At 49.6% G+C, this 71,150-nt stretch overlaps 1 protein-coding gene across 1 annotated transcript; it reads left to right on the plus strand.

The window, feature by feature from the left end:
- The first annotated feature begins 21,581 nt into the window (after window positions 1–21,581).
- On the plus strand, window positions 21,582–51,234 carry NALF2 (NALCN channel auxiliary factor 2). Its single transcript, XM_051827161.3, has 3 exons — window positions 21,582–23,384; window positions 47,695–47,866; window positions 48,247–51,234. The coding sequence occupies exons 1-3, from the start codon at window positions 22,527–22,529 to the stop codon at window positions 48,633–48,635; spliced, it is 1,419 nt and encodes a 472-aa protein (XP_051683121.1). The 5' UTR covers window positions 21,582–22,526; the 3' UTR covers window positions 48,636–51,234.
- The last annotated feature ends 19,916 nt before the right edge of the window (window positions 51,235–71,150 follow it).

The raw sequence follows: 71,150 nt of genomic DNA on the forward strand, positions 1-71,150 counted from the left end.
TGTCCCCCTAAGTCTGAGACTCCTCTGTCCCCACCCAGAAGCAAGGCACTGATGTGGAAAATCCCATTGGAACAAACTCTTGGGCTGGGGGCACTTTCAGTCTCCCCCAGACAAGAATGTTGCCACAACAAGTGCCTGGCTGGGAAGCACTCTCCTTTACCACAGAACCAGAATTTCCTTCTGTATCAAGCAGTAGGCAGCACTATTAAGCAAGGGGCAAGCCACCACATCAAGTGCCTTGGCCCAGGTGCTATGTTAGGCCCTCAACATAAAAGAAATGTTATCCTAGGGCCTGACTTTAAAAGGACAAATGACCACCTCATACTTAATCTCAATTTAAAATTTCTGTTCATCAAAATATACCATGTGGCAGGTGTTTAGCCTAGTGATTAAGATGCAAACTAAGATGCCAGGGTCCCATAATGGAGTATCTGGGTTTGATTCTCAGTTCTGGTTTCTGACTCCAGCTTCCTGAGCCAGTAATCTACTTTTATGTATTTGCCCAGAAGATAGATAAAGAGACTTCTGAGAGAATGCCTGTAACTTTTCGAAGTTAAGTATAGATTTTACTGTGTGACCCAGCAATTCCACTCCTAGGTATATACCTAAGAGAAAAGAAAACATACACCCATACAAACATTTGCATTTATATTCATAGCATTATTCATGCCAAAAGGCAGAAACAACCTCAAGTTCATCAACTGATAAACAAAATATGGTATATCCATATGCTGGAATATTATTACTCAGCAATAAAAGAGAATTAGTACTGATACATGCTACAACATGGATGAACCTTGAAAACATTATGCTAAGTGAAAGCAATCAGTCACAAAAGACCATGTATTATATGATTCCATTTATATGATTCCAAATATCCAGAATTGACAAATCCATAGAGACAGAAGGTAGAGTGGTGGTTGCTTAGGACTTGGGAACACAAAAGGGGAGGTGGAGGACAGTTGAGGGGTTTCTTTTGGGGATAATAAAAAGGTTCTAAAATTCACTGTGGTCATGGTTGTACAATTCTGTGAATATACAAAAAACATTGAATTATACACTTATATGAGTGAATTGTACAATATATGAATGATATCTCAATACAACTATTACCAAAAAAGACAATGACATACCTGTTTTGCAAGCATGTAAAATACAGAGAACAGTATATTACCAAAATAACAGATCCCAAAAGGTATGTATTGTGTTATTCCACTCATATGAAATTCTAGATGAGGAATCTATGGTGATGGAAAACATAACCGGGGTGGCTTTGAGGGGGCTAACTGAAAGTGAAACTGAAGGATAGGAACTTTCCAGGGCAATGGCAATGTTGTACAACTTGACTTACAGTGGCAGAATGAGGGTGCATATACTCATTATAACTCATTGAGCCTCACATTTAGGATATGTACACCTCACCATATGTAAATTTTACTTTGGTTAAAAGAGGATACAGGAGACTAGAGATAGGAGAAAGGAGGAGGGGAAACTGACAAGGATAAAGAAAGAGGAGGGATTAGATTTGGGAGATATTTATAAACTAGTTTTGGCATTTGGTTGCATAGAAAAGACCAGAGAAACAAGGAATTTCAATAATAAAAGGTGGAAGAGTGAGATCCTGTAAAGATCTTGTCTTTAAATCCAGGTAAATACATAAGAGGTTCCTCCAAACCCAAGCTGTGGGCCCTCTCACAATCTTCCATGGATTCTTCACATGCAAAGGTTTTCATGAGAATTAATGAAATAATACATGTAAAGTTCCTGTAGGAACGAAATCATGACTCCCAGATTTCTAACTTAGCTCCTGGATAGGTCTTGCACTGCCTCTAGGATGAGATAGGGGTCTTATATAGAGAAACAAGTTGTATGAGGGATACAAGATGAAAGGAACAAGAAGTGAGGATGAGGATGAGCACCAGTTTCCCAGCATGCTGAGGGCTCTCCCTCTCCCTCAAGTAATGGGGCATCCCCTTTGGGTCTGTAAGAGATCCCTGTATCATTTGCGTCTGGTTAAGATCCTGCTCCCTCTTCTTTCCATGCCCTGATGCCCAAAGGTGTACAGGGCCCAGAGCAGGAAAGGTGGGTCTGCTGGGCTCTGGGCCACCTCTGACCTGTCAGAGCTACCAAGGAAACAGCAGGAGAAGCTGGGTCGTGTTCCTCAGTTAAGGCATATTTGGGAAAGCTCATGTGCTCAGATTTTGAGATGGGAGCTTGGGGATGTTAGGCGCTTCAGACTGATGGCTTTGAGTCTGAACACCCTCTCGGAGAAATCATCCTACTTCCAGTGTTTTGTGCCTCCTTCTTCATCTATTCACTTCCCAAATCCCCGAAAGAGATCTGGGGAGTCTGGATGCAGGCCGGTGGGGAGGGGGGGCGGCACTGCTCTCAAGTCATGGCCCAAACTTCATCATTGTTAGGATGTGACCGAGAAAGAGCCATGTTCCTGAAAGCACTGCAGAGCATGAAGGTGGCTATGAGGAGCTGGGGAAAGTGGCCAGAAATTTGGAAGATGGACAGCCTTTTTTTCCGAAGCCATCTCAGGTGAGGAAAAGTAACCTCAGTTACCAGGGGGGGGCAGCAGAGCCCAACCTACAGAACCCTGAGCTTGGACTTGGAAACTCCTGGGTTAAAAGGCTTGAGTGTGTGCAGGGAGTCATGTTCAGGGTCATGTCAATCCCAGGCCGGCATCACCTTCCTCCAGGTTAGTACAGATCCGGTCCAGTAGGTTGGTGAGAGTCCAAAGAGCAGCCAGAGGAGTCAAGGGAAAAAAAAAAAGAAAAAGAAAAGGCTCCAGAACAGTGGAGCAGCCCTGGGAGCCAAAAATGCCATCATAGAGAAGTCCAAAACATGGTAGTGGAGGAGGCAGTTACATGCATATCATTTAGTACGGTCCTTATTCTGTCTGTGCACAGAAATCTCACCCTCCCGCCCTCCCGCCCTCCCTGACACTCACAGATACATTCTTCCCCACTTTTAGTCATCTAAGCTGAGCTCTCCCTGCCTGGAAGAATTTCTGCTCAGCTTCTACCCCGAAGCATCCTGTCAATGACTTTTTTCTATGTCCACCATGCTGGCCTCTCTGGCCTCCAAGGGTCACCTTTCTTACTTTTATGGCCCGTGGAATTAAGAGTATCCAGAGATTATAAGGATGCAATTAGGGGATTCTAGGAAGCATTTCCATCCTCCTCCTGGGTACACCAGAAGGATGAGTCATCAGTGATTTTTCTGGGGGAAAAGAGTGAGTATGGTAACCAGTGCTGACTTGATTAGTTACTAAACTCAGAAGGCATTGCCCATAGCCAGAAGCACTCTTGAAAGACAGGCTCTCACAGCCGGAGGTCACGGAGTGGGGGTGGGGGAGGCGAGGCGAGGGGGCAGGGCAGAAGTAAGCTGAGACTTCGGATCAGAAAATGACAATGTGTGAACTGACATATCCGAGCCTCAGTCGCCATCTGCTCTGCAGACCCCATAGCTGACAAAATAAACAGAGCCATACAGGAGTTTAGATCAGCCAGTGAAGGTGCCAGAGTTTCCCTGAGGGATGTCCTGGGGAAGTTGCCTTTGATTTTCCTCCTGAGCCCCCAGTGTCAGGTTCAGTCTGACTCCAATAGGTCCCAGGACTTCCTTCCTCACAGTCCTAGGGGCCCTAGCCACCTTTCCTTTCCTCCTTAGAGCTGCTGTTACAGCAGTCGAGCCCTTTGGGCGGGTGTAGCTCTTCTTCTTTGGACTGGCTCGGAGGAAGATGAAGTCAGCCTGGCACTTCTGCAAAGGTGAATCTACAGACGACTGCCAAGACGAAACAGAACAGAGGCCACAAAAGCGACATATTGCAAATGATAGGTTTGGTGAATTGCTATGGTGGCATATACGTAAAACGACAAAGGCTGAGGCAGGCATTGTGATACAGCAGGTTAAGCCACTACTTGGGATGCCTGAATCCCATAATGGAGTAGCTGGTTTGAATCCTAGCTACTCCACTTCTGATCCACTTTCCTGATGATTTAATCCTGGAAGGCAGCAGGTGATGGCTCAAGAGGGAGTGGCCATGTCACTCACATGGGAGACCTGGACTGAATTCCTGCTTCCTGGCTTTGGCCTGGCCCAGCCCCGGCTTTCTCACTCACTCTCTGTCTCTGTCTGTCTCTCTCCCCCCGCTCCCCCTCTGTATCCCCCTTCCGAATGATAAACAAATAAACCTTAAAAAATAACAAAGGTTCCATGTTCCAAAGTTCCCAGGTACTCCGGCACTTAGGCTCTATCCCCTGACCCCCTCTTGAGTTGAACACTGGGTTCTATTAGGCTTCTTCCCTCTGCTTTCCTTATTCCCAACCCGTACCTGAAGCAAGGACATGCAGTCCACCTTTCTCTACATGGGGAATCTGTGTCTCTGAGGATTGTGAGCCCCAGAGAGAGGAGGAGCACCCCACCCACAAGCCTCTGCTATACATAGAAATAAGCCCCTCTGGGAGTTTCTTCCCAGCAGTGAACCAGACTTAATCACCTGCTACTGAATGTGTCTCCAACAGCAGAGTAGAAAGACATCAAGAGAGAAGAAAAAGGGCAGTGCTTACCTTGTCCTACAAAGAACAGCTCAGAATGGACTCATGCACCAGCGGTCAGGTAGGAGACATGTTAGAGCCATCATGACATGGTATCCGCACAAGAGCCTTATGAACTATCTGTTCCCACCCCCGCCCTCCTTTTTTTACTGACAGGGAAACTGCCCCTGATCACCTGTGCTCAGAAGTGCTAGGCTGGGATGTTAACCCAGGCCTGCCTGAATCTGAAGTAGATGATGTGCCCACTCCCAATGTGCTACTTTCTGAAGAGAGTTGGAGGGCTCTCAGAGCCACAGACAGGATGCCACAGGAAACTGTTACAGGCAACTGTGACACCAATTAGACCACCACCAAGCCACAGGAGGAGAACTAAAGACCCTCCAGGGAACAGGGCAGATACAGAGCCAAAGTACAAACTCCCCAGAAAGCAGTGAAGGAGTGAAATGAGGGAGAGGCTAACAGAGAAAGTCACTGGATCCATGCAACAAAACCTGCCTTTAGCCCAAAGTTTCAGGCCACACATGGGTCAGTGTCTAAGGAGACTTGGACTCTAATGCTTGGCCTAGGCCTGCTGTCTTAAGACTTGCAGGTCTGCTTCTTTAAGCTCCCTTCTACACCCATTTGGGCAAGTGGCAGGGCATGAAGCTGACAATGACTTTGCACTGAGGTGTACATGATGGAATTCCTTCAGTACCCCCTAGGCTTACCTTTCACCACCGTCATGAGACAGCTCCCTCAGGTGCAAAGAGGCAGTGAGCTGCAGAGGGGGTGCTTTCTGGCCTTCACAAGAATTCTGCACCTGATTTCTAACCAGGATCCCTTTGGCTATGGCCTTGCCATATCTAGGGGGCTGGCTCTGGAGGAGATCTGAAGGGCAGTGTTGGAAAGGCTCCGATCTGTCCACTGCCACTACTTCTGCCTTAACAGGTGAGTCTCTTGTTGATGCATGATAAAGTATCCAGTGAAGAAGGAAGCCATTTCCCCATGCAAGGAGAAACTCATAGCACTGAAGAGAGACTCCCCATGGAGGGTAGAGACTATGATCTGACTGCAACTTTGGCCCTGTGAATCTCTCCTTTCTCCCTCAAGGCCCTAGGTCTCACTATTATCTTACCACTGCCACTCTCTTGTATAACAGAATGTGAAGGTCCCTAGATTGAAGGAAAGACCTTGGGGAGGAGGGCATACTATGGTAGGGCTTTGCCTTTTTCTTCTTTCCCCTTTGGCCACATACCCTGCCCAGGTATGTGTCACTCTTATTATTTTTTAATACTCTAGCCTGAGAGGGCCACAAAGCTCATCACTAGTTTTTCCTGGGCGCAGTAGAGAAAGCAGGAAGCATCAGTATCAAGAACTACTTAGAAGCGGCCAGCACTATTGCACAGCGGGTTAAAGCCCCAGCCTACAGCACCAGCATCCCATGGGGTACCATTTCAAGTCCCAGCTGCTCTGCTTCCGATCCAGTTCCGGCTATGGTTCCTGAGCAGTAGAAGATGGCCCAAGTCCTTGGGCCCCTGCACCTGCATGGGAGACCTGGAAGAAACTCCTGGCTCCTGGCTTCAGATCAGCTCAGCTCTGGCCTTTGTGGTCAATTGGGAAGTGAACCAGAGGATGGAAGACCTTTCTCTCTCTCTGTCTCTCTGGCTCTACCTCTCTCTGTAACTCTTTCAAAATAAATAAAATAAATCTTAATAAAAAAAGAGAACTACTTGAAGTACTTTGGGTGATGCAGAGAGCCATACCAGAAACCCAAAACACCCAGCCTCCACAGCATGCCTCTCTGATGCAACCGTGACTGATTTTTAGGGGGGACTCATATGTTGTTTGTACCACATCTGGGCTCCAAAGCAGCAGAGGCCTGGTTCCATCTCTTTGTATCCCTGGTCTATGCTCACAAGGCAGGCACCTCTTACGTTCAACCTCAGGGAGCAAGGATTTGAGGGCTGGCATTTCTTCCCAGCCAGTACTACAGACACAAAAGTCCCAGGCTTCCTATAGTCCTCTCACTCAGCCCGGATCCCTCTAAAGGAACTCATGTTTTCCAGGTGAGCCCTGGAACTCGACTATGACTGAAACCGCTTATAATCCCCTATGTGGCGAGGCAAGTCTGTAACCCTGGCAGGCCCCCAAGTCTAACAACACTTCAGCCTTGCAAGACCCTTAATATCCAAATACCAAACGTTGCTTTACACACAGTGTAATGAGGAGCTGACTCTGTCACAGGCTTCACTGTCATACTCTGTGCTATGAAATTTGGGGACTTGCTCCAAACAATAATTGTTATTAAGAAGTCTTTACAGTTGGAGGCTCCACACAGCCTCTTGCCCCACGGGGAGTCTCTCATCAGTGTTATGGGTTTCTTGTCTCAAGGGAAATGACTTCCTTCTATGCTGGGTCAACAAGAGACCTATTGGTGAAGATAGGGGTAACGGGAGGTATAGCTGGCCCACTGTACTGCCACTCTTGCTATGTGAAGCATGAAGAAATAGCTTGAAATTTAAGCAGGGAAGATGAACATTGGTAACAACATTTACAGTGAATCTTGAAATGAGGAGAGCTTTGGAAATTGAAGAATCTTTACAGTATAGGAATTTTTTTAAAAAAAGATTTATTGCTGGCACTGTGGTGCAGTGGGTAAAGCCGCTGCCTGCAGTGCCAGCATCCCATATGGGCACTGGTTCAAGTCCTGGTTGCTCCACTTCTGATCCAGCTCTCTTCTATGGCCTGGGAAAGCAGTAGAAGATGGCTCAAGTCCTTGGGCCCCTGCACCTGTGTGGGAGACCTAGAAGAAGCTCCTGGCTCCTGGCTTCAGATCAACACAGCTCCGGCCATTGCAGCCAATTGGGGAGTGATTCAGCAGATAGAAGACCTCTCTCTCTCTCTCTCTCTCTCTCTCTCTGCCTTTCCTTCTCTCTCTGTATAACTCTGACTTCCAAATAAATAAATAAATAAATCTTTTACAAAAACTATTATGTTTATTTAAAAGACAGAGTATCACAGAGAAAGGAGAGAGACATACACATGACCCCCACACACACACACAGAGAGAGAGAGAGAGAGAGAGAGAGAATCTTCTACTCACTGGTTTACTCCCCAAATGACCACAAAAGCCAGGGCTGGGGCAAGCTGAAGCCAGGAGCCTGGAAATCCATCCTGGTCTCCCATGTGGCTGGCAAGGTCCCAAGTAATTGGGACATCTTCCACTGCCTTCCCAGATTCATTAACAGGAAGCTGGATCAGAAGCAGAGCAGTAGGGTTCTCTAACTTGAACTCTGATATAGGATGTCAGCATCACAAGTTGCAGCTTAACCTACTGTGCCACAACACCAGCTCCCCTATGGAAATCTTGAATATAGGAACATTGATGATATTCCAAAATATGGACAGGCAGAGAAACTTCTAGAAAGAGGAGGCAATGAATAAGTTTACCTCAATGGGGCTGGGACCCTAAAGTCATTTCTTCCCTGGTTTTCCCATCCCAAAGAGTATCTGAATCTTCTTCACTCAAGCTACCCTCTCTATGCACCAAAATCCTAGAATCATGACTTTGGGTGGCAGAATCTTATAGGTCATCTAGTCCATGTTGTGGCTATATCACAAGTAGTCATTCGACCTATGTTTATGTGCCTGCTCAAAGATGCCTTTATTGAGGGTAATTAATTATCTCTAGATTCAGCCATGAGGCAATGATCTTATTTCACATGTTGTAGTTTATGTTCGGTAGTAAAACACAGACATACTGGCAGATCTGGTAGGGTAAATCCATATCCCTTTGGTGGCGTGGGTATGGTCTCACTTGAAGTGCCTATTCATTAGCTCATTCACTTGTTCATTCATTCACTCATTTAATAAATACTGAGAATCTATGTTCTAGGAACTGTGCATGGTGCTAGAGAAACAAAGAGGAACAAAAATAGACATGGTTCCTGTTCTGATGGAGTTTGGAGTGTAGTGGGAGAAACAGTAATTAACCAAGAATCATACAAATAATGGTGTAACTGCAACTAAGACAGATATTAGAAAAACAAAGTTCTATGAGAAATACAATGAGGGAAATTGGTACAGCCTGGAGGAACTGGTCAAGGAAATCTTCCCTGAAGAAATGATGCTGGAACTGAGATCTGAGTTTTAAGTAAGCTTAGCCAGGCAAAGTGGTTAGAGGTAAGAAGTGGAGAGAGTGTTCTGGGCAGAGGAATTAGCATGTGCATAGGTCCTACAGCCAGCAACACACGACATATTTGGAGCTGAAAGACATCCAGTGTGGCTGGAGCATAGAGCATGAGGGAGAAAGTGGTGTGAGCTGAGATTGGAGTTTAGGCAAGACTTTGCAGGCCCTTTCAGGCCACGTTAATCATTCTTCCTTGTCAGAGTCATAGAAAATGATTAGAGAGTTTTCTTACAGAAGATGATGACAAGATCATGTTTGATTTTTTGAAAACATTTCGATTTGCTATGTTGAAAATGGATTGCAAGATAGTAGCCCGAGTGTTTAGATGCCTGTCCACTGTCATAGATAAAATGAGAGATGTTAGTAATGTGGATAAAGATTGTGGCTGACAGTGTAACTGCAAACATGCTGATGAAGCAAATACTTTTATAAAGTAAAATAAATAGAACTTAGTGATAGACTGGATTTAAGGAAGAGGACATACCAAGGATGACCCCTGGATTTCTGAATTATATAATTGGAGAGTTGTAGATGCCATTCACTAAAAAGGGGAACTTTTAGGGAACCAGATTTAAAGAAGACCATGGCTTATTCTTGGATGTACTGAATCTGAGTTGCGTTTAAGTCATCCAAGAAGACATGTAGATATGAGACACTTGCCAATGGCATGAATGAAACTTCCTGGGAAGAGAGTACAAGTGAGAAGAGAAGGCAGCCCTGAGGAACTCTAACATTTAAAAGCTGGTTAAAGACAAATGAGTCCCCAAAGGAGACCAATTAAGAAATTCTCAAAGAGGTAGGAGAAAAAAAAACAAAGAAAGGAGGTGAATTGCGGGGGTGGTGGTGAGACTGTCTTAATCAAGAGGATGTAGTCGATAACATCTAATGAGGAATCAAGTGAGATAAGTGTTGAAAGCATTCTTTGGGTTCAGTGACATGAAGGTCATTGGTGACCTTGGCTACAACACTTTCAGGTGACAGGGGTGGGCCTAGATGTGAAGACAGACAATTCTTTTGAGGAGTCTATTTGGAAGGAGAGAAGAGAGAATGCAAACTGGAGAGCCTGTGGGAATAAGGAAGGCATTATTATAAGATGAGAGAGTGGGCCGGCACCGTGGCTCACTTGGTTAATCCTTCACCTGCAGTGCTGGCATCCCATATGGGCGCCGGGTTCTAGTCCCGGCTGCTCCTCTTCCAGTCCAGCTCTCTGCTGTGGCCCAGGAAAGCAGCGGAGGATGGCCCAGGTTCTTGGGCCCCCACACCCGCATGGGAGACCAGGAGGAAGCACCTGGCTCCTGGCTTCAGATCAGCGCAGCACGCTGGCTGTAGCAGCCATTTTGGGGGTGAACCAATGGAAGGAAGACCTTTTTCTATGTCTGTCTCTCTCTCTCTCTCATTGTCTAACACTGCCTGTCAACTAAAAAAAAAAAAAAAATGAGAGAGACTATTTCACCTGCTATTGAGAATGGTCCAGTTGGTGGAAGAAAGTCGAATATATAATAGGGAAAAGGGCTAGCTGGTAGTATGAGAAGGCGAGGAAGGTGAAGGGATACCTTCTCCACTATTACAGGAGGGAAATTCTGTGGAGGATGTAGATAAGGTAATAATTAGATATGGTGCCAGGAAGAGGAGGCCCTGTCTGATGCTTTCATTTTTTTCAGTGAAATAGGTAATAAGGTTATGTTCTCTTTTTTTTTTTTACAGGCAGAGTGGACAGTGAGAGAGAGAGAGGGACAGAGAGAAAGGTCTTCCTTTTTGCCATTGGTTCACTCTCCAATGGCCGCCGCGGCCGGTGCATTGCGGCCGGCGCACTGCGCTGATCCGATGGCAGGAGCCAGGTGCTTCTCCTGGTCTCCCATGGGGTGCAGGGCCCAAGCACTTGGGCCATCCTCCACTGCACTCCCTGGCCACAGCAGAGAGCTGGCCTAGAAGAGGGGCAACCAGGACAGAATCCGGCACCCCGACCGAGACTAGAACCCGGTGTGCCGGCGCCGCTAGGCAGAGGATTAGCCTAGTGAGCCGCGGCGCTGGCCAGGTTATGTTCTAAGAGTTAAACGGAGGGCATAAAAGTTGGAGTTTTGAGAAAAGACTGAAGTTGAAATCATCGTCCTTGAGTTATCAGTACTAAAGAGCAACAAGCATTTGGTGAGCAGCTAAAACATTGCTTGTAGAGGAAGGAGGGGAGGAGGGAAGGAAGTAAGGGAAGGAGGGAAAGAAGGGAGGAAGGAAGAAGGGAGGGAAGGAGGGAGGGAGAGAAGAAAAAAGGAAGGAAGGAGGGAAGGAAGGAAAGGAGGAAGGGAGGAAAGTACATTATATTTTTAGAACTGTATGAACTTTATGGACTCTGTTCTCTTTGTATTAATATTATATTAACATGAGAATTGATGAGAATTGTATTGTAGTAGTTATCATGCATTTGCTGTGAACCTGAGAATCTAATGTATCAATGAATTTCTTTGACAAAACAAACCAAAAGAAAAACCGCAAACCCAAACCAACCAAACAAAATAAACACTGCTTGAGATGCCAGCATCCCATATTAGAGTGCCAGGGTTTGGGTCCCAGTTCTGCTTCAGATTCTAGTTTCTGGTTAAGGCACATAGGCACATCCTGGGAGGCAGAAGGTAATGTCTGGTAGTTGGCTCCCTGCCACCCATGCAGGAGACCTGGATTGAGTTCTTGGCTCCTGGCTTCAGCCTAGCTCAGCCCTAGATGTTGCAGGCATTTGGGAAGTAAACAAGCAAATGAGAGAGCTCTATCAGTTTATCTGTCAGTCTCTATCTCTCTGCCTTTTAGAGACATAAATAAGTATACTTAAAAGTATTCAGCACTGGAGAATTGTGAAACAGTGTTGAGGGTTTGATTGAAATTGGTGATTTATAGTGGAGCAGGTGGAGTTTGTTACACTAGAGGTAGCTGGTTGAAGTAGAGTTGAAGAGACCCAGGAGGCTCAGATGATGGCTGAATCATCAACTTGTGTAGTGGAGTACACTAGGATGATAGCAGGCCTCGTGGTGGGGAGGAGTGAAGGCAGTGAGACACACAGCAAAGCCTACAATTGAGAAAAAAGATGTATCATTTTGTTTAGCTGCCCCCAACTAATTACCATAAACTGGGTGCCTTAAGACAACAGAAGTTTATTGTCATAGCTCTGGAGGACCTAAGTCCTAAATCAAACGTTGATATGGTTGATTCCTTCTGAGGGCTATGAGGGACAATCTTTTCTACGACTTTCTCCTAGTTTCTGGTGGTTGTCATCCATCCTCAGCTTGTGGCTGCATCACTCCAATCTCTGCCTCTGCTGTCACATGGCTATCTCCAATCTATGTATGTATCTGTGTATAAATTTCCTTTTCTACGGGCCAGCATTGTGGTATAGTGTTTTAAGCAGCCGCCTGCAAAGCTGGCATCCCATAGGGGCACCAGTTCATGTCCTGGCTGCTCCACTGCTGATCCACTCCCTGCTAATGTGCCCGGGAAAGCAGCAGAGGATGACCCAAGTGCTCGGGTCCCTGTGCCTATGTGGGAGATCTGGATGAAATTCCGGGCTCCTGGTTTTGGCTTGAACCAGTCCTGGCCTATGGCTATTTGAGGAGTGAACCAGCGGATGGAAGGATGGAAGGTATCTCTCCCCGCCCCCGTTTCTGTAACTCTACCTTTCAAATAAATAAATAAATCTTTTATTAAAAGTAGATTTACTGTTTTTATAAGGATACCAGTTACAGGTCTGGGGCCCAGGACAATCCTATTTGACCTCATCTTCACTTAATCACATGACCTCATTTTCACTTAATCACATCTACAAAGACCCTATTTCCCATTAAGATCATTTTCGCAGGTATTGGAAGTTAGGATATCAACGTGTCTTTCTGGAGGACACAATTCAACTCACTGCAGACTATACATGACAGCAATGAGGAGACAGTGATATATCAAAATGATGTAAGATTCAAAAAAGCTATAGGGAGGGTTGGCGCTGTGGTGTAGCGGGTAAAACCTCTGCCTGCAGTGCCGACATCCCATATGGGTGACGGTTCGAGACCAGGCTGCTCCACTTCCGATCCAGCTCTCTGCTATGGCCTGGGAAAGCAATAGAAGCTGGCCCAAGACTTTGGGCCCCTGCACCCGTGTGGGAAGACCCAGAGGAAGCTCCTGGCTCCTGGCTTTGGATTGGCGCAGCTCCAGCCCTTGTGGCCAATTGGGGAGTGAACCAGCAGATGGAAGACCTCTCTCTCTGCCTCTGCTTCTTTCTCTGTGTAACAAATAAATGAATAAATCTTTAAAAAATATTTTTTAAAAAGAGCTGTAGGTTTTGTAAAAGCAAGGAAAGGGCTGGCGCTGCAGCTCACTTGGTTAATCCTCCGCCTGCAGCGCCAGCACCCTGGGTTCTAGTCCCTGTTGGGGCACCGGATTCTGTCCTGGTTGCTCCTCTTCCAGTCCAGCTCTCTGCTGTGGCCCGGGAAGGCAGTGGAAGATGTCCCAAGTGCTTGGGCCCTGCACTGGCATGGGAGACCAGGAGGAAGTGCCTGGTTCCTGGCTTTGGATCGGCGTAGCGCGCCGGCCGTAGCGGCCATTTGGGGGGTGAACCAATGGAAGAAGACCTTTCTCTCTGTTTCTCTCTCACTGTCTAACTCTGTCAAAAAAAAAAAAGAGCAAGGAAAGAGAATGTTCTTAAAGTGGTAATGGAGGGAGGCAATAAGACATCTGCCCCACATCTGGATCCTAAAGAACTGTAAAAGACAATAAGCAAGTTTCTCATAAGGAAGCAGCAAGGGAAACAGCTCTCTGGATAGAGCTAGGCTTCTAGCTTGTATTAGGTGAAAATGGTTGAGAATGTTGATTAGGGAGCAACTAATTGGGCAAGCTTCTAGCACCAGTGAAAGCTTGGAGCCGCACAGAAAAGTTGGAGGCTTTAGCTGGGTGAAGGGAAAAAACAGAACAATGTGAGAATCATTGTGAGGGTGGAGATAAGGCTTATAGCTTTAAGAGTTGACTTATGACTGTTGAAGAAGGGGGCCAAGGTAGACTGAGACTGAGTATCTTTAAGGAAGTTGGCACTGAGACTAGTGGCCAGGAAACTGGCCCTCTTGGCCAGGGCTGGTGATAGTATAGTTGCAGACTCTACTCACTACAATCTCTTGGTTAGTGGTGACCCAGAGGTAGCCATCTCTGTACCTGTGTGGCCTAGAGTAGAACCATTCCTAGGGTGAGGCTGCTCTGTCAATTGCCTTAAGGATGAGCTGGATTCCTTGTATCAGAAACTGGAAGTGAGAGGAAAAGCTGAATGTGGTCCAAAATGTTGATATTTACTCCTCATGGTTTTCACTGAGAAGCTGTCAAAATATGCAGGAAGAATTCCTTGGGTTGAGTTGTAAGTTCTAAGATCGGATCCCCCATCTCTCAGCCCCATCTGTTCCAACTACCTGCGACTGCTGAACAATCAAGAAGCTGAAGATGTTATTTTGTGTTCAAATCTAGGAAATTTCCCAGAATCACTAATCTTTTTGGAGGAGGTAAGATGAACACAAACTCTGGGATCAGAATGGAATGCATTTGTTCAATTCTGCCTCAGCCACTTGCTAATTGTGTGACCTTAGGCAAGTGACCTAACCTGTCTGCACTTCCACGTGTTTATATGGAAAATGGATGTAATAATAGTTCCTATTCACAGAATTGACATGGATGTTTAAGTGACTTAATACATATAAATGCATAGAACAGTACCTGGTACATATTAAGCATTATGTAAGATTTTATTTTTATTGCTGTTGATTTTCTCTTCTATCCTCCTACTCAATCACTTGATACCACCCTGCTTGCTACAATCTCCCTGGCTCTGAATAATTCACTGCATGGGATCATCCCTGAGTCTGTTTACCTCCAGACAAAATAATCCCAGGGCCTTCAACTGTTCCTTATATGACATGGCTTGTGGTACCAACCTAGTGTCTCCCCTTCAGATACCTTTAATTTTGTCATTGCATCCCAACTTAAAGAGGTTGTCCAGAATGGATCACAGTGCTTCAGGTGGGATGTTACAAGTCTATAGAAGGGCAAAACCATAACTTCTCTTGTACTGGTTCTATACTTCTATTAATGCAGTCTAAAATCTAATTACCTCTTTTGGCAGCATCATCACTCTGTTGGCTCGCATTGGCGTTATAATCAAATCAAGATCTTTTTCACATGTGTTGTTGTTAAACCAGGCAGGTCTCTTCTGTCTTGTAGTAAAGGAGCAAAGCCTCCTATCCCTGTAGTTTCCAGGAAAAATCAAGTTCAGCAGTCAAAGCCCAGTGTGGGGAGCAACTCGGACTAGACTAAGTTACTGGAATTAAGACTTATTCTATGCATCTGCTCTCCCACAATATGGCGCTGAGAAGGGAGAAACAGCTTCTACTCAGCTGCCTCTAGTTCAACCAGTAAACTGTAGGACCTGCTCCTGATTGGAGGAGAGCAGCGTACTCGGCGTGTGGGTAGCCGAGTTGGGATTGGCGGAAGAGGACTATAAAGGAGGAGAGAGACAGCATGCACCAGGAACATCTAAGGGGAACATCTATCTGAAGGAACACCTGTGCAGCCCCCGAGAGAGCCGGCCGGCGGTGTGCCGCTCCCCCGCGGAAGTGGGGAAAGTGGCAGGGGGAACCGCCCTTCCACGGAGGTGGAAGGATCGGCAGCCAACCCGGAAAGAACCAGCAGCAAACCCGGGGAGGGCCGAGCAGACCAAAGAACAGCGCAGGGTCCTGTGTCGTTCCTCCACGAAGAGGGGGAGCGACATAATGGTGCCGTGACTCGGATATGAAGCCTAGGCAGGGTTTAGTGTCGTTCCTCCATGAAGAGGGGGAGCGACAGCCCAGTATCTGAAGGATTTGGTAAAGAAGGAAAAGTGGTCCACGCAAGCATTTGGTAATTGGGGTTCATGGCAGATGCTACTGGTTGCCTGCCCAATAATGATTTCCTTCTTCTTCCTCACTTACAGAATATCAACTATGTTCATAGTACCAATGTGCTCAGCTAAAAGTACTGAATTTCCCAGCTTCTTTTGCAAGTAGGAATGTCCATATGAACAGTTCCAATCCAAGAGATATAGGTGGATGTCACTAGAAATAGTGTTCAGAGACCATCTAAAGGTCCTTTGTCTTCAGCTTTCTTGTCCCTAGCATGTTCCCTTTTGTCTAGAATACAGATATGAGGCCCAGAGCAGCAATAGCTATATTGTGACTATCAGGCGAAAAACCAAGTGAATGACAGTCTTCCTTCAGGATGGTAAGATGTAAAACAAGGGGATGATGGCATCATTGAACTGTCAAACCAGCCCTAGGGGCCGGCTCTGTGGTGTGGTGGGTTAAGCCGCTGCCTGCAGTGCCAGCATCCCATATGGTCACCGGTTTGAGACCTGGCTGCTCCACTTCCCATCCAGCTCTCTGCTATGGCCTGGGAGAGCAGTAGAAGATGGCCCAAATCTTTGGGCCCCTGAACCTGTTCAGGAGACCTGCAAGAAGCTCCCAGCTCCTGTCTTTGGATCAGCACAGCTCTGGCCATTGCAGCCATCTGGGGAGTGAACCAGCAGATGGAAGACCTCTCTCTCTTTCTCTCTCTCTCTCTCTCTCTCTCTCTGCCTCTCCTTCTCTCTCTGTGTAACTCTGACTTTAAGATAAATAAATACATCTTTTTAAAAAAGCCCTGGATTATCTATCAGGGAATTATTTTTTAATTTTTAAAACATTTCTTATTTGTTCAAAAGACAGAGTGACAGAGAGAGACAGAGACAGACATGGAGAGAGATCTTTCATCTATTGATTCACTTCCCCAAATGGCTGCAACAGGCAGGTCTTGGCCAGGCTAAAGTCAGGAGCTAGGAACTCCATCTGGGTCTCCCACATGGATGGCAGGGGCCCAAGTACTTGGATCATCTTCTGCTACCTACCTAGGTGTGTTAGCAAGAAGCTAGACTAGAAGTTGAGCAGCTAGAATTTGAACAAGCAAACTGATACCCCAGTATAAAAACCACCCCTCAAGGGAATTATTTTAAATTTATAAAAGTGAGAGACAGAGAGAGGGAGACAAAGAGAGACAGAGAGAGAGCATGCTCTCAACTTCTGGCTCATTCTCCAAAATGCCTGCGATGGCTAGAGCTAGCCTGGGGCCACAGTCAGGAGCCAGGAACACAATCCAGGTCTCTCCCAATGACAGGACCCCAATTACTTGAGCCGTAACTTGTTATCTCCCAGGGTCTGCATTGGCAGGACATTAGAGGTAATCGAACCCAGGTACTCTAAAGTGGAACGTGAGCATCTTAATGCCAGGCTATAATGCCCACTCCTTATGAAGGGAGTTTTTGTCAATTGAGACAAATAGACCTCCATCTGTTTAAGCCACCATTACAGAATTGTCTACTATTTGCAGTCAAAAGCATTCCTAGCAGACATAGGGTTATAACAGAAAAACTGGGGCTGCAAATGGGAAGGCAAGTAGGACTATAGGAATCCAGAAGGAGTGGGCACTTAGAAATACAAGTGAGCAGTTAGAATCAAAAGGAGCTGTCTAGTGACTGAGACTCCCTAGGCCTCAGTCACTGGGTTAGGATTTTGGGGGGTCTGGACTCCCTCCCTTGATGGTGATTAAAAGAGCATGGCTCGCTCAGGCAAGATGACTGGGGAACTAAGATACAGGACATGAGACAGAAGGCTGGAGATCAGAAGTTGGGGATAAGGTAGAGGCTCTATGAAAACTTGAGATCAGACTCAGACCAGCAGCAAAGGGATGGCTTAATGCAAGCTAGGATTATTTCAATCCATCCTGTCTCCAGAAAGGTGCAGCCTGCAGGTAGGCCTAAAATTACTCCAACTATGGAGGGGGGAGGGGGCAGGCAGCGGGATCCAGGCAAAGCCTGGCAAGCTTCAGCTCAAGCTGCGCTTTAGCCATCCTGACACTCTTCTCACAGGTTCTTAGATCCACCCTTAATTACAGGCCTGTCTTTCCAGCTTTTGCACATGACCTTTTAAGACCTGAGCTTAACAAAAAGCTCCCTGTATAACCACATTGGTCTCTCTAAATGACTTCCACTTTGTCTTTTTCCTAATTGTCAGCATTTCACCAAGGAAAATCTTCCCCTCCTCCTTCTGCTCCAAATTGTCTACCCTGTCTCCGCCTCCCCCAACACACACTCTGCCTGGATTGAGAACACTTTTCCTGGGCAGCTGGGTCCCTCAGGAGTGACCCACCTTTATCCTCTGGCTTTCGCCTCTGCTGACAAGGAGGCAGGTGGAGAGGAAAGGCTGGCAAGAGGGCTGGTCAGGGCTCACCAGCTGTGTGGAGCAGTGTGCCACTCCATCTCCCTCTCCCCTGTGGTTATTCCGCTTCAGGGCTGATTAGAGGCCAATGTCTTCTGTGCTCCCCCCTCCCTAATTTCGTGTGTCATCTAGAGTGAGGGAATGAGAGCCTCCTCTGCCTGCCGGTGTGCTACCACCTCTCCTTTGTGCGCAGCGGGTACTGTGTGGGTAAGTTATTGTTATATTGTGCTCCTGTGATAAATGGACCTTTGTGAGACACTTTTCACCCTGTGTGTTCTGGGGGAGAGGGAGGGAGTCTTGCCTGAGTGACTTCTCACAGAAAGCTCCAGAGGTGCTCAGAGCTGATAGCCTAGGCCTGGCAGGCTGTACTTTCATTGGCACTCAAGGGTGTCAGTCACCATGGCCCTGCCAATCAGCTCTAAACTAGGTGTCTGTAAGCGATTAGCCTTCTTTGTTAAACAGAACACTGAACCCTCCAAGGACTAAACAAAGAATGGCTCAGAAAAGACAGTTCCTAGGTGGGCAGGGGCAGTCCTGCCAGTGTCCTGGAATTCTTTGGTTTTACCCTCCTTCTTTGAACCCTGCCTCTATTCCTTACATCTAGGCAGGGTCTAGGTCCTTTCAATTCTACCTCTTTCATTTCCTATCCCTGTGCATTTCTGCTCTCCGCCCTCACTGCTCCTGCCTTTGCTCGGTTCTCACCATCTCTCACCAGGGCTGCTAACTAGTCTGCTAACCAGTTCCCCTGCCTCCAGGATCCCCTGTCCTTCCAACCCAGTCTCCAGGCTGCAGCCAAATCAATCTTCTAAAAATACAAAGCTGATCGTGTCACCTCTCTGCTGCAAACATTTCAACCTCTTCCGTGGCTCCTAGTACCCTTGGGATAAAGTCCAAACTATTTAGCATGGCACTGAGGGCCCTTCTTGTTTTGGCTCCTGCCAACTCCTCAGCCTCGGTTTTTGGCAGTGCTCCCACTTCGCACCTAGTCACAGTGAACTGCTCTGCAGGTTTCAGAACATGCATTGCCTGGCCTTGCTCCTGGCTGTTACACATGACATTGCGTCTGCCTGGAACATCCTTCACACACCACCTTCTCTGCTATCTGTCTAGTCAGTTCCTCTGCATCCCTTGAAACTTCAACCAAACTATTTCAGCCCAAGACACGTATTTTATTCATGTCTACATCAGTGATGTTGAGTACAACATTTGGAACATAACCAATCCTGAATAGATGTTTGACAAACAAATGCACGAGTGTAATGTCCCAACTCAAGTGGCTGTACCCAAAATCATCTCTATGGGAAGCTGGCAGAGCTGATGGATCCTTTCCACCATGGGAGGGAGACCACTCCTCAGTGTCACCCATGTTGCACTGGCTTACAATTCCTTCTTTAACATGCCTGCTTCCCTAATTTAACTGTGAGCATCTCAATGGCAGGGCTATGCTTGATCCACCTCAGTAGCCTTCCTATCCCCCAGCACAGTGCTCAGAACATAATGAACGCGCTTCCCAAATGGCTGAGAATTTTCTTCCTTATCTCATCTCCATCTAATTTTTCCCCCACAGACTCTCACCATCAGCATAGCCAAACTGTCACACTGATGGCTTCAAGAACATACAGGCGGCTACTTGTCCCTAAAAACGTTCACCCCCATTTCCACATTCCTCTTACCTGTGGTGTCTTTCCCATCCACCCATACAAACCCTGCTACTTATTTAGTAACTAACTCCAAGTCTTTCTCTTCTAGAAACCTTTCGTGCACCCATGCACCCAGCCAGCCCATATCCAAGCACTGTAACAAATCTTTCCAATATCTCTTAACCCTTGGCATCCACTCATGTTACTTAGGGGAAAAGCAAGACTCAGTACTACAGTTCAGATTTTTAATGTCCCTCCAGAGGCCCATGCATTAAAGGCTTGCTCCCCAAGCTGGTGTTATTGGTGGATGTGGAACTCTCAAGAGGTCCTTAAGTCATTGGGGAAAGCACACTGGGAGGCAGCTCTCTGGTGATTTCTTGAGTTTGGGCCCACTTATTCTCTCTGCTTTCTGGATCCCCATGTGATCCTTCCTCTGAATGTGTTCAGCCATTCCTCACAGACCTGAGCCCCAGCCTGTACCATGCCATTTCGACTTCAAAGCTCTATAACTGTGAGCTATATAACCCCATTTCCCTTATACATTCACTGCCTTGGGTACTGAAATCATCTTAGTAATGAAAAGCTAACTAATACACCCAGAAACAAAAACGCTCACCCAAGCCTGTACAGCTTATTCGATGGTTGAACTACTAGCTGATTTCAAGTCTCCAGTCCATGAGTCTTCCCACAATTCAACGTGTATGTCTTGTCTCTTCTTACAAACTATACGTTCCTTTAAGATAGGAGTGTTTCTTCCATCCCTTCAGCTTCCCAGTGCTTTGTTGGAGTGCTTTAGAGAGCTTTAGAACCAGCCTGCCAGGGTTTCGAACTATCTTGGCTGCACTGGTTACTTCGGGCAACTTAATCAGCTTCCCCATATGTAAATATTGATAACTGTAGTCCCTATCTCATAAGGTTGCTGTGAGGATAAGGTGAGCAATGCAAGTGCTGATGGCAGTACCTTAGCAAATAGCATGTGTTCATTCAGGGCTCTTTCCTATATTATTATTTTTTGCTGTCAAGGGTTGATTAAAAAATGAGACTGTGAGAGTGACTGAGAGTCAGAAGCAGTGAGGAGAGGAAGTAGACCACAGGACCAGTCCGAGATTTGGTGGAGTCCAAACAAGGTTAGCGGCACCGCGACAGGACGTTTGTATGTCCGAGTTCCTAGTGCCATGTGACTCTGTGAGGGCCCCAAGCACATGGTTCCATGCCGGCGGCGCAGCTTCCCTAACTCTCGCTCAGCTATTCTCAGCAGCCTGTAGGGGGAGCCAGGAAGCCAGGACGGGGGCTGGGGGGAGGCTGCTGGCAATCTTCCTAAGGGTAAAAACGACACCCCAGCTCTACTACCCATCTTTAGTCCACCGCCGTGCCCCCTCCAGGTCGCTCTCCAAGCTCAGTCCTCTTCGGCAGCTAAGCTGGGAGCTGTCCTTCAGCACCAGGGGCCGCCTTGGCCTCGGGCAGGACAGTGAGGGCGACAGCAGAGTTAGGGACACGGGACTGGTCCGTTCCGCAGCCGGCTCCAGCGTCTCCTAGTCACGGGGACGGGGGAGGCGACCCGGGGAGGCAGCGGAGACGTGATGGGTGATATGTCTGCTGCCTCTTGCCTCCGACAATCACCCACAGAAGTCCCTTAGCCCTCGGGAGCAGACAGGAGCGTCCCCGGGGAGGGAGGAGGGCGCCCGGGCTTGTGGGGGAGGGGGAGCGCCCGGGCCTGGGACTCAGCGTGTGGCGTGTGCACGCGGGGAGCGGGCGGATGAACGGAGGCGCTGAAGTGAATGGAGTTGGGGGTGGACTGGAAACATCCCCAAACAGCACAGGCTGCGGCCGGCGGGGGCTGGGGTGGGGTGGGGTGTGTGTGTTGGGGGGGGGGGGGGCAGAGTCCTGAGGCGCAGGCGCAGTCGGGGCCCCAGTCCCGTTCCCTCCTCCTCTCGGTGCCTCTTTCTCCGCCCCGCTCCCCCCAAACACACTCGCACACGGGCTCTCAAGGTGTTCTCCGCACAGCGGAAGATGGCGACAGACTGAGGGGGTATAGCCAGCGGGAGCCACGGGGCCGTGCCGCTCGGCGGCCGCCACAGCGGTGCGAAGCAGAGGCGGAAGCGAGAGGCGCACTAAGTAAAGCCCGGTGTCCGCGTCCGGTGCCTGTGGCGCTGCCGGGAGCCAGGTGGCCCGCCCGAGCCGGAACTCCGGGAGCAGCGGGTGCGGAGCCGGAGCGGAGCCGGTCCGGGACCGACCCCAGCCAACGACCGGAGCGGGAGCGAAGCCCGAAGGGCCGAGCAGCGGACCGGCCCGCCGGCCTAGGAGGGAGCGAGCGAGGCAGGGAGCGGCGCGGAGCGGTCAGCGAGCGAGCGGGCGGACGGGCGGGAGGGGAGCGGAGCGGAGCGCCGCGGCGGGGCCCGCACGGCGGCGCTGAGGGGCGCAGAGCTGCGCCGAGCCGAGACGGCCGGAACAGAGTGCGAGCCCGGCGGCCGCCGGCGCGGAGTGAAGTGGCGCGGAGCCGAGGGCAGCTGAGGGGCCCGACACTATGAGGAGTGCGGCGCCGCCGCCGCAGCCGCCACCGCCCCAGTGCCCCGCACCGCCCCCCGCCGGGACGCCGGGCAGCGCCTAGCGGGCCGGGCGGCGGCGCCCGGGCTGCGAGCGAGGGAGCGCGGGAGGGGCGCGGGGACGGCACGAGAGCGCCCTGCGACTCCGGCCTGAGCGGCGCCCCGGGCCGGCCGGCCGGCCTGCCTGCCTGCCTCACCATGCATCCACCGAGGTAAAGCCTGGACGGCGCCGAGGAGCGCCGAGCGGCGCGCAGCCCGCCCGCCCGAGACGGCCGTCCGGCCTCGCTCCTGCCTACTCCCTCCAGCCCGGACCCCCCTGAAATATGTTCAGGGGCGCTTGGATGTGGCCCGGGAAAGACGCCGCCGCGCTGACTATCTGCTGCTGCTGCTGCTGCTGGGCTCCCAGGCCAAGCGACAAACCTTGCGCCGACTCCGAGCGGGCGCAGCGATGGCGACTGTCCCTGGCGTCCCTGCTCTTCTTCACCGTGCTGCTCGCTGACCATCTGTGGCTGTGCGCGGGGGCCCGGCCCCGGGCCAGGGAGCTGAGCAGCGCCATGCGGCCGCCCTGGGGGGCCGGCCGCGAGCGGCAGCCGGTGCCTCCTCGCGCGGTGCTGCCGTTGCCGCCGCCGTCGCCCGGCGAGGCCAGCGCGTCCCCGGGCACCTGCGGCCCCCGATACAGCAACCTGACCAAAGCCGCCCCCGCCGCCGGCCCCGGACCGGTCTGCGGCGGCGTCCCAGAGCCCACGGGGCTGGACGCAGCTTGCACCAAATTGGAATCTTTGCAGAGACTTTTCGAACCGACAACCCCGGCCCCCCCTCTGCGGCCCCCTGACGCCCCTTCCCGTACCCCGGAGTTCCCCTCCGCCAAAAAAAACTTGCTCAAAGGCCACTTTCGGAACTTCACTCTCTCCTTTTGCGACACCTACACGGTTTGGGACTTGCTGCTGGGCATGGACCGTCCCGACAGCCTGGACTGCAGTCTGGACACCCTGCTGGGGGACCTGCTGGCCGTGGTGGCCAGCCCGGGCTCTGGGGCCTGGGAGGCATGTCGCAACTGTATCGAGGCGTACCAGCGGCTGGACCGACATGCTCAGGAAAAATATGACGAGTTCGACCTCGTGCTGCATAAATACTTACAGGCGGAAGAGTACTCAATACGGTCGTGCACGAAAGGCTGTAAGGTAGGGTCTGGCGTCTGCGGCCCCAACAAACTGACTTGGGTGGTGGCGGTCGCGGCAGCGGTGGGGACCGCCAGAATAAAAGGAGGTCTTCCTCTGCACCCAGCCCACCACTCACCCGGTGGTTCCCACTCCGGGATCCTCCCCCAGCGCAGGGGGCCTCAGGGATTCCGGTCAGGTAACCACCTGGTCAACTTCTGTTCATTCTGCGTTTGGGGACCTTCCGCCTGGCACTTTGTGGGTGTCCCGCCTCTGCACCAGGAGGGAGGGCTCATGGGCGATGGCTGCCAAAGGGGTGGAAGGAGGGATTGTGTTCCCTTAGCCTTCATCCTCAGCCGGCCGGGCCCTCCTCCTTCCCTGGGCTGAAATTGGAAGTCCTGGGACTGGCTGGTGAGGGAGGAAGGCCAAAGGCGAGAGGAAGAATATTTGTTGACTTAATCCTCATCCTTTGGATCCTGCCAATGGGTGAGAGGAGGAGCACGCGCGGGGTGGGGTGGGGGGAGTAGGGCCCACCACTCTGTTGACCTCATATGACTGGAGGTGGCCTGCCAGAGCCCAGGCAGGTGGAACCTAGGGGTACCTGGCCTGTCCCAAGGAGGGACCGTGCTGGATTGCTCTCCCCTGACAAAAGACGGAGCTGGGAACAGGAGCTCATCGGAGGGCCACAGAAGGTTGGTACCTTCCCAGCGCCCCAGGATGGCAGCACCCCAGAATAGCAGCCAGGCATCCAGAGGCTAGGTGAGGCAGCTGCAGACCCGCCTGCCTGTGAGAACTGAGCCTTAGGAAACTTCTTCACCCGCAGCAGCACTGTTTTGGACAGCCAGTGGGTGAGGGCTATAAACATTTGGACCTGATGCCACTGCCCCGCTCTTCTGGCCTGGCCAGGTGGCCTGCCTTTGGGAAGAAAGAGAACAGCAAGGTCAAAGGGTCAAGTGGCAAGGAAACCAGGTGGGGTGGTGGCCTCACACATCCTGGAGCTAGGGACCAAAAACTGGAGAGGGAGACACTTGCCTAGGCTAGCTCATCTCCTTCCCAGGCTTTGGGGAGGGAAAGAAAGTACCCCTTTATGCCTGGCATGACCCCCATGGACTTGTGCAAGGCTTCCATGCTCTTGGTGGGCTCCAGAGGGATCTGGGGTAGAGGACTGAGGAGGAAAGAGGTAGCTCTTTGCTCCTGACTTCACTTTCTCCTTCTCCTTTTTCCTGTTCTCGTAACCTAGCAGTCTCCCTCCCGCCTCCCTCAGCCTCAGCTGACTCACTGCCTCACTCACACTACCAAATGAGATATTCCACTTCTTAAAGGTGTACAGGCAGATAGACACACAGACACACACATGCATGCACACGCGCGTGTGCACGTGCACACACACACAGAGCCAAGTACCACCACCACCACCTACGGAAGTCATACAGAGAGAGTGTCACACTCTACAGAACCACACAAGTAGCCCTCATGCCACACACACATGCACATCTCCCCACAGTGTCAGAGACACACAGGCAAAGTATTACCACCTGAAGAAGGACCCATTTTGTCATATCGGGATACAGATATATACACTCCATGGGAGCAGACGGATGTGGTTCACTAGCAGACAGAGTAAAGGATAGATCCTCCAACCCCATGGGCCCAAGAGCTTTTTGTTTTCCTCTCAATCACCAACATGAATGAAAGCCATGCCACAACTTTCCCATAGGGTTTTCTCCATGTGATAGCTGGCGCCAAGCTCTGACTGATTACAGCCCCTCACATTGATTGCTTGTTTCCCAAGCAGTTGTGATATAGGAGAAAGACAACGGATCTCTCCGATTCAAGAGGCCTTATCACTTCTATGACTTGTTAACAGTGTGACCTTGGGCAAGTCGCTTCACTCCTCTTACACGTTTCGTTTCCTCATTTGTCAAACAGGGACAATAATCCTTGCTCTCTTTCTGTGTCCTGGATCTTCTGTGAGGTCTGAGTGGGAAGAGGTAGCTGATAGTATTTTGTAACAGAAATGTGAACATCTGACATTGATGTAAGGCTTGGGGTTTTCAAGCCCTCTCACGTATATTTTGAGATCACAACTGCCCAGGGAGGTCGGTAATACTAGCACCATCATTCCCACTTTCCAGACAAGGAGACTGAGGTGCAGGGAAGGGGGGAGGTCAGGCAGTTAGCCTTAAGGTCACTCAGTTAATGAGAGCAGGAGTGCTGAGGCTCCAAATGGCATGTTCTGATGCTAAGCTCCTGCTTATTGTCACGGCCTTCCGTCAAGTTCCCTATGGCCCTCCCTCCTCTCCTTTGTCTCCTTGCCTCTCTCTCCTGTGAGCAAGCGAACTCCTGCCCTCTTGCTGCCAGCTGTGCTGGCAGAAGGGCAGTGCCAGCTCCATAGCTCTCTTCCGGTCTTTCCTACCTCTCCCAGTACTCTCTCTTTCTTCAACTGAGGCCCCGAGGGCTCTCTAAGCCAGCTGTATTATGGGCACTACGGGGAAAGACAGCCCTGCTCCCAGCCTGTCTCTGCAATCCTTCACGTTACCTCCCTTGTAGGCCCTCTTTGCTTCCACCCAGATTGGGATCCTTGGGAAATGATTCCCACTATTAGAGCTTCTCCTAAGGGGAGACCCAAAGTCCCAGCCCAGAATGAGGAGGCTTCCTTTACTTCAGGAAACCAAGCCTGGAGGCCCTCCCTCGCCTCCAGAGCCCTATGGTGAATGGTTTGGTCACATCCTTCCTAGGCGGCCCCAGAAACCCGGCTCTTTTCTTTTGCAATGTCTGCCCCTGTTTCTGGCCACACAGGGCCCCAAGAATCCTACCTGTCCTCACTGCTGCCTGTGACACCTCCCAATTTAGTACCAGCTGCAACATTTCCTTAATGTGCGACTGACTTCCTCTCTCTCAGCACAGCGATGTTAACCTAGGCAGGGCCATATGCATCCCAACCCTTGCCTCTCCCAACCCCTGGGGCCATGCCCCACCAAGCCCTTATCTCCCCATACACCCCCCCCAAGTCTTACTCCCCCTCTGCCCTGCTCCTGCCAAGGGTTACTAGATGACCACCTCATGCCCCACAACTTTTCATCCTCCTAGTTATGCTGTAGACTTGCTTGGTTCTAATGGCCTCTTCCTCCACCTTCACCTCTTTCTTGCTCCCGATTCACTGCATTCAGACCGAGAGGAGTGATAGAGATGGGAGCAAATCCCTAGCTTCCACTCTCGTAGCTCCTGATCCAAGAGGGGCTAGGATGATTCAGGGAAGGATGATTCTCAGCATTGGTACTGGCTGCCGGGTTGCATCAACTAAGGTTAGCCCCAGGAAGGATGTTGATGGTTGTGTGCTACTCTGGCCTGGCCCAAACCCACCTGGCAGACTATGTGTTTGGTTCTGGGTCTCACACTGACCAAGGAAGGAGGGAGCTGGAACCCCAGTTCAATCAGATAGAGTCAAAGGAACTGTTTCACCTGGAGAAGAGACTCGAGAGGACGGTGTCTCTGTCTCCACACCTCAGAGGAGTTGTCAGGGGTCTAAAGAGGAAGCATATCCTACTCTGTGCCTATGTAGGTAGAAAGTTCTAGGTTCTAAGCTAGCTTTTATTTATTGCCGAGTGACCTTAACCTATGGAGTCCACTCTCTGAGCCTTGTTTTTCTCATGTGTAAAATGGGGCTACCCTATCCTAACAGCCATGTGAGATTATTATTAATGAGAAGTCTGTACAACACCTAGGCCTGGCACATCCGGGTTGCTGGGTTGACAGTTTTTTTCTTTCCAAAGAAGAGAGCAACTGCCTTAACAGGAGGTGAGCTTCTGCTCCCAGGAAATGTCTAAGCCCGATCCAAATGGACCCCTGGGGGAAATGCCGTGGAGGTGACTCTAACACCAGATGATGGGGAGAGTTGGACCAGGCGACCTGTGTGGTCTCCTTCTGCCTCAGAGTTTAGGCCTGTGAGCAGAGTCTGCTCCCTGAACAGCAGCATTGCATAGGGAGGGCTGGGGAAGGCGGTTGAGCCTAACACCCACACACGGGAAAGGGTGGGGGGCTGCCAGAGCCAGTGCCTCGCCTTCTGCCCGTACCCGCTGGGGGCCTGCTCTTCCTCCACTCCGGCTGGCAGCTGTTTCTGCCTCACTGCCTTCCTCTCTCCTCCCACCTGCCACAGCTTTCCTGCCAAGCAGGACTCCGGGGCTAATGCTGGGTTTGGGGGTTGCTGAGAACTGGGAACTCAGGGTATTAGGCAAAGGTCAGGTGCCCCAAGTTGCCCAGTGCTCCCTGTTGTCACCCAGGCTGGCAAGGAGAGCACAGTACCCTGCAGACAGCTTTCCAGACCCAGGGCTCTTGTAGCCAGAAAGGCTGCCCTGGTCCCTATTTTGAGGGTGGAAGAAGAAGAGACAGTCAATAAGCAGCCACCTGGGAGCCATGACAAAGCCTGCCCTGGGGGATGGGCCTCCAGAGCCGCAGAAGCTCATCTCCTCATCATCAGAGAATGCCAACATGGGGTTCTCAGAAGGGGCAGGAACAGGGAATCCTGGAACAGGGACAGACAAGAGGTTTATAGTGAGGACAAGAACATAGTGAATTAAGGCTAGCAGCGGAAAGGCTGGGAATGGGAAAGCGGCCTCGTGTTGCTCACACCCCTCCAGCCCCATCACCCCCACAATCCCCATGTTCCTTCCACATTGTAGTCCATCTCTAACACCCCTCATCCACCTACCAACCCCATAACCTTCCCAATTGTCTGTTTATCCCCCTAGAACCTCCCCAGACCACACTTCGCACCCCAGTGTGTAGCCATATCCCTATACCTACGTCTCCGGACAGTTACCTCCCCGTCACATCAACCCTTTCCTCCCCACCCTCACCTAACAGCCAGCTCTCCTATCCCACTCCACTGCCCTTCCCTCCCATCTCCCACGTCACAGTCCTCCCAGCCTTTACCCCAGTTCCCAACCCTCTTCTTTTTTTATTTATTTGGCAGAGTTAGACAGTGAGAGAGAGACAGAGAGAAAAGTCTTCCTTCTGTTGGTTCAACACCCAAATGGCCACTATGGCCGGCGCTGCACCAATCCGAAGCCAGGAACCAGGTGCTTCCTCCTGGTCTCCCACGCGGGTGCAGGCACCCAAGCACTTGGGCCATCCTCCACTGCCTTCCTGGACCACAGCAGAGAGCTGGCCTGGAAGAGGAGCAGCCGGTACTAGAACCCGGCGCCCGTATGGGATGCCAGCGCTGCAGGCAGAGGATTAACCAAGTGAGCCATGGCGCCGGCCCCCCCAACTCTCTTCTGACCTCTGTCCTTCACCCCTCTTGTTCTTCATGCCTCCGTACCCCCTCACCCCTTTACCCTCCTTACAGTTGACTTCCCAGTGTCCCCCATCTCTCCTCCTATCCCCGTTTCATCTTCCAGACCTCTCTTGTTCTGCCCCCTTTCCCCCTTTCTACCCTGTTCCTTCTGTACTCTCTCTCTGCCTTCCCTTTTCTCCTTCCCATCCAGGGTAGACATGTGTGTGTGCGTCCGTGCATGCACACACCGAGACACAGACACAGACACACACACACACACACACACACACACACCAGACACACATCCCCCAATCTTCATGGCTACTTCCCATCCTTCCCGCAGGCTGGTGCCTGACTACTATAGTCACCATAGCAACGGGAACCTCCAGGAAGGATATACTGGTATCTCCTGAAAGTGGGGGTGGGGGGATTAGAGGAGGAAAGGGAGCCCAGCAGCCTCCCACCCAATATCATGGCCTGGCTGGCAAAGTCTGCTGAACATAGTCCAAGTGGGGGGATAGGGGAAGGGAAGACAGCAGGTGTGGCTGACATCCAAAGAAGGTCAAGGATCCTTGAACAAACGCAGCCCAAGCATGAGAGCATCTAAGCCTTGAGGGTGCGTGCCGGTCCCCTCGGCAAACATCAGTACCTCAGGGAAAGGGCACACCCACTCTTTGGTGTGTCGATGGGAAAGTAGGTAATGCCTCAGACTCAGGGGTGGCAGTTTGCCCTAGAACAACTTTTCCCTCGGGGCAATTCTTTTGTGCTGCCACCCCCGGCAGCTGTTTACCTGCTGTGTGCCTATGCAGACTGGGCATCAAACCTGCCCTCGTCTGCTCATCTCCTCAGCCACATGCTGATTGCACATTGCAGCTGTTTGCTGAAAGCAGGGGGTGAGGGTGAGGGTGAGGCTTCTGCTTCTGAGGGCTCTGGATGTACCCGAACCCTTAAAAGCACCATTATCCAATGCTAGCCTGGGAGGTCTCTGGGGAATGGGTACGTCTGGGTTCCTGTGGTTACAGGTACACTGAACTGGGTGTGTGCAGGTGACCAGGGCTGCTGGACCAGCCTTTTCTCTCTGCACATTAAGAGAGAGCTCAGAAAAGCCTGAATTTTTGAGTTATTGAACCAGGTAGGTACTTAGAGGGGGAGGCAGCAAAGATATCAGCTAAGCTAAAGCTGGCTCTGGGAAGAGAAGGAGTTACTTTGGAGCGACAGGGGCTGCCATGGCCACAGCTCCAACCAGAATGGAATTTGGAGAATGGAGCCTGAACCTGAGCCACAAATCTCTGGGCCAGAAGATGAGGGAAACCAGTTCCAAAGAAGAAAGGGATGAGAAAAGTAAAGAGACAAAGAAAATGGCAAGCTTTTGAATGCCTAGGAGATGCCAGGGACTTGATATATGTTTATGAACTCATTGAATCCGGACAGTCATTCTAGCAGGCAAATACTATTGTTCCCATTTTACAAATGAGACAACTTTGGCTCAGTGAGAGGAAATGATCTACCCAGGCCACACAGCTGAAAGGTGGGAGGATCCAGACCCAGGTCTGTCTGTTCTTTTTCCAGTGCACACATGTATAAAGAAAATGCTAATAATCTCCTCCACCTGTCAGAGGCAGTGCCCAGCTGGCTACTGAACTGCTGGTGTTAGAAGCCGGGCTGACTGGAGAGGAACCCTGGCAGATCCTTTTGGAAGTTTAGATTGGCTCGGATCCAGAGCGAGGACCCACCAACTTCTTTTTGGTTCAACATCCCAGCCTTAGCCTTGAGATCTGGTGGCAGTCACTCATATCCTCTGGGATGCCAACAGGAGGATGAGAGTAAGGAAGGTGTTTCTTCCCCTCCTCCTCCTTCTGGTTTTGCAAAAGAGATGAGAGGAACTGGGCTCCTCTTGCCTAGAGAGAAGATATATTGCCACTTCAGCAAACTCATGGAAAATGGAACTTAAAACATGTTTGCACCAAAATAAACTCATCTTTTAGTTATATTTTCCACAAATTTTTTGAAGTACCCTTGTATCTCTGGCATCTTCTTAGCCTCAATGTGCTGGAGGAATCAACCAGGACAGGAGGAGGGAGGGTATCTCAAGCAGGCCTAACGCAAGCCTGAGCCCTGCCAAGCACATGCTGGTAGAGCTGGAAGGGAAAGGGAATACCCCAGAGCCTGCTGAGACCTGGGTAAGCCTTTGGCATTGGGTACCTAGGCTTCTTTTGGAGTTTGAAGGAAGTGCCAACCCACTACGTTCTGCCTCTAGAGGGACACGTGGTAGTAGTGGGTATTACCCAGTGTTTCTTGTCTTACTTGAGTTTAAGTAGCTAGCATGGTTACCTAGCTGATATGTGAACAGTGAGCATGACTGTTTATTGTTGAACTTAACTGAAGCTTCAATCCCAGCTAATCCTTCAGAATTATTATAGACTCAGAATCTTTTTTATATGTGTAAATGTTTTTTACCATTTTAACCATTTTTAAGTGCACAGAGAAGGTGACATTAAGTGCACTTGCAGTGTTGTACAGCCATCACCACTGTCCACTTCTAAGACATTTTCATCTTCCCAAACAGAAACTGCACCCAGTAGACAATAACTCCCTGCTCTTCTTTCCCTCCAGCCCCTGGTAACTACTTTTCTACTTCCTGTATCTATGAATTACACTATTATAGGTACTTCTCATATAAGTGAAGTCATATGCTATTTGTCCATTTGTGTCTGGCTTATTTCACTTATCTTGATGTTTTCAAGATTCATCCATATTGTAGCATGTATCAGTACTTCATTTCTTTCTGTGGTTGTACGATATTACATTACATGTACACACCTCATTTTGTTCATCCAGTCATTTCTTGGTGGACATTTGAGTTGTTTACACCTTTTGGCTATTCTGAGTAATGTTGCAGAGAACATTGATGTACAAGAATGTGTCTGAGCCTCTGCTTTCACGTCTTTTGGGTGTACACTCAGAAGTGGAATTGCTAGATAATGTGGTAATTCTATGTTTAACTTTAAAAAAAGTTTTTTTATGAGGCCAGCATTTGGGCACAGTGGGTTAAACCACCTGCAATGCCAGCATCCCATATCGGAGTGCTGGTTCGAATCCCAGCTGCTCTGCTTCCAGTCCAGCTCCCTGCTGATGCACTGGGGAAAGCAGTGGATGATGGCCCAAGTGCTTGGCACCTTTCCTCCCAAGTGAGAGGACTGGATAGAGTTCCTGGCTCCTGGCTTCATCCTGAAGCCATTTGGGGTAAATCAATCTCTATCTCTCCCTCTCTCTGTCACTTTATCTTTCAAATAAATAGAGTAAATCTTTAAATATTGCTTGTTTAACTTATTTTTTTAAATTTTTTGACAGGCAGAGTGGACAGTGAGAAAGAGAGACAGAGAGAAAGGTCTTCCTTTGCCGTTGGTTCACCCTCCAATGGCCGCCACGGCCAGTGCGCTGTGGCCAGTGCACCGCGCTGATCCTATGGCAGGAGCCAGGAGCCAGGTACTTCTCCTGGTCTCCCATGGGGTGCAGGGCCCAAGTATTTGGGCCATCCTCCACTGCATTCCCTGGCCACAGCAGAGAGCTGGTCTGCTGGCCTGGAAGAGGGGCAACCGGGACAGAATCCGGCGCCCCGACCGGGACTAGAACCCGGTGTGCCAGCGCCGCAAGGCGGAGGATTAACCTAGTGAGCCACTGCGCCGGCTGTGCTTGTTTAATTTACTTTAAAGGCATAGAGGTAGACAGGCAGAGAGATCTCCCTCATCCACTGGCTCACTCCCCAAATGCCCTCAAAAGCCAGGGCTGGGCCAGGCTGAAGCCAGGAGCCAGGAACTCAATTCAGATCTCCCATATGGGTGGCAAGAACCTAACCACTTGAGCCATCACTCACTGCCTCTTAAGATGTGCATTAGCAGGAAATTGGAATCAGAAGCAGAACTGGGACTTGAACCTAGGAATTCAAATATGGAGTTAGGCTCCTTTTAACTGCAGCATCAAACATTTACCCCTATGTTTAGTTTTTTGAGAAAGTACCACCTTGTTTCCCACAGTGGTTGCATCATTTTATATTACATTACATTTAACATATATATTGAGATGCACCAGGATTCTAATTTCTCCACATCCTGGCCAGCGCTTAATATTTTCTGGGTTTTGTTTGTTTGTTTGTTTTTAATTATAGCCATCCTGATGAGTGTGACTATACATTTTTACATAGGTGAAATCATCCACTTTTTTACCTTGCTATTTTTAACTTGTTGTTACATTGAGTACACTTCCATGTAGCTAAGTATTTATAAATACCATTATTGATGAATGTACAAATAAATATATATGAATCATAATATAATAAAAATCATATGAATATAATATAATTTATTTAACTGGCCTCCTATTGTTAGATATTTACATTACTTTCAACTTTTCGCTATTATAGATAATGCTGTGATGAATACCTTTGTTCATAAATTTATGGCAGATCATATTCTTTTTTACTACTAAATGCTATCGCAATCATTTTTTTTATTTCTCTACTTTGCTGAGGTTTTTAAATCACAAAATAATGCATGTTCATTGTAGCAAATCTAACAATACAGAGGTTTATAAAGAAAACATTAATAATCTTCCTATTCACTCCCCTCCCAGTCCTACTGCCCCGAGGCCACTGATGTTAACAATTTGATATATATTCTTCTACCTCTCTTTGTAGGCTTACATAAACATCTACACACAAAATGACATTTTCTTGCTTTTGCATACAAATGAGAGCATCAACATTAATTCTGCAGGATGAAGTTTTGGAAGTAGGCTTACAGAAGCAAAGAGTATTCACTTTTTAAAGGCTCTTCACATACATTACCAAATTTCTTTCAAATTACTAAATTATTCCCGTTTATATCCTCTCTAAAAGTGTGAGATTAATTTACCACACTTTTCCATACTGAGTATCATGTCTTCAAAGCTTTACTAATTTGGTAGTTGAAAAATGTTCTGACGCTGGCTTTCCATTTGCATTCCTTAGGTCAGACATTTGTTTTTCTTATTTATGGCCTATTTGTTTTGCCTCTTCTGTGAATTTTCTGTTTGCGCTTTTTTAATTTTTCTTTTTGATTTATATGTTCTCTTTTATATGTATTAATGACATTAACCTTTCTTCAGTCACGTTTGTGGCAGAGTTTTTCTTCATTTGTTATTGATGTTTTAAGAGCTAAAAGGAGGGAACAGCAAAGAAGGGAACTTTACGGCACTTCATGTACTTTAGCTTATTTCATTCTTACATCTGCCTTATGAAATACATTCATACTATCTCCATTTTACAGAGGATGAGACAGGCTCAGAGAGGTTAAATGACTAGCTCAAGGTTATCCAGCTGGTAGGAATTGGAGCTGGGATTTGAATTCCGGCAGACAATGAGAGTCCGCAATCTGTGTTGGTGTAATTATGCCATAGGTAAAGCTTTGTGCCAGTTGCTTTACAGATACCATTTACAGAAACATAAGGGTAGGTCCTTTTATTCTTTCCATTTTGAAGAAGGAGGAAAGCATGGATCAAGGAAGTCAAGTTTCTTGCCTAAGGTTATATAATTGACAGAGCAGACCTGGGATTGTGACTGCAGGACTGTTTGAGTTTAAAGGTATTTGACCATGTCATACGTGCTGCCTCCCCAGTGGCTTTTTTCTTGGATTCAAACAGAGGCCCAGAGAGGAAAAGTGCTTGACTGGCAGTCACATTGCAATAGCGACAGAATTCCTTCTTTACAGCTGACATCCAAATCCACAGAGCTAGCTAGTGGCAGAGTCAGAATCTGAACCCGGATCTGACTAAGGCTCCATCTGACTGGATCAGTGGCTTCTTGGTGAAGAGCATTGATGGAGTAAGTGAGGATGGGGGGAAGAATGAGAAATTAGGTAGAGTAAATGGCTTCCCTGAGACTTTAATGAAGGATTAGACTCCAGCATCAGAGTTATCCAGAGCAAGGCTGTTCCAGAAGCCCTAATAAAACCTTTGTGCCTCAGATAGCTACCTTCCTTTCAACCAGTTGCCAAAGATCAGAGCAGCAATAGTGAGCCTTGGGCTGTGGGTAGGAAGTTAGTGGTGTGGAAGAAGCAAAGCAGTGTGTGTGTGTGTGTGTGTGTGAGAAGCGGATAAAGACTGCACTGACAGAGGAATGGAAATGATCATTTGTAGCCCCTATTATCTAAGTGCTCCTTCCCTCACATCTACTCAATACAGAATACCTTACTCATATAGAGAATTAACTGAGTAGATTGATTTTAGAAAAACAGCCCCCCACCATGAAAACCTAGAAATATTTCCCCACCGTGACCTGAAATTCCATCAAAAAGAGGTTTGTTTGAGTAACAAGCTTCAGTTGTGGTAGTACATTGAAGAGGCCATCCCAAGGGCAGGATGGTGTACAGGAACTTGGGCACTGAAGTTCAGGAAACATGACTTCAATTTCCAGTTTGAAATCTGTCTTCTCTTGTAGAACAGTTATTAAGACCTTGAACATATTCTTTAATATCCCTCGGAATCTCACCTTCCTCACCTTTGAAACCAAGGAGCCAGGGTCATCATGAAGTATAAATGATATAACACATGGAAATCTCCTAAGAGCACAGAGCCCACAAGATGAAAGGTGCTCAGCAAATGCTAACCACTGCTATCATTGTTGTTGCTGTTGTTGGCTATGGATATTAGGAAAGTTATTTAAACTTTTTGACCCTCACTGTCCTCACCTGTAAAGATGTGTCTCTACATCAAGGGATTTGGGGATTTGATAAGTTAATAAAGGTCAGGGTCAACTGATCAGGACCAAGCCCAGCATACAGAAAGCACTTACTAAATGGTGGCTATTATTATTCTTGACTTCATTAGATGTATTTAATCCAATTGATTGTTTCATGCTCAAATGAGACTCAAACTGCTGAGGTGGGCTGCTTAGGAGTAGGAAAAGCTGATTTGGGAGCAAGAGGTGAAGTGTCTTAGGTGGAGATGGGTAATTAGGAGCCAGAAGGCAACTAGAGAGATTCTAGTGATTGAGAATACAGATATGCTTAGATAGGGGAGGGTAGAGACAGAGGAGGAGATGGAAGGACTCCAAAGTCCTTGATTTACCTCATCACTAGAGACCAAGCACAGCCCACGGTCATCTTTGATGAGGTCTTTGTTCTCTGCAGCTGCCCATCTATCCAGCAAGGCACAGCATTTGGAGGAGGAGATACAGGGGCAGAGAGCTGCCTTCACAGTGACCCCTGCAGAAGGCTAGAGATTGCTGACCAAGCCTGGGCACAAGACTAGTTCTGTGTAGCTAACAGGTGTGCCTGGGAGACCAGAGTATGTGCAGAACAAAGGAAGATACGGTGGTCAGTGTCACACTGGCATCATTCCTGTTGTGACCTGCATAGCCATTATGTGCAGAAGCTCCCAAAGCTCTCTTCTCTGCATCTCAGTTCCTCTCACTTGCTATGGGACCCCCACCCCAGCCCCCATTAGCTCAGTTGGCTTATTAGCTTGCCTTACCCATGTCTACATCCTAGACAGTCGTGATAGAGTAGATGATCCAGGGCAGGGCAGTGAAGGGCCTGGGGCCATGGGGCAGGACAGTGTAGATGGAGTCCAGCAAGGTTTGTCAGGTCACGTCTTGGGGATTTTGTTTTGCTTCTTTGTGAGGTTCATGGTTGCTTATCACCTTGTTTTTAATTTTTGGTTTTATCAAAGCAATATATTCCATAATTTTTACTGATTTACAAGCTACATATCTACATACACATACAAAAACATATCTCTGAACCTCACTCTTTAAACACTTGAAATTTTCTTGCCATTTCTTCTAATATTTACTTCCACATTTATAAATGACATGCCAATATTGTTATTTCTTGATTTTTCTGTTTTAAATATCTGACCATGTGTATATGTGTGTGTATGTATGTATAGATAGAATGTCAAACAAATGCATCTTGGTAGCTTGTACATATCCTTTAAGATATATTCTTTTTCTTAAAGATAGATTTATTGGGGCTGGCATTGTGGCACAGTGGGTTAAGCTACCACTTGTGATGCTGGCACTCCCATAGCAGAGCACCAGTTGGAGGCCAGGACTGCTCCGCTTCCAATCCAGCTCCCTGCTAATGTGCCTTGGAAAGCAGCAGAAGATGGCCCCAGTACTTGGGCCCCTGCCACACACGTGGGAGATCTGGATGGAGTTCCAGGATTCTGGATTTGATCTTGCCCAACTCCAGCCATTGTGACCATTTAGGGAGTGAACCAGCAGATGGAAGACCTATCTCTCTCTCTCTCTCTCTCCCCTTTCACCCCCTCAATCACTCTGCCTTTAAAATAGATAAAAATAAGCTGCTTTCTCAGGTATATTAGCAGGAAGCTGGATGGGAAGCCAGCAGCAGGACATGAAGTGACATTCTGATATGGGATGCCAGCATTGCAAGCAGTAGCTTAATCCACTGCACCACAACATCCCTATGTATATATTATAAATGATACATATAGATCTCAAGACTTATCATTAAAATAGTAGCCCTCTGCTCTGCCCCTGAGCCTCCTTCTTCAGAGTTAAATACTTCCAATTCTTTTAAGTTACTTCCTCTACATTTATAAGTGGCATACCGATATTTTATTTCCTGATTTTTCTGTTTGAAATATCTCTTCACTTTTTTATTTGATTAGAGGAAGGTTTAGCTCTCTTGCTACCAGTGGCACTCTGCATGTACACATGCTTCCCCTCCTCATACACTCTGGATTGGCATATCTCAGTTTCTGGTTTTTAACAGTATTCCATGTTTACATTACTAGGATTATAAATGTTATTTACAGCTGAATAGTGTAGAATTCTGTAATTATATTTCTTTCCTTTGTCAACTTGTTTTCCTGGAGTTAACAATTGCCTCTTTTTTCTATTTGCTTAGTTTTCTATGACTTTTGGCGAAGACATAATCTATTTCTTCATCAGAATTCTAAATTACATGAAAACACATTCATAACCCATTATTTTCTATTTTGGAACTATCCACATTGCTCCAATATGGGCTAGTTTCTGGAAGCCTGGTTTACAAGGACTTGGCAAGCACCTCCATGTGTGCTTACACCTCACTATATAAGAGTGAGCCAGGTTGTGATGTGGTAACAAAAACACACAAAAATGGTTATTTCTTGCTCCCAATACACATCCAAAACAGGTCAGTAGGGAGCATTTGTTCATGAAACCCATTAAAAACCCAAGGTAGTAGAGGGTCCAACTCAACACCGCAGCAGCCAGAGGGAATAGAATAGGGCAAATCATACATCAACAATGAACCTTTCTCCACACAAGTGATCCATGTCAATTCAACTCATACTTCATTGGTCAATGTAAGCCATATGTCCGTACCTAACTTGTAGCCCCCTAACCCTTGATGGCTTCCAACCCTTTATCCACACCCTCCTTCTGAGCATAGTATTATTCAACTGCCTCCTTGACATTTCCTGCTAGCTGACCCACATATACGCATATACCTCCAAATGAACATAACTCAAAACTGAACTCATCCCCTTCACCCCCAAATCTACACCTCCTCCTGTTTTCCCTTCCTTAATAGATGAAGCTATTATTCATCCAGCCACCAAAGCCAGAAGCCTGGAAGTCATCCCAGATCCCTTTCTGTCCCTAATTCCCCAAACCCTATTGATTCTGCCTCCTTGATATCTTTCTCACATCCACCCCTCTTCCCCATTTCTCTTTTCTTAAGAATTATTTTTTTATTTTTTATTTATTTGAAAGGTAGAGTTATAGACAGTGAGAGAGAAAGACAGAGAGAAAGGTCTTCCTTAGTTCACCCCCCAATGGCCATTGAGGCCGGCGCGCTGCATCTGGTGCACTGCGCTGATCCAGAGCCAGGAGTCAGTTGCTTCTTCCTGGTCTCTCATGCGGGTGCAAGGTCCAAGTACTTGGGCCATCCTCCACTGCCCTCCCAGCCACAGCAGAGAGCTGGACTGGAAGAGGAACAGCCGGGACTAGAACCCGGCGCCCATATGGGATGCCAGCGCTGCAGGCAGAGGATTAACCAAGTGAGCCACGGCACTGGCCCCTATTTATTTATTTGTTTGTTTGTAAAGCAAAGTTACAGAGGCGGAGGGGGAGAGAGAGGAGGAAGAGAGAAAGGTCTTCCATCCACTGGGTCACTCTCCAAATGGCCACTATGGGCAGGGCTGGGCCAGGCCAAGCCTAAGCCAGGAGTTTGGAACTCCATTGAGGTCTTTCCAAGTGTATCAGTAGGGAGCTGTATCTGAAGCAGAGCAGCCAGGACATGAACTGGTACCCACATGGGATGGTAGTGTCACAGGTCGAGGCTTAACCCATCATGCCACACCACCAGCTCCTTCTCTGTTTCTTAATTCTGCTGCCGCTGCCTATGTCGAGATGTTCTTCTCTCAGATTGTTGCAATAGTCTCCTGACTGATTTCCCTACCTCCAGTATTGATGCCTATGCCATCATCCACTTTCAGACAGAAATCGGAAAAAGTCACCACAGAGTTGTTTTAAAACCCATTAGAGGCTCTCCATTCCCTGTATGTTGAAGCCCAGATCCTCCTCAGCATCCAGAGCATATTATGTTATGGCCGTGACCTTCCTCTGTAGCCTCATCCCCATTGTGTCCCCCTTTGCACCCTTTCACTATGCTGAACAACTATATACAGTACCTGAACCCAGCACTATTTCACACCTCCCAGCCTTTGTGCCTACTGATACCTTTACAGGCAGTACACTTATTCCCTCCCTTGTCCAGCTAAATTCACCTGGATTCACTTCTTCCAAGCCCCTAACTCAAGCTTACTCCACGTGGAGATGTTTTCCTGTTCTTCAGCTCTCAAAACAGTTGATCACTCTTTTCTTCATGCTACCACTGTACCAAGTCCATGATACTTATCACAGTGACTTGTAATAATTGATTCATACGGGTCTTCCCCTGCTTCTTGAAAAATAGGAATCTTGTCTTACCCATCTCCAGTATCTGTAGCTCACAACACAGTGCCAGGCACTCGGAAGATGTCCAGGTAGTATTTGCATTAACAAACGAACGAGCAGACCGGTTTCAGAGAAGTCTACTAATACCTACATGGTTGGCAAGTGGTGACCAGAAGGCAACTGTTTTGTAGGACCCCAGAAGAGCTAGTAAGAGTCAGGAGTGAAGCCACAGGGAGATATCATCGCAACTCAAAAGAAGGAAGAACTTCTTGGCCTGCTAGAGCTGTCTGAAGACATGGGCTGCCCCAGGACAGAGTGAGCTCCCTGTGACAAGGTTCACGGTCAGAAGCTGCTTAGCACTTGGCTGCGATGTTCAAGTGGAAATTCCAACAGCAGATTAGGGTGCTCGAGTGGTAACTGTCATGATCCTTTCCATTCTGAAGCAGTCATAAACCAAGAGTTTAAAAAACAACCACCACCACCACCTCTGGCCAAGCCTGACCCACCCAGCTACTGTCACTTGAGGAGATCCTGCCTCCTTAATATATTTCTCACATTCACACCCTCACAGCCACTTTTTGGGAGGCCCTCTGGAGCTGTGCTGGCTCTAGATTCTCACCTACCTCTCAAGTCACCTCCCCTGCCTTTCCTTAAGGCCAGGCCACTTTGACTCATGACTGCTCAGTCTGAGAAGCAGGACAGCTGTTGCTTATTTTTTTTACAACCACTTAAGTAAAGCCCTGTCATCCACCTGGATTTACCCTTTAATGCCGGTAATCCCAGCTGTATTCTGCCAGTCCCAAGGAACTGCTGCTGTCTCCAGAGTTATGTTCATGATCTCCTTTCCTCTGGTTCAGGAGGCTAAGTTTGACCTTACCCTGTTCTGATTCAACTCTCTGAAAGTCCAGTTGTGCTGATGGATGCAATGAAAAGAGGCATCAGGTTAGCAGTCAGGGCACCTTCCTTCTAACCCTGGGTCCTAGCTACTTTCCTGCATGTGTCTGACTTGGCTAAGCCATCCTCCTTCCCTGGGCATCATTTTTCCCTGGAGGGTAGAGTGCTTACCTGCATATTATGGTGTCTGTGGACAAGCCCAGCCCAGATGACTGCTTTGCTGCCAAATGCCATGGCTGCAGCTCCTGGCCAAGGGTCCCAGGGGTACATTAAGAAGAAAAGCAGCCATGGAGAGAAGGTCTACAGGGAGGATTTGGAAGGAGAAACAGGCCCGAGGGAAGGAAGCGTGTTTGAATACGAGAAGGAAACTGCTTACTTCCTGGTTGGCAAGAACTGAAGCTCTCTTCCCTGGAAGATTTTCTAGCCCCAAAGCCAAAGAGCTCAGGAAGGCTTCCTGTTTCTAAAATTTGTGGCCCCAAGTCCCGGATTTGGAGTTCGACAGTGTGCGTGCACGCAGCACTCTGGACAAGTCAGGCACTTCTTGCCAGTGGAGAGTGAGAGATGAGAATGCCCTGGCCAGGGCTGCAAGCCAAGGAGCCGGAAGGTTAGGCCCTCCATGTCCTCTCACTCCTCCCCAAACTGGTAACTGCAGAGCCCAGGAGGAATGGGGATCCCCCTGTATCGCCCTTCCCGTTTCAGGGATGGCTCTGCAGCCCTGCTGGGAGGAGGGGTGGGAATAGCCTTCCCAGGTTCCTTTTTGGGTTAATTGGTGTTCCCTCTAGTTACTCCCTGCTTCCTTCCCCTCCCAGTTCCCATAGCAACTGGGCTGTAGCAGCCAGAACTTGATTGAGCCCAGCAGTGGCCCGACAGAGTCGGGGAAAAGAGGGCAGTGCCAGGTCAAGGCTGCCCACCTCACCCATCCCCTGCTGCTACCTCAAGAGCCTAAAATACCTCAGCTCAGAGGGCAGGGACGATGGAGAATCCCTTGCTGCCAGGGCTCAAGTTTGAATATCCTGAAACCCCAAAGCAGGCCTGAATCGCTGCAGCATTTCTCCCCCGAGCCGCGCCCGGTGTCCTGCCCATGAGTTTAGAATGTTCCGTGGCTGGGAGGATTGTTCAGTGGCAAGAACCCTAGAGTCAAAGGCAGGAAGGCAGGTTTCAAGTTCCTCTCTTCCCCTCTGTCACTTTATTATGTGGACAACTTCTCCCCCACCCTCCCCTTTCTGAGCCTCAGTTTTCCTGTCTATAAAATGGTGCAATAGAACTTAGCTGATGGTTCTTCACCTGGCTGTGGACAAGGTGTTTGGCGAGACTGGATGTGTGGGTCCCACGTATGAGCATTCAGATATAGTCAATGTGGGGTGTGAAGCGAGGCAGGCCGGAGTATTTTTCAAAAGCTCTCTGAGTGGTTCCCATCTGGAGGGCAAAAGGTCTCCACCGGGCTCCCAACTGACTGTTATCTGGGTCTGAAACATTTCTTCCTTTTCCCTACATGCCCTACCTCCAAGAAGTCCCACTCCTAAGCTTGGCCTTCCTGGATCTTTCTCATCTTCATAGGTGACAATTCCAAGGCCCCCTGTGACTACCCACGCAACCTGGCTCCCTGCTGAGACAGGGCAAACTGCCTAGGCCTGAATAGGGAACAGGACTATAGCGGATAAGGTGGCCTTTTTGTCCACATGGGAGCACTGAAGAGTCAGACCTTTCATCTGAGAAGGACCCCAGGCCACATGTGAAGCATGTGGGTCGGCAGTAGCCTCAGCCAGCTGGCTGGGGCGCCAAGGAGTTGGATTACCTCTGAGCCCGGTGTAGCTCTTCTTCCTCCATTCCCCTCATTAGCTCCTTGCCTGTTCCTGCCTCACCACCCACAGGCCTGGTGTCCTCCCCAGGCAATCTGCTCACCCACTTGTTGCCATGGTGACTCTGGCTGGGGGTGTGGAGACTGAGAGGGGGGTCGTCTAATTAAGGAGAAAGGCCTCACTCCAAACTGTCAGGCCACCCCTCTCCCCTGTCCCCCTCACCCCCAACTGCCCCTCTCTCCTTCCCTCCCTCCCCCCAGAAACAGATGAGAGGGGTGCCCAGCCTCCATCCACTGGGGCCTCCTCACCTAGGGAGCAGGAACACTGAACTGGAAGAGGCTACAGAGAATCACCCAGAGACCCCTGAGCCCACCACTGGGCACAGAGGGAGCGATTCCACACAGTTTGAGCTGACAGTGCAGTGGCTGCGGGCCCAGGAAACAGAGATGGGGGCAGTGGCTGTGGACAGAGACTCATCTTAGCATTCTGGAGCCCGAAAGATGGAGGGGAACCTCCGAAATGCTGGAGCCCTTAGTTCTTGTGATTTTATTTTCTTTCTTGCCTTATTTTCATTCTGTTTCCTTTCTTCTGCTCTTATCCCTCCTTCTTTACTGTGCATTCTTTTTTAAAAGAAGATTTATTTATTTGTTTATAAGTCAGAGAGAGAAAGAGAGAGAGAGAGAGAGAGAGAGAGAGATCTTCCACTGGTTCATGCTCCAAATGGTCACAATCGCCAGGACTAGGTCAGCCTGAAGCCAGGGACTAGGAAATCCATCCAGGTCTCCCACATGGGTGGGAGGGGCCCAAGTATTTGGGCCATCTTCTGCTGTCTTCACAAGTAGAGCAGCCGAGACACGAACCAGCATTCACATGGGATGCCGGCATCACAAGCAATAGCTTAACCTGCTATGCCACAACGCCAGCCCCAACCTTGCATTCTTATACTCCCAACTTTATCATCCACCCTATTCTTTCTTATCCACCCCCTGCTTGTTCTTACCTTTCTTTTTTAAAATTCTGATTTGTTTATTTATTTCTTTGAAAGGCAGAAACACAGAGGCAGACAGATCTTTCATTCACTGATTCACTCCCCAAATGCCCACAACAGCCTGGGTTAGAGCAGGCTGAAGCTCACAGCCAGGAATTCAGTCGAGATCTCCCACATGGGTGGCAAAAACCCAAATACTTGGACCATCACCTGCTGACTCACAGGGGTGTGTATTAGCAAGAAGTTGGACCTTAAGTGGACCTAGGACTTGAACTAGAGCCCAGGGACTCTAATAAGGGATGTATGTATCCCAGGCAGGGAACTAACTGCTGTGCCAGAGTCTGCCCTACACCTGCTCTGTTTTACCCTCTTACTCCACTGACACTGTCTCTTAGCCCTTAATGCCCGCTTTTACCACCATCTTCTGCCCCTCCAGCTCTCTCTTACCCTCTCTCTTAACTGTCACCTGTTCTGTTTTACACTCAGTTTACTCCCTTCTCATTCCTTTGCACATACCTTTTATCCCAGTAATTTCATGCCTAGGAATTTATATAAAAAGACTGGACACAAATGTGAGAGAGGTGTGTGCACAATGACATCCACTAGAGCATTGTTCATAGCAGTGGCAACTCGGAAACAAATGACCCGCAGCCGGGAGATCGGGACCCTTTCCATTACATTCAGAGAAAATGTTTCTGTTGTCTTAGCACACCATGCATTTGCTTACCTCCATGCCTTTGGTTAGACCACTGCCTCAACCTCAAATGCCCTTTTGCCTCATGTCTACCCATACCATCTAGAGTCCTACTTTGAGCCCAAGATCAATTATTATCCCCTCACTGAAATTTCTCTCAGCTCCCTTACTCGCTTTGCTCCCCTGGCCCATGATTTGACCTCTCCTGTAGTACAAATCGTATACCCTATTTGCTAGTTAGATCTCTTCTGCCCATGAAACTGGAATTCCTGTGAGAGTGAGACATGGCCACATTTGCTTGTTCTGTTCTTTCAGTCAACAGAGCTTTTCATGTATGTTGTGCTGAGTGCACAGTTACGACAAACCAATGTCTGCAAATGTGCAACTCACATTTTAGTGGGATTGACAGAAAACAAAGATGCAGGCCAAGTAACATTTGTGGCAAAGAAACAATTAAGGGAAAGGGGATAATGAGGGTGGCAGGAGTGGTCAGGGAGGACCTCTCTGAAGAGCAGCTATTTAAACTGAGTCTGGAAAGATAAGAAAGATCCAGCCATGCCAAGTGGGGAGGGGGGCTGGGGAGCATTCCAGGCCAAGAGAACAGCATTGCCAAGGCCCTGAGGTGGGAAGAAGTAGGGCATGTTCAGGGAAAAGAATGAAATCCTCTGGAGCATGAGGAGCTTAAGGGGGTGGATAAGAAAATGAGGTTGGAGAGAGAGAGAGAGAGAGAGAGAGAGAGAGAGAGATGTAGGGGCTTGAAGTCTGCGGTGCAAAGTTCAGGTTTTAGTCTAAATACATTGAAGGGTTTGGAGCAAGGGAGTAAGTAATGTGATCTGATTGCAATTTGAGACTTCTCTCACTCCCCTGTGGGCAGTGGATTGGAAAGAGCAAGAGCAGAGGTGGTGAGGCCAGATCGGAACCTGTCATCCAGGTAAGAGATGATCGAGGCCTGTCTACAAGGTGCACCCATGGAGCTACATTTGACGTGGCTGGCTGACAGACTGGCTGTGGAGATACAGGGAAAGACAGGGATGAAGGCTGACATGTAGGGGTTTCCTGGCACTTACTCCAACAGGCAAGACTTGAGTCTGAGGGCAGATTTGAGATTTAAAAAAAAATCAAGAACTACATGTCAAAAATTAGAGCATGTTTCATTTGAGATGCCTAAGGGCTACCAGTGTCCCAGCTAATGCTTTTTGTTCCTTGGGGAATTGATTTGCACCACAAGCCCCTCACCACTGCCACCACCACCGTTGCTTTGATGACAGCCAGTGTGGCACTGCGTTGCCACAGTCCTTGTTGGCAGCAGTTATTTGTAGTTTAGTGAAAGTGCTTAAAATCAGTGCAGGTGGGGCCAGCGCTGTGGCATAGCGGGTAAAGCCGCCGCCTCCAGTGCCGGCATCCCATATGGGCACCAATTTGAATCCCAACTGCTCCACTTCCAATCCAGCTCTCTGCTATGGACTGGGAAAGCAGTAGAAGATGGCCCAAGTCCTTGGGTCCCTGTATCCATATGGGAGACCCAGAAGAAGCTCCTGGCTTCAGATTGGCACAGCTCCACCTGTTGCGGCTTGTGGCCATTTGGGGAGTGAACCAGTGGATGGAGGACCTCTCTCTGTACCTCTGCCTCTCTCTCTCTTTGTGACTCTGCCTTTCAAATTAATTAATTAATTTTAAATAAAAAATCAGTGCAGGAACTGTGACAGAGTTCTTCTTTTTTGTTTTTTTAAAGATTTATTTTATTTATTCAAAAGAGTCACACACACACACACACACACACAGAGAGAGAGAGAGAGAGAGAGGTCTTCCATCCACTGGTTCACTACCCAATTGACCACAATAGCCAGAGCTGCGCCGATCCGAAGCCAGGAGCCAGGAGCTTCTTCCGGGTGTCCCATGCTGGTGCAGGGGCCCAAGCACTTGGACCATCTTCTACTGCTTTCCCAGGCCATAGCAGATGGGATGCGGAGCAGCCGGGACTCGAACTGGCACCCATATGGGATGCTAGCACTTTTGGTGGCGGCTTTACCCACTACGCCACAGCGCTGGCCCTGACAGAGTTTTTCTAAGTCTTGGACCTTTGTTCAAAACCACAGATTCCCAAGCCCTCCTCAGTCCTCTGGAAACCAAACTGGAGGGGAGGCATCTGAATATTGAACAAACACCCCAGGGCCTTCTGCGGCACACTGTGAAATGTGACAACCGCTGCTGTGGGGAGCAACTCTGAAGCTGCGGGGAACCCCTGAGCCCCAGGGCCGATAGTCACCTGGGCACCCTGTTAGCACACAAGTGCTGACCTGGCAGACTGAGAGTCTGTATTTCTCACTAGCTTGTAGATGATTGAGACATTACTGGTCCAGGTGCACTTTGAGTAGCAAGGAGCTAGATCAGTGGGTCTCAACAGGAGATGATTTTTGCTCCCCTACAGGGAACATCTGACAAGAGCTGGAAACATGTTTTGGTTGTCACAATGGGGAACTGGGGAGAATGCTATTGACTTCTAGCAGGTAGAGGCCAGGGATGCTGCCCAGAGCAGAGGACTGCCCCCACAACAAAGAATTATCCAGCCCCAAATGTCAGTAACATCACTGCCAGAAGCACTGGGCTTGATGATGGCCAGGGCATGGAGCAGGCCTTGGCCACGGTGGGCTAGGAGAGGGCCAAGAGTAGAGTATACCAGTGACATGAAACTGCAAAGCAAAGATGCCAGGTGAAATATGGCAGAGTCCATGATGTCTGCTCCACACCAAAGGCAGAGTTACAGATTGAGAGAGGCAGAGACAGAGAGAAAGGTCTTCCATCTGCTGGGTCACTCCTAAAATGGCCTCAATGGTGGGAGCTGGGCAGTTCTGAAGCCAGGAGCTTCTTCCAGCTCTCCCACGTTGGTGCAGGGGCCCAAACACTTGGGCCATCTTTCACTGCCTTCCTAGGCTGTTAACAAAGTGCTGGATTGGAAGAGTAGCAGCCAGGTCTTGAACTGGTGCCCACATGGGATGCCTGTATTGCATGCAGAGCCTTAACCCAGTACAGCACAAACCGGCCCCTCTGTTTCTATTAAAAGCAACCCCTCACATTTGCATTGCACTTTAGAGTTTCCAAAACATTTTCATATGTGCCATATTATTTGCTCCACACAACACCCTAATAAGCTAGAGCATGGATTACTCTCTCCAACTCTTTCTTGACTTTAGAAATCTAACACCATCAACCAAAGAAATGTTCATGGAATTGAATGGAATTGAAATTTGCATCATTGTATATATGCATGTATGTATGTATGTGTATATATATACACATATATATGTACAAGTGAAATATATATATATATATATATATATATATATATATATATATATATAGTGGGGCAAGTCAGGACATCTCTTTGGACCAACTGTAAAGTGACAGGGTTGGATGGAACAGTTAGGGAGGTTCCTTCCAGCTCTCACGTAGGAGTAATTTTGTGATTTTTTTTTTTTTTTTTTTTTTTTTTTTTTTGCCAATGAGCAACTTCTAAGTTTTGGATGACTGTAGATGGAGGGAGTCCTGGCTATGACAGGAGATCTTAGGGTAGTGTTTAGGGGCCTTGATGCAAACATTTCTTCCTGTTCACCCCTGGAGAGGATTGCAGAGTTAGGTTAATGAAGCTGCCTGGAGAGACCACAGGACACTCTCCCCCCACTTCTCCTTTGAGATGGGAAGGGACAGGCATATGAGCTGATGCTCTTTCCTCTCCCTACAGGCTGTGTACAAGGCCTGGCTGTGCTCAGAATACTTCAGCGTGACCCAGCAGGAATGCCAGCGCTGGGTGCCCTGCAAGCAATACTGCCTGGAGGTGCAGACCCGGTGCCCTTTTATCCTCCCTGACAATGAAGAAATGGTGTACGGAGGGCTCCCTGGATTTATCTGTACAGGTAAAGGCAGGGCGCTGGGAAAGGGGGAGGAGGCTGGGGACCCAGGGAAGGCGGCAGCTCTGAAGAGTGGGAGCAGGGAGGACAAGGGCAGACACACTAGCAGCCCGATGGCTGGAGCAGTGGGGCGTGAGGTCCCCAGGTTGGGACAGGCTCAAGTAGACTAGGAAAAAAAGTAAAGACCAGAGTGGCCAGCTCTACCCAGAACACACTCAGCCAGAGAAACTGGCTGAGTTCCTCCGGAGAGAAGGGCTGCAAAAGCAACAGCGCTGAGGGCCGGGGGGAAGAGGCTCAGAGAAAGCTTTGAAAAATCTCCTCTCCAGGTAAGGCCTAGCCACCAGCCCCCTGAACACCCCGTCCACCCCTTCCTTATCCGTTGGCAGGGTTGCTGGATACTTCACCAAAGCGGCCGGAAACCAAGTGCTGTGACGTGCAGTGGGTCTCCTGTGAGTCGGAAAAGAAGAAGTTCAAGGAGACTGAGGCCCCCAACACCCACCACCAGCAATTCCATCACTCCTATTTCCACCACTACCACCCACAGTACCACCACTACCACCCCCGCCATGACCCCCCAGGCCGCGTCAGCCACAAGCCCTCCCTGCTGACGGTCTCTGGGGGCTCACGCCTCAGCCCCAGTAGGATCCGGCTCTGTGTCCTTGTGCTCATGCTCCTCCATACCGTGGTGTCCTTCTCCAGCAACCAGGGTGGTGGTGGGGGACTGGGGCTGGAGACACTGCCTGCCCTGGAGGAGGGCCTCCCACGGGAAGAGTGACAGCATGGAGGGAGGACAGATCTCCACCACCCACTGGCATCAGCTGCAGCCCCCCCAGGTGGGGGGGAGAGGGAGCTCCTCCCATGGGGGATGTAGGACTAGGTGGGGGAGTGGGGGGTGGGGGGAGAAGGGGGACCACACATCCCTCCCAGTCTGCCCCCCTGCCCCAAAAAGCAGCTCCAACAGAACGGCCACAGGGCCCCCCAGGAAGCTGCGCAACTCACCCAGGAGAAAAAGGCAGGAGCAGCAGGTGCCCCCTCCCAGGCCTCCATTGATTGGGGGTTAGCAAAAAAATGGGAGGGGGGAGCAGGGGCTGGAAACGTTCCACCCCTGCCGAGAGCCCTGACCCCAGGGGAGGAGGCTGCTCACCCAGCCTCAGCCCTGCAGGGAATGTTGGGGGGCACAGAGGGGAGAAGCTCTTTCCCCCCTCTCCGCGTTCCTTTTGTTGCCAAGATCCTTAATTCCCTCCTGCCCATATCCCTACAGGCGTCGGCAGACAGCGCAACGGCCCTCCTGCCACATCAGCGCACCTCGGCCCACGTGGGGCCGGCACAGGGGAAGCAGCGGGCTGGCTGGGTGATGAGGTACGCCCAGTTGCAGCTAGGTTGGGGGCCCCAGTTAAGCTGTCTCCCAGCACCCTTGGCAACAGGGGGTTGGGGTGGGGTTAGGAATGGGGCCCAGAATGAGTGGCGAAAGAGAGTGAAGCTCAGGAAGCGAGAGAAGAAAGGAGAGATGTGGACACGGGGCTGGGAGAGATAGCCAAGTGGGTCGTGGCTGGCCTGGCATTGGGGAGGTGGACTGAGCAGTGCTGAGGTGTGATCTAAGAACTGCCGGCCAAACGAGAGAGTGGTAGAAGGAGATCTCTGGGAGGGGGGAAGAGCCCAGGAACTGAGTTGTTGGACCTCAGAAACAGGAGGCTTGAGGGCACGTGGTTCGACTGCCGCTGTCTGAAGGGCCATATCTTACAGAAGGTGCACACACTCCCAAGGGCCGCTCTTGCCCTGGAGATCTTGGCCTTGGGGCCAAAGACCTTTCCATTTCCCATCTCCATGGGGAGGAGGGACTTAAACCCAAGTGGGTCAGGCCTGGCCTGGGTCCTCATACTCCCCCATCTTGTCCTAGCCCAGGCCTCCATGAAGGAGAATCTGGTGGCCCTGCCCCAGAGTTCTCCAGAGATGAGCCTTCCCCCATCCCCATTCCTGTCCCCATCCCCAGCCTACCAAAGAGTATTCATCCCTTCCCATCCTTGATCCCAATTGTGGAACAACCAGACTCCTTCTCACCCTGTAGCGGGTCCCTTGCTCCAGTCACCCCACACCCCTTCCTGGAGAAAAGTCCAGAGACTGGCAAGAGGGCCCTTTGCCTCGAGACAACGCGCTGTCATCCCTGGGAGGAGAGACTTGAGCCGATTGGCTGGGCTAGAGGGCTGGATTGGAGAAGCAGCGAGAGTCCCTTGGGCGTCATCAGCCTGGCACTGGTCCGCTGGGAGAGGGAGGCCATATTGCCTGGGATATCCAAAAGCCAATGAGAGTCAGTGAGGAAGAGAGCCGGAACTATGTTCCTGATACAGGCCCTTCTAGGCCCTTCTAGGATCTGGTGCGAGCGAGCAAGTGAGCGAAGGTGAGGGGCAGACTTGGAGCTGCATTAGAATGAAACCAGGAAGGGGACTTGGGGAAGGGGAGAACTGGCCTTGATTGACTTAGCAATGAATGGGGGGCCTCCCTAGTGAAGAGGACGTCACACAAGGGCCTTGGCTAGGTCCCAAATAGGGTCGGCAAGCCTGGGGAGTCCCTCCCTGCCAGTTTTCTCATTTTCTCACAACCTGCCCTCCCCACCCCCACTCCCGTGCCCTGCCCACACCCTCCCCTATTTAGGCCCTCAGCACTTCGGGCCTGGCCACATACCCCACCCCTAGAGTGCTCTTTTCAGCTGGGGAGGGGAAGAGGTGCTGGCTCCTTTCCAGACATGCTTATGTGTTAAGTGAAGGGGCAGGTGCTTGGGCTCCAGAGAGACCCTAGGTACTGCCTTCTAACTCCTGCATCCTCAGGAGGGGAAAAGGGACTGGGAAGTAAAGGGGGGACCACACGGCCCCAGGGAAATGGACCCTTGGAGACTCCCATCCTCTCGTCCCCTTCACCAAGTGCCCAGGAGACCCCTGGCTCAGACCAGCCCAAGGCCTTGCCCAGTGGCAGGGGAAAGGGGCACCACACTCCACCTCAAAGTCATTTGACTGCCCCCATCCGCCCCACCTCCCTGATCTTCCACCACCTCTCCGGCTGCCCCTGCCCTCCACCGCAGGCAGCAGAGCCGGGCAGCTTTCTTACGCCATTTTCTACACTGTGCTTCATGAGTAGGACTTTCTTGCACTAGTTCCTATGACTGAGTCTCCAAGCTGGTTTCCTAGTAGTCCCCCGTCCCTTCCTCCCTCACCAGCTATGATTCAGTTGTCTCTCCCCTTCCCTTCATTCCTTTATCCCTGCCTCTGTGTTTCAGTGAGAGTCTCTGTGTGTGTACTGCTTTCCGTTTTGTTGCATTGTGGGGCAGAGGCCTCTCTGCTCTTGTTTAATCCCATAAAGAAATAAATGGTAAGACTTGATGATAACCCTCCCTTGCTGGCTTTGTTCTGTGGCGTTGAGCTGGCTGCCCTAGGAAACAATCTACGTATGGCTTGGAGAAGGGGTGGGACCAGAGGATAATGATCCCGTCCCTGGCCCTGCTCCTTGGTGGTGGGGGCACGGATAAACTCTGTAGTAGGCTGTTCTTCACAGAGAAACACAAAGCCAACTGCCTGCTGGGATCAGGCAGATAACTGTAAGGAGGCGGGTGGGCAGGGCTGGGGGAAAAGGGCAGAGCACATGAAAAGGGGGCAACTCTAGCCCTGGCTGGTCTTGTTTCCAGGCCTTCTCATTCTTCAGGGAAAGTCAGGACTCAGGATGTGGATGGGAAGCCTCCCAACTCTTGATTGCTGGCTCAAGTCTAAAAGCAAACCAACCACCTACCTCCATGTGGGCTAAATGTCTGCCAGCCGCGCATGACCTGGGGAGTGCCAGTCGTGTGCCTTTGCCGCAGCCTTAGGTTCTAGCCTACCAGCCTCCTCTCTCTTCCACCACTATCCCAGGCCCATCTGCCCACCACAAGAGCAAAGGCCTCCAGATAGGGCGCTCCACCACCACCCCCTCTTTCACATAAATGGGGGAAAGGAGAGCATGCCTAGGGGTCCTGGCCGAGCCACTGCATTGTTTTGGTGCCAGGAAAACACACGTCCCCCAGACACCCCCGAAGCAGCATACCATGGGAGTTAGGGCCTGGTCTCCAGAGCGGATTGTGAGAGTTCAGAGTCTAGCCACCACCTTCCTTTGATAGTTTGTCCTCTCTTTTCTTTCACTCCCTCCTAAAATGCTCACCAAGTTCTGTCTTCCTCTCTCCGTAATATGTGTCAGGTCCTTCCCACTTCAGCTCCCATGAAGAGGCTTCAGGCCCTCAGGAGCCTTTGCCTGGACAATTCCAGTAGCCTCACGGCTGTCTCGTCCACTTATTCCATCTCCAGCCCCTCCTTCACCTCTCACAGCGTCAGGCATTTGGGAGGCACTTGATAGGGATCTTGGCCAAGAACTGCTTCTGTGGTTGAGTTTCTCGAAGGATACAGCTAATCTTTTCTAATGCAAACACATTGGGGGGGGGGGGGACTTTGGAAAGTTCACGGAAAATGCACAGTATGAAAAACCCAGGCTGGCACTGCGGCTCAATAGGCTAATCCTCTGCCTGCGGCGCTGGCACACCGGGTTCTAGTCCCGGTCGGGGCGCCGGATTCTGTCCCGGTTGCCCCTCTTCCAGGCCAGCTCTCTGCTGTGGCCCGGGAGGGCGGTGGAGGATGGCCCAAGTACTTGGGCCCCGCACCTGCCTGGGAGACCAGGAGAAGCACCTGGCTCCTGGCTTCGGATCAGCACGGTGCGCCGGCCGCAGCGGCCATCGGCGGGGTGAACCAACGGAAAAGGAAGACCTTTCTCCCTGTCTCTCTCTCTCACTGTCCACTCTGCCCGTCAAAAAAAAATTTATGCCGGTACCGCGGCTCACTAGGCTAATCCTCTGCCTTGCGGTGCCAGCACACTGGTTCTAGTCCCGGTCGGGGCGCCGGATTCTGTCCCAGTTGCCCCTCTTCCAGGCCAGCTCTCTGCTGTGGCCCGGGAGTGCAGTGGAGGATGGCCCAAGTCCTTGGGCCCTGCACCCCATGGGAGACCAGGAGAAGCACCTGGCTCCTGCCTTCGGATCAGCGCGGTGCGCTGGCCGCAGCGCGCCGGCCACAGCGGCCACTGGAGGGTGAACCAACGGCAAAGGAAGACCTTTCTCTCTGTCTCTCTCTCTCACTGTCCACTCTGCCTGTCAAAAAAAAAAAAAAAAAAGAAAGAAAGAAAAAGAAAAGAGAAAAAAACCCATCCATGGATTTCAATACTTTTTAAGATTAATTTATGTACTTATTTGAAAGTCAGAGCCATTAAGTGAGAGAGCAGGAGCTCTTCCATCTGCTAGTTCATCCCCAAATGGTTGCAACAACCAGGTCTAGGTCAGACCAAGGTCAGGAACCTGAAACTCTATCCAGGTCTCCCATGTGGGTGGCTGGAGTCCAAGTACTTGGGCTGCTTTTGCAGGTGCATCAGAAAGAAGCTGGGTTGGAGGCAGAGCAGCTGGGACTCGAACAAGCTCTCTGATATAGGATGCCTGCATTGCAAGCAGCAGCTTAACTCAATATACTGCAACACCAGTCATTCATTTTTTTCTTTGTACCAAGACAAACTTACCATTTAATTTTACTTTGCCTGAACTTTTTGAAATAGCCTCTTATTATAACCCTCGAAAATATCACAACGAGAAATCCGAGATCTTAGGTCGCTCTACATTGCCTGTAGAATCAAGTACAACTTGAGAGTATGGCACTCAAGACCCATCAGATCTCCTCGGATCTCCCAGCATAGACACTCCCAATCACAGCCCCACTTCCCTGCTGTTCCTTCGCAGAAAGGGCTCTGCACCCTCTCCTCTTCTGCTCTTGCCCACGTTGGTTCTTCTGTCTGGAATGCTCACTCTCCATGCCTGCTTGCCACTGACATCCCTGGTTGTCACAGTCCAGCTGAAATGCCACCTCTGCTCTGAAGACGTCCACATCTCCCCCACTCTCCCAAGCTGGAAGTAACCTCTGTCTTCTCTACTTCAATTAACACTTCATACATTAATAGTGATACTCGTTACATCCTGCGTGTGTTTGATTCATGTGCTATCGAGCAATGACTAGATGACAAGCCCCATGCAGAATGTAGGCAGTCCAGCAGGAATCAGACGTAGATGTACCAGATCACATGACCTTATATGTCAGACAGCCATAACAGTATGCTCACTATATCAGCACTTTTGTCTCACTGCATGTCCACAAGCAGGGAGTCAGCCAGGCTCTTGTGGTCTTGCATATAGGAAAGAGAACTAAAGGATTAGAGATCCCCCTCTAACCCACTACCCACAATGGCAAGAGGGGCAAGCACTCACAGTAATGAGGGAGTGACCAGCGCGATGGCTGTTTCAAGGAAGTAGCTCTAGGAGGCAAGCATCACCCTCCGACCCCTGAGCTAAGCCGGCATTCCCTGCAGCTGCCTCCTCTGGGTTGCCCCCATGTGGCCGGGCCCCAGCCCTGGTTCTCTCCATTCAGATCTCCTCCGTCAAGTCCAACCTCAGTCTGGGCAAGGAGAGAGGAAGAGAATGACTCACAGCATCAGAGTCACTTGGAGAGAGTTGGCTCTCCACCAGCAGACAGCGTGACTTAATAAGGCTAGGGTAGGGGTTCTTGCTTCAGTATAAATTAGGTAGCTCCACAAGTGACTCTAACGTGCGGCCAGGCCTCAGGATCCCTGGGTGAAGAGAAGGCTAGGGCTACATGAAATCCTAGTGATTGGAGGACAAGTGGTACTAGATAAGGCCCCTTGCAAGGAATCCACTTGAAATAGGGAGCAACATTTCACAGCAGAGTGAGGAAGAAAGGGGAAAGGGTTTGCTTGGAACTTTATCTCAAGAAGTGACGTTAGAAATGTAGAAAATATTTCACTTGCCATTTAAAGCATGTACATATAGAGAATCTGCCCTAATTCTTAGGATGTACAAACAAGGAATCAAGCATTAGGGGATAATGTAATTTTCCTGCCCAAAGTGCATGAGAGTGTAATATTGACTTTTGCAGCGCAGTCGTAAATGGGGCTTCCCCCCGCCCCGACCATGCCATGAGAGAGCTTCTTCAATTATCCCAAGGACCTCTTGTGCTCCTTTGAGAGTTGAATCATTCTCTCCGAAGCCTTGATCCCGTCATTAGCCAGGTCAATTTTCTCTTCCACCAGTGCTAACGGGGCCATACCTGGCAAATCGCCCTTCACCAAGAACTTCCCACGACACAGGAGATGTTGCACTCTCTCTCTGACTTGGTGACACCGCAAATCTTTTTGAAGACCTACAGGTGCACCCTGAGATTTAGTTGCACCATGTAATACTAACAGTTAACAAGAGCCAGGGTAAGAGCCCAGCATGGTAAGTGCAGATAAACAGTACTGAGGTGTGAAATGGGAGGAGGGGCTTCTGTGGGATTCAAGACAGTAAATGTCTCAGACGGCTCCAACTCTGCCTTTCTACCCAACTTCACAAAGTCCCTTTTCCTTTTTGGGTTTTTAATCTGCTTGTCTCTACAATGAAGGGATGGGATGAGATGTCAGAAAGATTGCACAAAGGAACTCAAGTGAAAGGTTATATGAGGGGAATCTTCAACAAGATTATGGAGAATGTATATTATGAAAAAAAAACGATGCATGAATTTTGAAAAACGCTGCAGCCAAATAAACCTTAGCTTTCCATTCCATTTTCCCGTGCTCTTTTCGAAGTCCCCTTATGCAGATGTAAAGGCACGGAGCCCTATTGCTAGCACAGGAGAGCAACTACCTGACCTCCTGCACATCTTCCCTCCCACCCCCAGCAGTTGTAGATTCTTCTAGGATACACCGAAGGACAAAGAAGGACAAAGGGAAGGGTGCATCCGTACAGCTAAAGGAAGTCCCAGAACTTTATGAGCCTGGCCCCAGTTTCTGCCCTACTGCTGTTACCTCCTGTCACATTCACCAGGGTGCAGTACAGAGATCCATGGAGCCCACACTGAACATGGGTGAGGCTAACCGCTTAGGGGTATAGGATAGTCAAACAGATCACTCAGACGTGGAATCTCCCATCAAGGAACTCCTCAGTTGGTTGGAGAGAAAAGTCATGAAAAAACTACTTCTAGAATCTGCCCATTTCTCCCAGCTTCATTGTCACTACCTCGTCCAAGCCACTGCCAATGACCTGTTCGCTGGTCTCCTTGCTTCCAGTCTTGCACCTCCATTCACATTCACCTGGAGCGATCTTTTGAAAGTGGAAACCAGGTCACGTCTTTGCCTTGCTAATACCCTCTCACAGTTTTGACTGAAATAAAATCCAAAGTCCTTACCGTGGATGTCCACTTGCCCACCTCTCGAACCTCACCAAGGACCCTCCCTTCACTCTGTTCCTGCCATTTCTTTTCTTTGGATACGCTAAGCTGTTTTTTTTTCTGTCTCGGGACCTTTGTACATGATATTCCTCGGCCTGAAAGGTTCTTCTCCCAGATTTTTTCAAGGTTGACTCCTCTAGGTATAGCAGTAAGCCTTCTCATGTCAGGCCCTCTTACCATACTGTCTTACTTTTTCTATAATCTGGTGCTCAGCATCTATTTGAAGTGATCTCACATGCGCCTTAGCTTTCTTCCCCTTTGAAGGAAAGCTCTGAGTAGACAAGAATCTTGTCTGTCACATGCACTAATTCGCCACTGCCTTAGCTCACTGAGTGAATGGATGTAAACATGGTAAATGTCTCATTTGGATGGGAGTGAGTGGTATAGCATATGTGACATGGGTGGCAAGAGTTGAGCTTGAAAAAGAGCCCTGCAAAACTTTGAGGGTCAGGCCAGGGACTTGGGCTTTCTAGGGAGATCCGTTGGGAGCTGTGGAAGATTGTTGAGCTTGAGAGGAATATTACCAGCTGACCTAGAGTAGGATTCATCTGGTGTCATGTGACCGATGGGTTGGTGGGTGAAGTGAATGGAGGGTCTTGTTTAAGAACCCAACAACCACTAGGTGCCCTGCCTATGCACTTGCTTTGCTCCAGGCGCTCTTCCTCTGCCGTTTCCCACCCAGCTCCCCAACGTTTGTCAGGCCACGGGAGAACCTAGACTGCCTTTCCCCGACACCGACCGCTGGGTGGCGCTGTGGCTCCTCTTACCCGTACTGGAGGCGCCAGGGAGGCGGAGGCGCAGCAGCCCAACTCAGCTGGGCGCGGGGGTCCATCGGCGCTGGCAGAGAGGGCTCTTCCTAGTCTGGGCCTTTCTTGCACATTGCGTGCTTCCCTCGCGTGCAGGCCGGTTCCTGCCCCACCCCACCCCTACCCCTAACTGCCGTCGCTTGCTCACCGTCTCAGACCGTCCTTGGCTTTCGGAGCAGCCAGGCCAAAGGGGACCCAGAGCCTGGGACCTGGGCAGGGCGCAGGAGGGACTGGCCCTGGGTGGCGCCCTCCCATTTCAACCCATTCAGGCCTAGGCTCCTTCCTAGACCCCAGGGAGGAGCCAGAGCTCCCGCAGGCTCCAGCTACAGCCCCTCCAAAGGCCCAAACTCAAAGGCTGCAGGCGCAACCTTTTGATGCAGAGGGCCCCGAGCATTTAAGGGACCAAGTCACCATTTAGAAAAATAGCCCAGCATTTTCTCCTGGCTCCTGGGGCAAGAAGCCAGTCATCTGGGACTCCTCCTTTGGCCTCTGCCATATGACAGTCTCTCACCATATGACCCAGATAGCCTATCTTCTGTCTCCCTGCATGTGTGTACACACACACACACACACACACACACAAACTTCAAAATGTCTGTGGAAATGGAATTTAAAAATACGTGTATTGTAGTGCAAAGACTGGAAGCATGCATAACCAAAGATCTTCAAATAGTTCATGGAATGTGTTATAAAAATTATGTATATATATATGCTATCAAATACATATACACAGTGTATCTACAGTATAACTTGTATACACACACATATACATACACATTGCATCTTAAACGGATGCCTTCATCCTCATAGCTATTGTCAGATCCTCATTCCCTCTCAGCTGGCTTCCCTGCCCCCAGCCTCCTGCCCTTGCAGCCCGGACACCCTTGCACAGGGTTAGGAACCTCCTGGAACTCTGGCCTGGCATCTAGCCCCTGTAATGGCTGCCCTGTTGCTTGGAAAATTCGAAAGCCGTCACTCTTGCCCCCACCCCGCACCCCGCCCGGACAGCCCCATCCTCACCACCCCCACCCCCACCCCCACCCCCAACCCACCTCAGTGGGCTGACTTGCTTCAACTCCCACCCAGGGCGAAAGGCCTGCCCCCTGGTGGGCTGCCCTGAGTGGAAGAGCAATGGGAACAGGAACAGCGCCCTGCGGGAGGTGCTGTAAGACTCTGTCCCAGGCTCTGCAGGCACTCCTTTGAGCAGCCTCAACTCCTGAGTGCATTGTCCCAAGACTGGAGAGCTTCAGAGCACACCCACGGTGGTTGCGGTTGCGTCCCCTGGAGCACTGAAGCACATCCTTGTTTAGTGCTTTGCCCCTCCTCCTTCCCCTCTCGTTTTCTGCCAGCTCTCTCCCTCCCTGTTCCTTCTCTGTGGCCCCATTGCTCCCTCCCAGCTTTCCTGCTGGTACTGGAGGATTATTTTCAACAAGTACCCACCATCCTGTCACAAAGTGGTTGATGAGATGCGTGACCAGGTTTCTCCATGATGTGAACTCTCGTTTTCAGCAGTGGGCTTGGTTGGCTGTGTGTGTATATGTGTGTGTGTGTTTTAAGATTTATTTATTTATTTGAAAGGCAGAGTTACAGAAAGGCAGAGGCAGAGAGAGAGGGGTGTCTTCCATCTGCTGGTTCACACCCCAAATGGCCACAACAGCCAGAGTTGGGCCCATCTGAAGCCAGGAGCGAGGAGCCAGGAGATTCTTTCGGGTCTCCCATGCAGGTGCAGGGGCCCAGGGACTTGGGCCATCTTCTACTGCTTTCTCAGGCCATAGCAGAGCTGGATAGGAAGCGGAGCAGCTGGGACAGGGGATGCTGGTAATGTAGGTGACAGCTTTACCCGACGCCACAGTGCCAGCCTCAGTTGGCTGTTTTGTTTTTCTAGAAAAGCTCAATACTCACAAGAGGCTCAGGACCACAGGCACCTCTTCATAAGGAAAACACAAAGACTCATGTTGAGCTTAGCCTTATGGAACCCAGCACACAAACCTGTAAAGAAACGTAGCAAAGCGTACAAGAGAACCGGAAAAACTGTTGGCAAATGAAGCCCTAATAGTTGATCAAGATGCACAAGTCCTGGGCCCTTGGACTCCAGGAATCAATTGCTCAGGGTCAGTTTGGTCTCATTCATGGCCTTGGATGTGGCCTGGGTGATGAAAGTGCTAGGGATCACAGAAGCGATCCTGGGAAGGGTGAGATGCCAGGAAGATGACAGCTCATTTTCTCTGGCTGCCTCTTAGGGTCCCTGGGAAATAACAGCTTTCCTGTCCCCTAAACAAGCTCGACTGCTAAGAAAATCCTCTTCCATTTGTCCTGCCTGTGTACACGCAGTGTCCTGCTAATCCTCACCACAGCCCTGGGCAGCAGTAGAGATTATTAGTTTGGGTCTAACAGATGAAAAAAGAAAAAAAAATAAGAAACTGAGGCTCAGAGGAATCAAATGATCCACCAACCCTAAACAAACAAACAAAATGCAGAGCAGAAGGCCAGGACTAGAAGTCAAAAATTCCAGCTCCAAGGCCAATGCCAACACCTGTCTACAGTTGCATGACCTGGTGAGGATCTAAAGCTAGGCCAGCTGGCCCCAACTCTAGACCCTCACCCTGCTCTCAGAAGCCATCGAAAAAGGCAGTGTGATTGAAGCCAGGTCAGTTCCCAGGGCTGTGCTGACACCTGACCTGGGGCTGAATGATGGCAGGGAAACTCAGTTCATTTTTGAGGTTTGCAGGCCCACCAGAGCAACAGCCAGCCTCGTGGCAGGCCATCTCTAAAACAGAAGTCTCCACCAAGAAACTTCTAGAAACGTTTTGCTTGGAGCAGCAGTGTTGATCTATGCGGTGTTTCATTTGAGTTGGATCTCCTCAATAAGAGATTGAGTAGTGTAGTCATTCAGGGCACTGCCACTGGTTCTGTGTGACTGTAGGGATGTTACTTAAACTCTCTGTGCTCCGGGGGCCGGTGCTATGGTGCAGTGGGTTATCTCCCTGGCCTGAAGCGCCGGCATCCTATATGGGTGCCCGTTCGAGACCCAGCTGCTCCACTTCCAATCCAGCTCTCTGCTACGGCCTGGGAAAGCAGTGGAAGATGGCCCAAGTCCTTGGGCCCCTGCACCTGCTTGGGAGACCCAGAAGAAGCTCCTGGCTCCTGGCATTGGATCAGTGCAGCTTCGGCCATTGCAGCCAACTGGGGAGTGAACCATCAGATGGAAGACCTCTCTCTCTCTCTCTGCGTCTCCTCTCTCTGTGTAACTCTGACTTTCGAATAAATAAATAAATTAATTAAAAAAAAATGACCGCTCTGTGCTCCGTCTCGCTCATTGTAAAATGAAGACAAACAATGGTCCTCTACCTCATAGAGTCACAACGAATACTGGGTTATATGAAGGGACTTTAAAAGGTTTGTAGAAGGGAAAGCGTTTTGTGCAGCAGCTGTGATGCCACTTGGGATGCCTGCATCCCTTTTTCAGAGCGCCTGGTTCAAGCCCTGGCTCCTCAGCTTCCTGCCAATGCACACCCTGGGAGGCAGCAGATGATGGCTCACATGCTGGTAGCCCCGCCGCCCCTGTGGGAGACTCTGATTGAGTTCTGGGCCCCTGGCTTCAATTTTGCCCATCCTTGGCTCTTTCAGGCATTTGGAGAGTGAACCAGCAGATGGGAGATAGCTCCCTCCTCTGTCTGCCTTTCAAATAAAATGAAAATCAATAAAGTTAAAATTAAGCAATTTTTCAAAGTCTGTGGGAAAATGAAGTTCAAAGATTACTTGGATGCAAAACAATTTTGAAATTCATGCAAGGGATTCCCCTCCCTCCCATAGTTTCCACAAACTTTGTGAAGATATTTTCTATGCATCCATTTCAAATTTTGTGGGTTTTTTTTGCACCAAAACAAACAGTTCCATATTCCATGATTTTTGAAGTGTTCTCATACCTTAAGTTCTTAGGACAATGCCTGACAGAGTAAGAACTATGTCGGTGTTATCATCATCAACATCATCATTTATTATTATTACTATTAACAAACCATGGAGAATGCACATAAAACTCAAATTTCTGGTGCCTCTTGAAATCTTCTGAAGATTTGGCAGTCCTGGGCCCCCACTGAGAGCAGAAATGGAATCTGCCCTCTTTAGGTGGAGGTGTGCTGTCTCCCAATCAGCCCTACCCCCATCCATCCCCACTGGGTCCCTGACACTGCAGCCAGTTGTCAGTTGCCTCACCTGCCTCATCTCCAAGACCAGGCTGTCATCGCTGGCTGCTGCTTCGGGGGGCAAGTAATGTCACCAGGCAGGAATTATTAGCTAATGGGGACATCCTAAGAGACCCCTACCAAGCCACTCAGGAGCCCTTGTGTGCCTCTTCGTTGATGTTGCACAAGGATACTTAGTCGCACCAGCTTGAAAGTCAAGGAAAACAGCAAAGCTGGTAAAGGCGGGCAAAATGAGGCTGGAGCACTTCAGAGCACTGTCTCTTTTAGCCTCCCAGTTGGATTTCAGATCTGGCTCAGGACTCTGTCATAAGCTATACTCACATCGCTGCCAAATTATGTACCTACAAGAATAATTATTTCGGGGCTGGCATTGTGGCACAGCGGGTAAAGCCGCCACCTGCGATGCCGGCATCCCATATGAATGCCAGTTGGTGTCCTGGTTGCCCCACTTCCGATCCAGCTCCCTGCTGATGGCCTTGGAAAAACAGTGGAAGAGGACCCAAGTGCTTGGTTCCCCTGCCACCTATGTGGGAGACCTGGAAGAAGCTCCTTAGTCAGCCCTGGCCATTGTGGCCATCTGAGCAAAGAACCAATGGATGGAAGATCTTTCTCTGTATGTCTCTCTCTCTCTCTCTGTAACTCTTATTTTAAAATAAATAAAGAAATACTTTGTTTAAAAAAGAGTAGCTATTGCAGCATCAAAATATCATCAATAGGAGACTGATTAGATAAATTTTGATGCATATATGCAATGGAATATTATGCAGTCATAAAAAAGAACCCAAAGAGTAGCATGTACCTACAAGTGTACATGGTTTTCAAAAATTTTTGCACTGAATTTAATTTCATTTCCATGAACTTTTAAAAAAAATTTTATTTGAAAGGCAGAGTGATAGGGGTGGAAGGACAAAACAAAAAGAGAGAGAGAGAGATCTTGCATTTGCTGGGTCACTCCCAAAATGCCACAGCATCCTGGGCTGAGCCAGACTTAAGCCAGGAACCAAGAATTCTATGTGGGTCTTCCACATGAGTGGCAGGGGCCCAAGTATTCAGGCCATTTTTCACCACATTTCCAGGTAGGTTACCGGGGGGCTGGACTGGAAGCAGAACAGCCAGGACTTGAACCAGTACTCTGATGTGGGATGCTGGGTTCACGAACAGCACCATAACCCGCTATTACCACAATGCTAGCCCCTCCATGAACTTTTTGAAGTATGCTGGTACTTTCATTTTTGTGAGGAGAGGGAATGGGAACTATAAACACACATCTGCATTTGTGTGTATTTGTACAGAATATCTCTGAGCAAGTACATGAATATCGTGTAGACAAAAAAAATCTGTGGATGCATATGTCAAGAAAATGGTAACCATTGTTGCCTCTAGGGGAAGAAATTTTTATAGCTAAGAAAGGAAGAAGACATAAATTTTTTTATTATATACATTGGAATTCTTTTGAGTTTTACACCATATGTGTAATTTTGAGAAAGGTCTCATTCTGATAGAGCCTCTCCAATAGCCATCCCAAGATGATCTTCTTTTTTGTTAAAGATTTATTTATTTATATTAATTAATTTATTTATTATATTTATATAATTTATTTATATTCATTTATTTATCATTTATATCATATGTATATATCATTTATTTATATTCATTTATCATTTATATTACATTTATCATTTATTTATTTATATTCATTTCTTTATATTGAAAGGCAGAGATACAAAGAGAGGAAAAAACAGAAAGCAAGAGAAGTCTTACATCCACTGGTTCATTCCACAAATGGTCGCAATGGCTGGAGTTGGACCAGGCTGAAGCCAGGAGCTTCTTCTAGGTCTCCCATGTGGGTGCAGGGGCCCAAGGGCTTGGACCCATCCTCTGCTACTTTCCCAGGCCATCAGCAGGGATGGTGGATTGGAAGAGGAGCAGCCGGGACTTGAACCGGTGTCCATATGGGATGCCGGCACTGCAGGCAGAGGCTTAGCTTTCTATGCCACAGCGCCAGTCCCTACTCTGCCCCTTCTCACCCAGGCCACCTCCTTCGCTCTGGTCAACTTTGGCCTACTCAAGTACTGAAAAAGGGCTGGTTTGGCCTGCTTTGTTGGCACCCAGAAGTGAAGACATCCTAGCAATTGTAGTTGTGAAAATGAGTTTGGCAAGAGCAGTACATCCAGCCATGAGAACATTAAACCCTTCTCCTCCAAAAATGCTTCTCCCAGTCTTGTGGGAAGGAAGCTCCAAAAGTGGGCAGAGCCATGGCATCTGGGTGGGTAGGGTAGCTGCCCAGCCAGGACGCACCTGCTTTACCTGCCTGAAGCCCCCCTAATTCAATTCCACAGACTTAAAAAATCATATCCTATACAAAGCTCCAGGCCAGGTGTCCATGTCTCGAGGCACCAGGGACCCCAAGTGAAGGAGACAGAGTGCCTGCCTTCTGGGGACCCATAAGGTAGACTGAAAAAGTGGGAGTTGAAAGAAATCCAGCGAGGCAACTAAAGATGGCTTCCGCCCAGAGTGCCGTGGTACCCTCGGGCATCCCAGAAGAACTCCAGGGGTTCTGCAAATACGGCTGTGGGGGCTGATTTCAGATAGCAACTGACAGCTACAGCAGTGGCTTCCAAACCACTGGCTTGATCTAAATGACCCCATAACTTGGACTGATTCATTTCATCATGAGCTGGGTGGCATGGATTTGAATTCAAGGAGCACATTTCAGGGAAGGAAAGTGCTGCTTCTGTTTACTTTACATAGGCATCTGTGTAAGCTTTCATTACAAAGGGAGAGAGTTGGGCTCTAATAGGCTGCTTCATTTGATGGAGGAGGGGACAGACCCAGAGCCAGGAGAAGCCTGACCCAACGTCACACAGCCTGCTATAAGTACAGTCTGATCAGAAGCAGGGCTTGTTCCCAAACAGTACACCTCTTATGCATCAAAGACAAAGTCTGAATGAATAATTGAGTTGGGGCCGTGCCGGCATAGTGGCCTAGTGGGTTAAGCCACTGCCTGCAACACTCGCATCCCCTTTGGGTGCCGGTTCGAGCACCAGCTGCTCCCTGCTATTGCACCTGGGAAAGGCATTAGAAGATGGCCCCAGTGCTTGGGTTCCTGCACCCAGGTGGGAGACCTGCAGGAGGCTCCTGGCTCCTGGCTTCTTCAGCCTGGCCCAGTGCTGCCATCTGGGGGAGTGAACCAGCAAATGGAAGCTCTCGCTCTCTTTCTCCCTCTCTCTCTCTAACTCAGATTTTCAAAATAAATAAATATTAAAAAAAAAAACAATTGAGTTGGGTTAGGGCCTTCCTTTGCCATGGGGTCTCTGCAATGGATGGGGTCTGGAATGGATGCTGCAGGCTACTCAGGAGCTCAAGCAGCCCACCATTTTCTCCATCACGTGGCTTCCTTGTGGGGCCCACTTTCCCTAGGCCCTTGGTCTAGGCTTCTTTCTGGCAGACGTACCATGCTGCTGCCTGCCGTGGTCTTGGCCCGGCTGGGTGGGGGTGCAATGGGGAGTGGGTGGGGGGAACGGGGGCTTCCTGGGATTCTTTCAAACCAGGACCTGGGCCAGGAAACCCCAAAGTTAGTGCTTGTTCAACATGGCGTGACTCCCAGCGGCTGGGCCTGGGCTCTCAGCCTCTGGCTCACCCTTGCTGGGGCTCACATCCCTTGTTCCTACTCAGCCTGCACCCTCCAGTCCAGGCGGCCACACCCTGTAACAGTCCCTTGCTGGCAGACGGCCTTCTGGGCCCTCCCCCCGAGTCACCCCTCCCCCTGAAACCACTCCTGCCGCCTGAGACCTCCTGCCTTTTATCTCGCCCCAGAAGCCAAGCCCTCTGCTCCCTTAATTGTTCAGGGTGTTCTTTTCTGAACTCCCTCCAATGGAGCTCCATAAATTGTGGATAATTGGACTGTCTCGCTCAGATTATGAGCCCCTGGGGCAGTGTCTTCTGGGTCTGGTACAGCCCCTCCCCAGAGAGGGAGGGGGTGAGGTGGGGCTCAGGGGAGCCCAGCTCTGCAGGACCTCTGGGCAGAGGACCAAAGGCAGACAGCAGGCATTTCTACTCCTGTGGGCTTTGCAGTAGGGGTCAAGGCCACCCGTTGTGTGAGGGGCCACTCCATCTCTACAAAATAGCACTGGCGGCTGTTGTCTGATTTTCACTTGTAATATGCTTTTCCAATGCCGGGCCAGAGAAATGCTAGGATTCTGGATGAAAGACCCTCCTTGGGAGTGGAGGGGCATGTGGGTGAGTCACCACTGAAGAGCTAGGGGCTTGGTGGGGGCGACCCCACCAAGATTCCCAGGGAACTTCCGCCTCAGTGAGCCCTGCTTAATTCCACAGAATAACATCTGCCTGCCAAAGTTTATGCTGCCACCCATCTCGAGCGCCACATCCGAGGTGTCTAGAGAAGTGGCATTATTATTGCTGCAAGGGGAGGTGAGAACAGGAGGGGAGGCACACCCTCTCTTCCTACCGTCTCGTGACTTCCCGTAGCCTTGATACTGCCATGGGCCAGGACACCACACCCTGGAGCAGCTCTCTTTGGCCATTCTCCCTGGATGGGGAGATGCTGTCTCCCACCACCACTGAGCTCACTTTTCACAGGCTCATCTGCTTCTTCCTCCTGCTACGTTCAAAGTTCCCATCGGCACTGATCAAATCCCTTGAAGGCAGTGGAGCCACCATCAAATCCTCAAGGCCTGACACTCAGCCTGGCACGAAGTAAATGTCTGTTGAGTTACGTGGACGACTAGGTGAGTGCAGTGATGACGCCCTGAATTCTTCCATGCTTTTGACCGCTGCAGAATCTATCTCCTCTCAGCCCTTGTAGGTCTAATGTCATAGGATTCCCTTTACGGGAAGTGAAAAGGGGAGGTCATATTGCTTACCATCTTGCCTGTGTGTATTCAAATGCTATCAAGCAAGTTTTTAAGACTTCCAGAATACAAAGCTGAAAGCTGAAGGACTGAGCTGTAGTTAAAGGAACACTCCAACTTGGAATCAGAAGACCTGTTAGGAGGTGGACTCTTGCACTCATTAGCTGGAATCTACATGGCAAAGGAAGAAATGAGGCTGGCAAGACAAAGAGGCTTTCTAAGTGACTCCAGAGAGCCTTTTGGCAGCCACTGGTTAGACAAACCTTTCCTGAATACCCTGTGTCTGGTACTGTCACAAGGGCTTCCCACCATTCTGCCTGCTGGGTGGAAGCAATCATTTGGGAGACAAGTCAGGAGGCTGTATCAAGAGCCATGGTGAGAGATAAAGACCTCAGGAAAGGTGGTAGCTATACAGAGAAGTAGACCCATTGGAGATCAGTTTAAGAAGTACAATTGATAGGACTTGATGTTTAGTTGGATACAAGAGCTGAAAATGAGAGAGAGAAAGAGAGGCAGCGAGTGCTCATTTTATTATTTTTTTAAATTTTCATTTATTTTCAATTTACTTGAAAAGCAGAGAGAAAGATCTTCTGGTTCACTCTCCAAATGTCTGCAACAGCTGGGGCTAGGCCAGGTCTAAGCCAGGAGCCCAGGGGATAAAGCCACCACCTGTAACACTGGCATGCCATATGGGGGCCAATTCATGTCCCAGCTGCTCCACTTCCGATCCAGCTCTCTGCTAATGTCCTGGGACAAGCAGAGGAGATGGTCCAAGTCCTTGGACCCCTGTCACCCATGTGGGAGACCTGGATGAAGATCTTGGCTCCTAGCTTTGGCCCAACCCAGCCGTGGCCATTGCAGCCTTCTAGGGAGTGAGCCAGCAGATGGAAAACCTTCCCCCTCCTCTCTCTCTCTCTCTCTCTCTCTCTCTCTCTCTCTCTTTAACTCTGACTTTCAAATAAATGAATAAATCTTGGGAAAAAATTAAGCCAGGAGCACAGAACTTCATCTGAGTCTCTCCTATGGGTGGCAGGGACCCGAGTACTTGAGCCATCATCTGCTGCCTCCCAGGGTGTGCATCAGCAGGATGCTGGATTGGAAGCAAGGCCAAGACCTTCGCCAGCCTCTCCAATATGGGATGCAGGCATCTCAAGTAGTAACCTAACTGCAACACCCAACACTCATCATGAGAGATGACCTTAGATGAAATAAACCTAGGTTTCTCTTGTGAGATTGAATGGTGTCACCAATAAAGATAAGGACTCACACTATTGCCCATATATGATGCTGGTATCCCAGGCAGCAGCTTAACCTGCTGTACCACAATGCTGGCTCCTTGGCTGCTCTGCTTCTGATCCAGCTCCCTGCTAATGCACCTGAGAAAGCAGCAGAAGATGGCCCAAGTACTTTTACCCCTTCACCCTTGTGGAAGAACCAGAAGAAGCTCCTGGCCCCTGGCTTCAGATCAACTCAGCTTGGGCTGTTGCAGCCATTTGGGGAGTGAATCAGTGGATGGAAGATTCTCTCTCTCTCTCTCTCTCTCTCTCTCTCTCTCTCTCTCTCCTTCTGCCTTTCAAAAAAAATCAAAATGCATCCTTTAACAAAAGACTATATATGTTGCAGCAACAAAGACTTAGACGAAGCAGTCCATCTGGGAGATAGGAGGTGAATCATTGTAGAGGAGAATCATGAGAACCAAGGTAGGTTTTTAAAAGGCAGAAGTGGTTAGGACAGATGGTGTGGAGAAGAATTCTAACTGCAGTTAGAGGACTGGTAGGAGCTGGGTAGCTGTGAGTTGAGTAAGTGAGAGGTGAGGGAATAGACAGTGAATTAGACCACTCTTTCAAGAAGCTTAGCTGAGATCAAACAAATGAAGACAGTAGCTGAAGAAGACCACAAGCCCAAGAGAGAATTGTTAGAAGATGGAAGAGACTTGACATGTGTGCATGTGTGTGTGTGCGTGCATGCGTGTGTGTGTGTGTATTCTCAGGGGAAGAAACTGGCAGAAGTTGAAGATTCAATAAATAAGAAGACATGATGATAGGATTCAGAACCCAGAAAGAATAAATCTCCTTACATAAGGAAAGGAACGTTTCTCTTGGAGCCAAAGGAAAGAGAAAAGGACAAGGGATGCAAGCAAGCCTGTGGTTGTGGAAGGAGAGCTTGTATTCCATCATTTCTATATAAAAGAGGGCAAAGGTATAAAGTAGTGGCTAAGGAAAATGGGAGAGAGAGGGAGGGAGAGGGGGAGGGGTAGAGGGAGAGAGAGAGGGAGGGAGAGGGAGATGAGAGGGAGAGAGAGAGAGGGAGAGGGAGAGAGGGAGATAGAAAGGGAGAGGGAGAGAGAGGGAGAGAGAGAGGGAGAGAGAAGAAAGGAGAGAGAGAGGGAGAGGGAGAGAGAGGGAGAGAGAGAGGGAGAGAGAAGAAAGGAGAGAGAGAGGGAGAGAGAGGGAGAGAGAGAGGGAGGGAGAGATGGTGAGACAGAGAGAGAGGGAGAGGGAGATGAGAGGGAGAGAGAGAGGAAAGGAGAGGGAGAGGGAGGGAGAGACAGAGGGAGGGGGAGGGAGATGGAGGGAGAGGGAGAGGGAGAGAGAGGGAGAGGGAGGGAGAGGGAGAGAGAGGAAGAGAGAGGGAGAGAGAGAGGGAGGGAGAGAGGGAGGGAGAGGGGGGGAGGGGGGGGAGAGAGGGAGGGAGAGGGAGAGACAGAAAGGGGGGGGAGAGAGGGAGGGAGAGGGAGAGACAGAAAGAGGGAGGGAGAGAGAGAGGGAGAGAAAGAGGGAGAGAGAGGGAGGGAGGGAGAGGGAGAGAGGGTGGAGAGAGAGGGAGAGAAAGAGGGAGAGAGAGAGACAGAAAGAGAGAGGGAGAGGGAGAGAGGGGGAGAGAGAGGAAGAGGGAGGGAGAGAGAGAGGAAGAGAGAGGGAGAGGGAGAGAGGGGGAGAGAGAGGAAGAGGGAGGGAGAGAGAGAGGAAGAGAGAGGGAGGGAGGGAGAGAGGGGGAGAGAGAGGAAGAGGGAGGGAGAGAGAGGGAGAGAGAGAAGGAAGGAGAGAGAGGGAGAGGGAGAGAGAGAAGGAAGGAGAGAGAGAGGGAGAGAGAGGGAGAGACAGAAAGAGAGAGGGATGGGGAGAGGGGGGAGAGAGAGGAAGAGGGAGGGAGAGGTAGAGAGAGAGGGAGAGAGAAAGGGAGGGAGAGAGAGAGGGAGAGAGGGAGAGAGAGGGAGAGAGAGAAGGAAGGAGAGAGAGGGAGAGGGAGAGAGAGAAGGAAGGAGAGAGAGAGGGAGAGAGAGGGAGAGACAGAAAGAGAGAGGGATAGGGAGAGGGGGGAGAGAGAGGAAGAGGGAGGGAGAGGTAGAGAGAGAGGGAGAGAGAAAGGGAGGGAGAGAGAGAGGGAGAGAGAGAAGGAAGGAGAGAGAGAGGGAGAGAGAGGGAGAGACAGAAAGAGAGAGGGATAGGGAGAGGGGGGAGAGAGAGGAAGAGGGAGGGAGAGGTAGAGAGAGAGGGAGAGAGAAAGGGAGGGAGAGAGAGGGAGAGAGAAGGAAGGAGAGAGAGAGGGAGAGAGAGAAGGAGAGAGGGAGAGAGAGAAGGAGAAAGAGAGGGAGAGAGAGAAGGAAGGAGAGAGAGAGGGAGAGAGAAGGAAGGAGAAGAGAGGGAGAGAGGGAGAGAGAGAAGGAGAGAGAGAGGGAGAGAGAGAAGGAAGGAGAGAGAGGGAGAGAGAAGGAAGGAGAGAGAGGGAGAGGGAGAGAGAGGAGAGAGAGAAGGAAGGAGAGAGAGAGGGAGAGAGAGGGAGAGGGAGAAAGAGGGAGAGAGAGGGAGAGAGGGTGGGAGAGAGAGGGAGAGGGAGAGAGGGAGGGAGAGAGGGGGAGGGAGAGAGAGAGAGAGAGGGAGAGAGTTGAATAGAAGTTAAAGTGTCAGCAGTATTTAGGAACTAAAATTAGAAACCATGTATTTACAGTGGCACCCATCTGAGTGGCATCCAGTTTCCCCCCTAGAAGTTCTGAAAGAAGGACAGAGGAGGGAGATTGTCTATTGATTCAGGGTTTGGTATTTCTAAGGCAAGTGGGCCAGGTAGGCAAAAGAGCTTGGGTGTTGAAGTTAGCAGTGAGAATGAGCATTTGTAAGATACAGAGTGGCGGGAGAAAGAAGCAAAGATGAGGGACTTCTAATAACTTTGAAGAAAATGGTGGAGTCAATGAGATGGAAGTGGCAGCCTGAGTAGGGAAGTGACTGATGTAGTGTGACTCTTGGGATAGCAGAATTCAGAGGTAGTGAGATGCTAGGTCAAGGCGTGCTGATGAAGTTCATTTTCAGACGTGTAGCAGACATGATAGTTCAGGATGTCAAGGAGCCACGAGACCAGGACCACAGTCCTCCATCCTGGCTTGTAATGGGGGTAGCTGGAGAAGTCTTAAAAACTTGCATTGCAATCTTGGCATGCTAGAATCATCTGGGGGCTTTCAAAATGTCTATACTTGGGCCACATCCTCAGCGATTCAGATTAAATTGCTATAAGTGGGTCCCAAGCATTAGTACTTTTAATTTAAATTTATTTTTAATTAACATATGATATTTGTACCTACTTAAACATCAGTATGTTTAAAGACTTTGATAAGTGATTGCAGGTTGAGAACCACTGGGCTAGAGATAGGGGTGGAATCCTCCACGTGGATTCTGAAATCAGTCAATGTGGCAACAGGAACTGGAATGGAGAAGGAATATAAGTGGGTTCTTCAAAAAGTTCATGAAAATGGGTTTAAAATGTAAGGTTACGGACGGCGCCGCGACTCACCAGGCTAATCCTCCGCCTTGCGGCGCTGGCACACCGGGTTCTAGTCCCATTCGGGGCGCTGGATTCTGTCCCGGTTGCCCCTCTTCCAGGCCAGCTCTCTGCTGTGGCCAGGGGGTTCAGTGGAGGATGGCCCAAGTCCTTGGGCCCTGCACCCCATTGGAGACCAGGAGAAGCACCTGGCTCCTGGCTTCGGATCAGCGCGGTGCTGACGGCAAAGGAAGACCTTTCTCTCTGTCTCTCTCTCTCACTGTCCACTCTGCCTGTCAAAAAATAAATAAATAAAAAAAATTTTAAAAAGTAAG

This window comes from Oryctolagus cuniculus, chromosome X, assembly GCF_051225735.1.
Source record: "Oryctolagus cuniculus isolate XC-2025 breed Fujian yellow rabbit chromosome X, ASM5122573v1, whole genome shotgun sequence".
In the NCBI taxonomy this organism is placed as follows: Eukaryota; Metazoa; Chordata; class Mammalia; order Lagomorpha; family Leporidae; genus Oryctolagus; species Oryctolagus cuniculus.

What these genes read in the sequence shown, in the direction of transcription:
- NALF2 (XM_051827161.3), top strand. Translation starts at nt 22,527, where the DNA reads ATGTTCAGGGGCGCTTGGATGTGGCCCGGGAAAGACGCCGCCGCGCTG. An exon ending in CGTGCACGAAAGGCTGTAAG is followed by an intron (nt 23,385 to 47,694) that starts GTAGGGTCTGGC and finishes CTCTCCCTACAG; the next exon opens with GCTGTGTACAAGGCCTGGCT. An exon ending in CCCTGGATTTATCTGTACAG is followed by an intron (nt 47,867 to 48,246) that starts GTAAAGGCAGGG and finishes ATCCGTTGGCAG; the next exon opens with GGTTGCTGGATACTTCACCA.